The sequence below is a fragment of the Apium graveolens genome, chromosome 9 (genome assembly GCF_009905375.1).
Source record: "Apium graveolens cultivar Ventura chromosome 9, ASM990537v1, whole genome shotgun sequence".
In the NCBI taxonomy this organism is placed as follows: domain Eukaryota; kingdom Viridiplantae; phylum Streptophyta; class Magnoliopsida; order Apiales; family Apiaceae; genus Apium; species Apium graveolens.
This window is the reverse complement of record NC_133655.1, coordinates 233186229-233258317: the sequence shown is the minus strand read 5'-3', so window position 1 is coordinate 233258317 and position 72089 is coordinate 233186229. Positions and strand designations below refer to the sequence as shown.

The window sequence follows — 72089 nt, the reverse complement described above, 5'->3', positions numbered from 1 at the left end:
AGCAATCTCAGGGAACCCTAACCCGGGACAACTACTCCAGACCTCAGAGGATTAAAAGGAAGCCCAAGCCTAAGAGAGAGCCCAAGCTAGAGCCTGAATGGACACCACTCAACCGACCCCGGGTTGACATCTTAAGAGAGGTCAAAGGGAAACCTTTCTATTAACCTCCAAAGTCGTTGTTAGCACCTCCCGAAGACAGGGCGCGTGACAAATATTGCGGATGTCACGAGGATCATGGCCATACCACGGAAAACTGCTTTTCTTTCAAAATGTTTATTGAAGGCTAGATCAAGAAGGGCAATATGAACCAGTACCTGTAAAGGAGGCTTAATGACAAAGACAAGTCCTCTAGTAGCAGCAAGCACGTGGTCAACGTGATCATCGGGGGAACCTCCTCCCCGCCTCGGAGCCCATACATGGGCAGTGACGTCATGGTGATCCAGCATGTTGAAGATGAACCCATATACTTCTCTAACTCGGATTATGAGGGCCTAGATCCCGAACACAACCAAGCCCTAGTCGTGACTCTCGACATCGCCGACAATGAGGTACAAAGAATTTTGGTTGATAATGGTTCCTTGGCTAATATTGTTTTTGAGAACACACTTAACAGAATGAAGTTAGGGCACCTTCGTATGGACCCATGCCTCGAAGACCCCCTCTATGGGTTTAGAAATAATATGATCCCGATCCAAGGGGTAATATATCTCCCCATGGTTTTCGGCACCGCACCCCAGCAAGTCTCTCATGTCATGAAGTTCTACGTAATAAGTGCTACATCCTCCTAAAACATGATCCTGGGGTGACCCACCATCACCAAGCTACGGGTCATCCCTTCGATAATTCACTTGAAGGTAAAATTTCCCACCCCGGGAGGCATAGGAGAAATTAAAGGGGACCGGGGCGTGTCCAGGAGATGCTATGGGCAGGCCCTAGTAATGGCAGAAATCGAACCCGAAAACAGGAAGAAGGCAATGGCCTTACCCAAAGGCCAAAGCCGCAAGAAATATTGTGAACATCTCAGCAAAAGGCCAAGGTTGGATGTCAACATGATAGAGGATTCGGGGTACTGCGTAACCAACGCTGATGCCCGGATACCGAAATTTATGGAAGTAAAGGAAAAGACCAAGGTAGAACCTGCTGCACAAACTGTGGAGATAGAGTTGGAGCCCGGTAACCCTACCCGGAAGTTGAAAATTGGAAAAGGCTTAGAGACATCCTTCCAAGAAGAGCTCACCCTGCTGCTAAAAGAATATGCGGACGTGTTCGCATGGACACCGGAGGATATGCCCGGGATAGACCAATCTGTGGCGATGCACAGTTTGGATGTGGACCCACGGAGGAGGCCGATCAAACAGAAGAGGAGAAACTTCGCCCCGGAGCGATAACTGGCTATAGACGAAAAAAATTTACTAAGTTCAAATTTTAAAACTCCATCCCCGGGACCAATACACAAACCATGTGTACTTAAAAAAAAATTTACTCAGTTAAAATTTTAGACCCCATCCCGGGGACCAATACACAAACCATGTGTACTTAGAACAAATTTACTCAGTTAAAATTTTAAAACCCATCATGGGGACCAATACACAAACCATGTGTACTTAGAAAAATTTTACTCAGTTAAAATTTTAAAACCTCGTCCCGGGGACCAATACACAAACCATGTGTACTTAAAAAAAATTTACTCAGTTAAAATTTTAAACCCCGATGTGTACTTAGAAAAATTTTACTCAGTTAAAATTTTAAAACCCCATCCCGGGGACCAATACACAAACCATGTGTACCTAGAAATTTTTTTACTTAGTTAAAATTTTAAAACTCCATCCCGGGGACCAATACACAAACCATGTGTACTTAGAAAAAATTTTACTCAATTAAAATTTTAGACCTCATCCCGGGGACCAATACACAAACCATGTGTACTTGGAAAAATTTTACTCAGTTAAAACTTTAAAACCCATCCCGGGGACCAATACACAAACCATGTGTACTTAGAAAAATTTTACTCATTTAAAATTTTAGACCCCATCCCGAGGACCAATACACAAACCATGTGTACTTAGAAAAATTTTACTCAGTTAAAATTTTAGACCCCATCCCGAGGACCAATACACAAACATGGGTACTTAGAAAAATTTTACTCAGTTAAAATTTTAGACCCCATCCCGAGGACCAATACACAAACCATGTGTACAGAAAAATTTTTATTTTGTTAAAAGTTCTAAGCCCATCCCGGAGACGACACACAACCAAGTGTACTTAGAAAATTTTTAAAGAAAAATAGCAAAAACCAAATACAGAAAGGGAAATATATTTACATGCTTACCCAAGGCAAAATAAGCCCTTGACCAAATCCCAACCAAAGTCATACGAAATTTAAATAACAAGTTTAAAAGCCACAAGGGCTAAGTCTGGAACGATAACAAACTAAGAAAACAAATTACAAGGCATGAAGTCTGGATCTTCATTCTTCAGTTATCGGGAGGAGGAGGAGTCTTCTCGCGGACCTCTTCGGGAGGAGGAGGTGGCTGCGCCCCGAAGGTGTCCTCTCCAGCAGTTTTGGCTTCCTCACGACGGAGCTCTTCTATGAGGTACCACTCTATGAACCCTTCCATATCACCGCCCGGATTCTCAGCCAGGTAAGCAGAAGCAATGTCCCAGCAGATGTTGACTTTCTCAAAGATCTTGTTATTGAGCTCCTCGTAGTAGGCTGGGATACCCCGGAAGAATTCAAGGACCTCCTCTGCCCGGGGCCTGGAAGCAAGCTCTTTCTTCAAGTTCTCCACCTTCGCCGCTAGGGATCCAACCACCTTCTCAGCAGCCTCCCGGGCTTTCACCGCTTCAACAACAGTCTATTTATGCTCCCGGGATTCTCTCTCCTTCACCTCCCGGTACTTGGTGAATCTTTACTCACCAGGCAACTCCTTAACCGCAACCTTATTCTTAGCTTCCGTTATACGGTAATTATAAAGGATGGTAGAGTAGTCATTAATCTGAGCGTTAGCCTGAAAAGAAATAAAAAAAACTCAGTGCTGATACAAAGGGAAAAAGAGAAAAGACGATAAGGGAACACTCTTTCCTCCGAAACATCCCGAACAAGATTATCATGGAAAGTATCCAAGTCCTCCTTGGCATAGCACTCAAAATCAGCAGGGGAGGCATAGTAGTCAAACATCTCATTCCGGCAATCGTCAAGAGTCATCTGGGCCAAGAGGTTCTTCAAAGCATCCTTTTCCACCAGTTTTTGGCTCTCCTCCTCAGAAGGGCCTAAAGTAGCTACCCTCCTACGCTGGGGAGTTCCGGAGCCACCAGTAGCATCTTCCGCGGCCTTCCTCTTGCAAGGGTTTAATGCGCCAACCTCCTCTTCCTCCAACTCCAACACCTCCACCTCCTCGGGCTCCAGGATAATAGGCGTAGTAACCACCGGAACACTCTGCCTTACACTGTTCCCCGAGGAACCAGTATCCCGGGCCTGCGAACCACTACCATACCCAACCTTCTTCTTCCCCGAGTCCAGCTGCACAGCACCGCAGATCTTCTTGAACCTACCAGCCAAATCCTTGAATTGCTGCGACATGGCGTGATGGAAAGGGTCGAGCAACGGGAGACCTGCACAAGGAAACAACAGTTCAGGAAGAAGAGATTGGAGCACGGATATATGTCAAGAAAAAATACAAGGAAAACACTACAGAATATAACACTTACATCCAACATTATACAATGTTTGGTTATCTAAAAAAGTATCACGTGTCCACTGGACACCCAGAACCACCATAAAGTCGTACATCTTCGCCAGGGCAGCTCCACCAAGCCGCTCGGTTGGGAACCTATTATTTTTTAAAGCAGTTTTATACACAGGCATAAACTCCAGGTCCCCACTCCGGATGAAGATGAACTCCTGGTGCCAACCCCGGAGCGAATTCAACATAAAGACAGGTGCACTCTTGGCATCGGCAGGAAACCCGCAGCCATCTATGTTGAATGTGAACTCAAACATGGGAGGTAGGGTGGATTTCTTAATCTTAAAGAGGTAGTGGAAAAGCTTGAAGGTAGGCAGGTACTTCTTCACATGACAACAGGCAAGGAACCAAGAAACCCACTTGATAGAGTTCGGGGCCAACTGAGTAAAGGGTATTCGGTAGACATCACGGCATAAAGACTTGGTGAACTCACGACACCATAAAATTCCTACTGTAACACCAAAAAAACATTGCATTAGAGGGTAAATATGTTGCTCTTACCCCACTTTTAAGCTAAGGTAACATTTTCTTAAAGATAGATTTTTTCATGTTGCCTTAAGGGTCTAAGGTAACATATTTGGTGCCTAAGGCAACATCGTATTTTAACTTGTTTATATGTTGTCTTAACTTGCTAATGCAACAGAAAGATAGATCAGTTGTAACTTGTTTTTTATGTTACCTTAGAGTTTTAAAATATTTTTAAAAAGTGGGTCCCACCGTCTAGCTGACATGGCAAGTGTGGGACCCACAATGCTGAGTTATCTTAATGACGTGGCAAGTGGGCACATAGAATCTACTGTAACACTTTGAGAAGCTATTGTAACATATAACTAGCCTAATAAAACATTTTAAACATAATATGCTAACAGTTTAGAAGGTTATTGTAACACTTTAGCACAAAGAAATTGAAATGCTTATTCTGTAAACTGAAGAATCCCAATTATATAATTTCATAACTGCAAAATAATGCATCCAACCCAAACATTAAACATCCAAATATACAACCAAATTAAACATCAAAACACTACACCATAAAATGCCTACTGTAATACCAAAAAAATGTTGCATTAGGGGGTAAATATGTTGCTCTTGCCCCACTTTTAAGCTAAGGTAACATTTTCTTAAAGATAGGTTTTTCCATGTTGCCTTAGGGGTCTAAGGTAACATCTTTGGTGCCTAAGGCAACATCGTATTTTAACTTGTTTATATGTTGCCTTAGCTTGCTAATGCAACATAATGAGAGATCAGTTGTAACTTGTTTTTTATGTTACCTTAGAGTTTTAAAATGTTTTTAAAAAAGTGGGACCCACAGTGGGGCCCACATCTGGCCCATTTTGTGGCCCACTGCAGTTGGTAACATTTTTAATAATGACAACATTTAAAGTATCTAGTGCAATATTTCAGAGTAGCTAGTGCAACATTTACAGTAGCTAAGGCAACATTTTTATGGTAAAAACTGGAAAAAAGGTACACAGAAATTATAAATTGCCAAAATAACCATCATTCAACAACAAAGAAATTCACCAGATCATTATACAGTCATCAACAATACTGGACCAAACAATCTTTGGACTTAAATAAAGTTCCGAATAAACAGACTTAAACAAACTTCTTACCCCCAATACTTAGATTAGTCTATATCATACTTAAAAGTAGTAACAAAAGACCTTTAAGTGAAGACATATGCATAGACATCGCAATGTCATACTAGAAGCTACTGCCGCCAGTCATAGGCGTACCATTGTTATCGCTTGAAAAAGCTGAATACAGATCCTCAATATCGACAGTGATATTTGGGTTTGCTTCTGCAAGTTTTTTAAGGACCAATGCTATGTTTTGTTGCACTTTCTTGTTCACATGGTCATCCACTTCGGCTTGTACTTGCCTCACCTTCTCTTGAACTTCATCAGCAAGGCTTTGCCTTATCTTGGTTGTCAGCTCTTGCACGTAGGTGTTTGTAGGAGCAATTGAGCTGGTAATTTGTGAAGGCTTTGCACATCTCCCTAAGAGCCAAGTCGGGCCTTGTTATTTTCCATCTGTAAGCAGTTCACTTACATTATCTCCAGTGCTGAGCTTTTTACTATTTTTTTCCTAAAAATAAAGCCAAGTGAACAAATGAGATTAAATATGAAATACAAAAAGCCATCTTTTCGTCAATTACAGATAACCGATTATTAAATAAAATTCTTACAAGTTTGGATTTCATAATTGCAGGATCGATCTTGTACTCACGGTTGTCACTTCGCTCCTGGGTTTCAAAATAAACCTCAGCATCACAAGGTGTAGAGCTATCTGGTGCCTTTTTTTCCTAGCAAAAAATAAGGTACATGTCATGTTACAAAGACAATATTTATCTGAATAGAGATGCACATTATAAGGATAATTATTCATGTTAAAAAAGTGAGTACTATCTACAAAATCAGATAAATAAATCAAACATGATTTATTTTTTTGTAAGAAATAAATAGTGAGTACTTCGAAGCATAATTATTCCTGATAAATATTTTATGCACTACAAAATCAGATAAATCATTATAAGGATAATTATTCATGTAAAAACAGTTAGTACTATCTGAATAAAGAATGAACATAATGCGGTCAGTTCATAAATAATTATAAATAAATCACATACCATCTTGTTTCGAACTTGTGCAAAGCTTTTCGGACCAGCAGTGTGAGTGTCGAGATATGATTTACGACTCGCCGCATTTTTCTTAGCTCTCGCCTACAAAAGACATGAAAATAAATATACTGAAGAAGGCATAAGTTAACCAGCAAATGTACCATTATGTCGAAGAAGGCATTCACAAATATATTCTCAAATTGACAAAGGATTTCCATAAATTCTTGTTGCAGCCTTCGAAGTTCATTCAAGTCGATAACTTTGCTCCAAATACCTCTCAAAAATGCCCCTAGTCTGATAAAAACTGTCACAACTTCAGGTTTTAGTGATTTTTTCACCGCAAACTATAGCAAATAGTGCAAGAGAAAGTGAGCATCATGGCTCTTATAGCCAGATATTTTCCTCTCTTTCATGTGCACATATCGACTGATATTTGATGCACTACCATATGGCAATTTCGCATTTTTCAATACTGCGCAAAATAAATCTTTCTCTTTATTTGTCTTATCAAATATGGCAGCCCTAATTTCAAGGTGTTTCCCATCAAGTGATCGAACAGGATGGAGGGCCTTCCTAATTCCAAGTTCTTGTAAATCTAAACGCGCATTCACATGGTCCTTTATCTTGCCAGCCATATTTAGCAGAGTGCCAAGAATGTTGTCACAAACATTCTTCTCAATATGCATTACGTCGAGGTTGTGTCGATGCAAATTATGACTCCAATATGGTAAATTGAAAAAAACTGACTTTTTCTTAAAGGGGGAATCAACCTTCTTCACCTTTTTTCGTCCTGGTTCCTTCTTCTTTTTTCCAAACTGATTTTGGAAATTAGACAGCAAATCTTCTATGTCTGTTCTCGACAGAATTGCAGGGGGTTGTCCCATTTCTATTTATCCGTTGAACCTTCTTTTGTTAAACCTCCATATTGTGAATTTGTTGTGAACTTGATAATTTCATTAACAAAACACCTTAGTAGATTTTACTTAGTGAAAAATGTTGCACTCGACGGATAAGGAATATAGTCCCGACAGATGACTCAATATAGTCCCGACGGATGATAATTAATTATCCATCGAGTGAGTAGCTTGTGTAATAATGAGTCTGTAGCACATTTCTGCATACACCTTGTTTAGTTTCTGTAGTAGCACTCAATTCATGTTGACTTTAATTAGATATGCAGAATAGGTTAATTAATTGTACATAGATGATCTTGTAATTCTGCATAAATAAAATGAAGTCAAGTGTCAGATAGCTACCCGACGGATAAACAACAATGCCACTCGACGGATGATCAATAAGGTAACCCGACGGATGATCATGTACCCGACAGATAATCAATTCAAACATCAGTTGACAGTGACAACACAGTCACATGCGTCGAGTGCATGAAAAAGGAATGTGGAAGCCTATTCAACTGGGTTTTAGAGAACAAATAAGCATTTCCATTTCCATTTCCATGCTATTATGAAGATATTCAAAGATGCTAGAACAGAGTAATGAAGCAGCATAGTATTAGACTTGATAGGTTTTGTTTTATTATCTTGTCTTATTACTTTGTAATCTTGGTGATATATAAACCAAGAAGTAGCAAATAGAACAACAATAACACTAAGCAAGAAAATTCTCACAGAAACATTTGTAAGCTGTATTCTTAGCATTTCTCTATAAACTTAGTTGTTCATATTTAAAAACTTTCTGGTGGATACTATCAAATCCACCAGAAAGTTTTTAAAGACTTGTGTTTTTAATTACTTGTGTTTTGATTTTACTAACTTCTTATTCCGCACTTTGCAAATCAAACACTTATATATTATTAAGTTAGAACATTTTATAATTTGTGAAAAAGGTTCAAGAATTCCATTCAACCCCCCTTCTGTAATTCTTGTTGCATTGTTAGGGACTAACACTCCACTTATGATCGGGATCGAGAAACTTCCTATGATTCATATAGCACATCTTTTACTATATTTTAGGTACATGTAAGATGTCTCATAATTACAAACGGGACACCCTAAGTAACCCTTCGTGCTCCATCCTGATAACATCGCATATCCCGGAAAATCGCTAATTGTCCAGAGAATACTTGCATGTAAGATAAAGGTCCGATCAGTAAAGGCATCATAGGTTTGTATGCCTTCATTCCATAATTCTATCAACTCAGCCACTAGAGGTTCCATATAGACATCGATGCTATTTTTAGGAGAATCTAGACCATAAATAAGAGTTGACAGAATGAGGTTTTTTGGCTTTATACACAACCAGGGTGGAAGGTTGTAATTGACCAAAACAATTGGCCAAGTACTGTGATTTGTATTCATGGTACGAAAGGGTTAAAACCGTCAGCTGCTAAACCTAGCCTGATGTTTCTATTTTCTGACGCAAACTGGGGATATCTCGTATCCATTGTTTTCCAAGATTTGGCATCCGCGGGATGTCTAAGTTTCCCATCCCTTTGATATCCAACTACGTGCCATACCATAAGTTCTGAAAAATCTTTACACATAAAGAGTCATTGCAGCCTTGGCTTTAGTGGAAAATACTGCATCACATTCGCCGGGACTTTGTGAATCACCTCCTCCGGATTACTGTCTGAAGTGCCTTTCTTCTCGCGTACAATCCATCTTGAAAGGCCGCAAGTTTTGCAAGAGTCCTCTTTTTCATCTTCACCCCAATACAACATACAATGGTTAGGGCATGCGTGTATTTTTTTATATTCGAGCCCTAACTCTTTAATCACGTTCTTTGCATCATAGGAAGACAATGGTACGTTTGCCTCTGGAAATACATCACGGATCAGCTCTAGTATATCCCCGAATCCTGACTCTGTAATTCCGTGAACACATTTTAAGGAATAAAGTCGAACAATAAAACTTAATCGTGAGAATTTTTTACGGCCTGGATATAAAGGTTGTTTTCCCTCCTCATAAAATCTTTTAGAATCAACATTTGGTCCATTTGTACGGTCCAACATATCATCTAAATTATCTCCAAAATGTAGATTATTCTCCCAGTCCATATCTTCATCTTCACTACCGTTATTTGGACTTAAAATATGTGAAACTTCTACAATCCAGTTCACATATAATGGGTAAGGACCACTACATATGAGATGATCGTAGATAAATTCTCGACGCTGCCACTTATTATTTTTACGATTCCGGCAAGGGCTTGTCATTTCATCACCTACTGCCAATTTGGGGAAGGCATTATCCAAAAATGCATTAACCCCTTTCCTATATCCTTGACTATGCTTTGGAAGGTATATCCAAATATTTTCATCCTCGTCCATTACTACAATTAAGAAGCATGATAATGTTATACTAAAAGGGTAAGAAAGGCACCAAAGTAGCCTAGTTCACGTACAAAGACTAGTGAGCTAAAACAACTACATTTAATATGTATTCCTTAATATCTAACTTAACTAGATTACTAATAACATTGATACAAGACTAAAAAAATAGGCCTGTATCACAGTACATATCGATACTTATCAATTAACAAGCATTGTATCACAGAATAGTATGAACATATGGTGTTCATACTTCATACATAACAACATAAACAATATATGTACTTATGGTCACGCCCCCGAGTCTAACCCCCTCTCTTCTCTCGTGTTCAACAACAATAAATAATAATGTTCAATAATTATTGCATGCAATTTGTGAATGCTCCCACCATACGTTTTTCAATTTCTGCCTAATCATTCATTTACTTGTAACTTGTAAACTTTAGTAGTACACTAGTAATACTTAGGGGCCTGGGTGCTAATAGAAGGAATTACAAGAGCCAAGAAAAGTGCAAAAATAGTAATCACAAACAGATAAATGCAACTATATATATATAACAAACAAATGTTGCCTCCACTTATTTAAAATAGATAAATGCAACTATTTTGGTTTTAAAATAGATATGCCTATTATAGAGAGTAACAGCCTTTCATGGTTGACAAAAAAACACATAACATATAACAAAAAAACACCCAATAGTAAATACTTCATAACATTCATGTATAACAAAACGACTGAACAGAAAACGCAGAAGATTCATAACATTATGCAAATACGCATATAACCCAATACCCCCGAATCGATAACATATAACAAAAAAAATCCAATAGTAAACACCCAATAGTAACATATAACAAATACGCATAACATATAACATATAACATGCAAATACGCATAACATTCAATAGCCCCAAATCGATATCCCTAACATTCATGTATAACAAATATGCATAACCCGAAGTAACAAAGGTTTAATACCTGCAAATCGAAGCTCGACCCGACTGAACAAGCACCAACCCGACTAAATAAGCTCCAACCCGACTGAACAAGCTCCAAACCCTAATTTAAATCAAAATGAGAGACCAATTAATTAAAATATAAAAAGAATAAAATAAACAAAAAGCCCTAATTTTAAAAACCCCTAATTTTAAAAAGCCCTAATTTGAAGAACCCAAGGCCTCAATCGTTAATTTGTCTCCATCACATATTTAAAAAATCCTAATTTGAAGAACCCAAAGCCTCAATCGTTAATCGTTAAATCGTTGATTTGCAAGAATAAGAGAGAGTTGAGAGCTTTACGAGAGAGTTAGAGTGAGAGCGAGAGAGAGAGAGAGTGGGTTAGAGTGAGAGAGAGAGTGAGATGGTTAATTAGACTGAGCGGCCCCCAAATTATTGAGAGAAGCGGGTAATTTTTCCGCCCATCTTTTCCACGGGGTTCCATGTAAATTTTATTAATTTTTTGTTAAATAAAAGATTATATTTATGTTTATGTGATTTAAATATATATTATTTTCATAATAAAATATTAAATTTAAATTTTATAAGGATATTTTTTAGCATATTAAAATGATTGAGTCATTTATAAATTAAAATTTTATGTTTTATAAAAAAAACAGTTCATTTGAAAATAAATATAACTTAAATAATTATTTTTATAATTTTATTGAAATTAGTAATAAAATTGTTTATAAATGACCTAAGGCAACATATCTTTGCATGTTGCTATATGAAACGTATGTTTTTCAAAAGTAACACCACTTTGTACCTAAGGTAACATCAAAAATGAAGTGTTTTAGTAGATCAAAACTAGCATACCTAATGTAACATTATTTAGCAACACCCATCTACGAGATGTTCCCGTAGGTCATTTATGGTGTAGTGAAACTAACTATAAACTAGTTCACATTTTTTACTTAACAACAGCCCAAGATTATAGATTTTAAAAAGTACTACTATAAGCTAATACTTAAATTTGCTTCACTTTCTCCTCGACTCCACCATCCGGGCGTTTCTCTTTTTATACACATGAAGCTTTCTCCTGTACGTCTTCTTTGTTCCCTGAAATATTAACAAAGTTATTTGCAAGAAAGAAATTAAACCAGCAAACATAGTTAATAACCAGCAAACATGAACAATGCTACCACCATCTGAAATATTACAGGAATGTTACATGAACAATTCTACCATATCAAACATATAGATTCCTCTCTAGTCTGTACTACAGACTAAGTACAGGCCTCTTACTCCTATTTAGTCCAGTAAGATGGTATAAATGGTTATTTTCCCGATATGAATTAAAAAAAACTATATATTCATATTAACACATCCTCCATGAAAGCATAATGGTTAAAGAAATTTTAGTTTTTACCAGCACCTACTTAATCAATCTTTTAACAAAAAAGAACAGCATCTGTTGCATATGCATGATCCCGGTGTTATACACTACGAAGTACATTTACATTTTAATTTCAAAACCAAAAAAGACAGTAGTTAATTGAACTTACAAGTGGCGGAGTTCCTCGGGATATATGTTGAAGAGCAAAAAACCATTCCACATTCCACATGTATGGTCCAGCCACAACCTGAAGAGCAACAGAACCCATGCTTCCCGCACTGTTAAGTGAAGTAGAAACAGACTTTGTAGGAGCTACTGATGTCAGGAGAGCAATGTAAAACCACAAGGGAATTTTATATATATCTATGTGTGTGTGTGTGTGTTTCAATATCTGGGTGCAGACTTTTACCTTCCACTTTTGGACTCGGCAGCCAAACCTACATCGGCAAGGGCATTTTCAAGTACACTTCAAGTGTTTATGCTGGCCTTGTAAAATGCAGAGACAAAGATAAGGTTTATCATGATGCAAATGCCACAAGGACTAACTAACTGAGCAATGAAAATTATACTTCATCTTTCCCTTCTTTAGATTGTTGTAAAAAATAATCAAGATGTCTATGTTTTTACTGTATGAAACAAATAAGCTTAAATGACAGGTACAATATAAAATATACAATATGATTATTGGGAAATAAGTCAATAATCAAGCTGTCTATGTTTGTATTGTACTGAAGTTTTTGATATCACTAAAGATGGCTTTTCTAGCATGCAGCACAAGACAGGTCACACAGATTTAATACAGTTTATACTAGCTCATAAATAAATAAATAGACTAGAAAAGATAAGGTAGCTAACCTGTTTAATTGTGTTCTTTAGGTGTATCTCAGCTGCAAACAATTCTCTTTGACTATTATTTAGGAAACCAAGTTCCATATACACCTTGGAAAGTTCCAAAGAAGCATGTGCAAACTTTTCAAAACCGTCACCATCATTCCACAAATCAGATCCCTATAAATAAGCAACAGCTCACCTCGGATGATTGTAATAAACTTTTTGGCTGATAAATCAACCATTGTTGTCTGTGACTACAACAATAAAAATGCCCATGCAAATAAACTTTTTGTAATAATTTAGATATACCCATACAAAATAAATGAATAAAAAGCAATAAAAATTCCCAGGCCAACAAACATTGTTTTTAAATTTACGGTTTTTAACAAGAGGGAAACACTTAGTTTTGTAAACTAGCAGTGTTACACTCACAATTGTATCAAAGACTTTGTTACTCCAGGCAAGATGCCTGTCAGATGTCCATCCTCCATTACAGACGGAAGCTGTAACATGCAGCGCAAGACACACAATAATAAGTTTCTTAAACATAGTAGAGCTGTGTCTGATAAAGAAAACAATATGTACCATGGGTGGGTTTGCAGGTCCGAAGCTGGTGAACAATTTAAGGATAAACAATCTCAGAAATGTAAAGATCAGTTATGCAGACCTTAAAGTCAAAGTCACCACTCTATTCAAATATTAAAGATTGGCCTCTGGTAATGGATAAGTTTTACAACAATAAAAATGCCCAGGACAAAAAAACTCCCTCACATTTGTTAACAATCGATAGATCTGCTCAATTCAGTCTATTAAGTGACTACATCAAAAGCTCCAAACACTTAATAAAACCATCATCAGATATTATATAGCAATCTAAGAACTCAATTTTGTAACTAGGCTTGCCATTTACAGACGATCCAAGTGATGTTGATGTAGATCCGCTATACCTTTATCATAAATAGAAACTAAAATGTAAACACTTATTCTGAGACAATAAAGGTAGAGCAAACGTACCTAACAACTACAACAACCAGCCATAGGTTTAAAACAAAGTAAGTTGTAGAATATAATAATTCATAAATGTAATAGGAGTGAGTGGAAAAATAGCAAACCATGGTCATATACCAAGTTTACTATAAATTTACACACAAAAAACTGTAACTCCCGAATAAGCATCATAGAAAATAATATATAAGTAACTTTACCATCAGAATCCAATGGCCATATATGCTTAGTTAGCACCTTGTTCATTTGGAACATATTAATAGAATCCACATTGAAAAGGGCATGTAACGCATCATCGCAAATTATACTTCTCATGTCTAATAGGTCTTGCAAATTATTTTCTCGAATATAACTCCACATTTGTTTAACATCCTGAAAGGAAGATGAAGATGTATATCAAATATCTGACACCAGCATTTTAAAATCTAAAATTCAAAATAATAAAGAAAATACATTGTCAATAGTACCTCAGTTATTGCCAATTCAGGAACTCCAGTGATTTTTTGGAGTTCTGGAGAGAAACTACACACTTTTGTAAATCCGCTTCCACCCCCTTTTCCTTTCACATTTTTACTCTCTTTCTTAGACCTGATAATTACACAAGTTTAAATATTTACCATTGAAAGACCAGTCCAAACTCCGAACTGCATATGTTCATAAGCCTTACAGGCAGAAATGCAGAAGCTAAGTATAATATACTCATAACATGTAATCTTAATCTCATTGAACAAACTTGGGTACAAAGACATGAAAGAGGATGAAAAGAAGAAGATAGGTCATATTCATGAACGTGAACTTTGATTCCTTGAAACAACGAAAACTCAATAAACAACATCATGATTTAATCAAGTTGACAAAAATTACGTATTAGTAACTGTGGATTAAGTTAATAAAGATACTTTTCAATGTTATCCAATTTCAGTATCACCCTTCTCGAATCACTTCAGTCACCATACTTTCCACTAGCAGAAAATAAAATACTCTCTTAAGCCACTACAGATACTTAAATAACTAAGACACAAGTGCACTGAAATCTGTGATGTTGGCACAGACGGTCGCAAGTTGTTGGATTTGCTTTCCAAGAGGTACTACCTCGACTCGTCATTCATTTTAATAACCAGTATGATATTATTAAATTAAAAACAAGATCTAAATTAAAAAATAAACAAACAAATACTTGTTGGCATATCTCGCGAGTAGGAAAAACAATAAAAGAAGCCGGAAACTTCCGAAAAAAAGATCTCATAGAACATAAACATAGAAATAAAGCCCAAAAATCGAAATCACCTTAAATCTAAGCCTTCAAAGCCTCAAAATACAAGTCTGTTAGTCCCTTAACAATATAGCAAGAATTACAGAAGGGGGGTTGAATGGAATTCTTGAACTTTTTCTTGAAATAAAAATGTTCAACTCGATTATATATATATTTGTTTTGATTAGCACAATGCGGAATATAAACTTTAATGAATCAAAACAAGAGTAATTAAAAACAAGAGTCTTTAAAAACTTTCTGGTGGATTTAAACAATTCCACCAGAGATATATTTAATATATCGAGAGGACTCTGTGTGCAGAAATGCTCACAGCTGCTTATACAAAATAGAACTACTAAGAACACAGGAAATGCTAAAGATAGTGCTTACAAAGATTTCTCTGTGTTTGTTTCTTAGCTCTCTTAGTTGTTTTTCTATTTGCTACTCTCTTGGTTTATATATTACCAAGATTACAAAGTCAAAAGAACTGAATAAATATAAAATCTAACAGTCTTGATCTTTGCTGCTTTTCGTCCTCTATTACCCAGTTAATGGGCTTCCACAGTGTGTTTGTATCCAACTCGACGGCTGTGTGTCAGCTTTCACTGTTCAACTGATGTTTGAATCTTGATATGATCATCCGTCGACTTTCAGATCATCCGTCGATGACTTACTTGATCATCCGTCGATTGCTATTTTAAACATCCGTTGAAAGTCATTTGATCATCCGTCGAAGCTTTGTTAAGCATCCGTTGATAGCTATTTTGGCACTTGACTTCATTTCACTTATACAGAATTACAAGACATTGCTTATGTACAGTTAATCAACCTATTCTGCATATCTAGTTAAAGTCAACATGACTTATATACTACTACAGATTCTATACAAAGGTGCATACAACACTGTGCTACAAACTTATTATTACATAAGCTACTCACTCGATGGATTATAAGTTACTCATCCGTCGGGACTAAAACGAGTTATCCGTCGGGACTATAATTCTTATCCGTCGAGTGCTACATTATTTCACTAAGTAAAATTTACTTAGATGTTTTGTTTAGGTAATCATCAAGTACACAACATATTCACAACAATCTCCCCCAATTTATGTCTATTGGAATTGTAGCCATAAATTAAGAGATACTTGATGATAATAAAACATCCTAAACATATATCTTTAAAGATAAGTAGATAAAACTGAGAGTGCTTCAATTTAAACAGGATATACAAGGTTTGGCTCACAGTCAGTTCAAGATGCTCCTCTAGCCTGAGCAGATTTTTCTAGTTTCTTGAAGGTCTGGATCTTCTTCCAAGCTTTCTGTTGTTTTCTTCAATTTGATTCTGGAGCTGTCTGTGGAATTCTAATTCATCAGATTCTGAGAGATCTAACATTTCTTGCATTTCCAAGAGAGTCTCATTGCTAGAGATACTCAATTGGTCTTCTAATCTGAAGAATCTTCTCACACCCTTGTCATCCATGAATTCCATAAGCCAGTAGGGCCTTAGATGCAATCTTCTCCCTGTGTATGGGATGTTAAGAGTTTTGGGTAGTGCATATTTGGCTCTAACACTCCTTAGCTCTTCAATCTTCTTCAATACTAATCTTCTTGCAGTTACATTAAACCCAAAGTTTTTCTTGAAGGATGAATAGACTTTGATCAACACAGCTTGGCTTTCTTGAAGTATCCTATGAAGAGGCCACTGAATCTCTCTTCCTCCTTTGTACTTGAATACCAACCTTTCAGGTAGGTTTCTGTATGCATCAATTGCCCTTACCTCATCCAGCTCCTCCAGATAAAGGTTTAGGTCTGAGAATTCTTTGATGTCACACAAGTACAAGTAGTCTCCCTTATTGATCTTGAGTTGAGCTTTGACTACTGCCTTGGATTTGAGAGGTGACAGCTTCACTTTCTTGACTGCCCTTGATTTTGTCCTTCTTGGCTTGGTGAGAATTGGCAAGTTGAAGTCAGGAATTGGTAATTTATCCCACTCTATTGGCTCATCTTTTGGCATAATAGGCTCTCCATGTATGTTCCTGTAGGGGTCCACCACCCTTATGTCTTCAAATACCACAGAGGGCTTTGATGCTTGAGTTTCAGCTTTAGTGGATTCCATTGGAAATTGATCTTCCAATTCCTTGTTAACAATATCCAACTTTCTTTTTGTTCTTTTAGCCAGTTCTTTCTTTCTTAGAGATTTCTTCTGTTCTTCAATCTTCTTCTTTGATTCATTAGCTTGAGTTGGTTGAGAGGGAATTTGTTGAGAAGAGTTCACAGCCTGTAGCTTGGTCAAGATAGCAAACTGTTCTTTCTTTTGTTTAGACTTCTTTGCATCTAGAGCAGCTTGCCTCTTTTCCTGCTTCAATCTGACTTTTTCTTCTTTCTTTGCATGAGCAAATTATGGATGTCCAGCTACCACACAAATTTCCTTCCCATTTCTGAATATCTTTGCAATTCTCTTTCTTGAGGCTGAATCAGCTGGATCTTTGTAGAGGAGAATAGATCTTGATAGAAGCTTCTTTTCATCAGGCTTGGGTGTCTCATACACAGTATCCATAGGGTTCTTCAAAGATGACTTTGGATAGTTTGCCCTTGGTTTAAGAATTATCTCAGCCTTTTTAGTCTTGATGCAGGAAGATTGTCCTTTCTCTAGATAGTTCATGCTCATCTCATTCATATTGATTGGCTTGACATGAGAGTGATGGATGGCTGACTGATCTGGTTCCTTGACTAATTGAAACTTTTTCTGTATTTCCTCATCAATCTTTTTCCAGTTGATCAGAGTCAACTCTTCTTTATCAGCATCTTTCAAATTTGCTGCTGCTGCATTTATAAGATCTATACCATCTGCAACTGGTGGCTTGGAGATAGTAATTGAAGGTACAATTACTTTGCTGATTTGAACTAAAATGTTCTCCCCCTCAGCTGGTCCTTTCTCCCTCTTACTTGATTCTCTCTCCCCCTTTTTGTTATCATCAAGTGGAGGAGTTAGGCCTTGTGCTTTAGCCAGTTGCATGAGAAGATTTGTCTGAGTCTGTTGATTTTGAAGAAGTAGAGCCACTGAATTCTCAATAACTTGAACTCTGGTCTCCAGCTTGGCTATCTTCTTGTCAGAATCTGATTCTCTTCTCAACCTTAGTAATAGATCATGCATGGTACAATATGGCATTATTGAATCCAGCTTCTCAGAGTTATATGTCTTTAAGTCAGCTATCTCCTTTTTCAATTCATCCATACTGATATTCTGTCTTGAGTGTGGGATCTTCATTAAGTGCAAGGAGTCTAGATGAGCTTTAAGAACAGCCTTGGTACCAGCATTTGAAGCTTCCTGAAGGGCTTGCTGAATAGCTGTTACTTGTTTTACCAAAGAAACCTCAAATTGTCCTGGTGTAAATTCCCTTGCCCATGCCCATTCAGGTAAACTTAAAGCAGAACTTGGGCCTTCAGCTCCCCCTAAGTTCATGCTACCATTCAAAAACTAGAGTCATCATCATCATAATTTACTCCAAATTCTTCAGATGGCTCTCCAGCTTGAGGAGGCATCCTGTTTACAGCAGCTTTATCTCTTTGAAGAGATTCTGTGGTGTGCACTAAGTGCAAAGTCTGCTCTACCTCCACATTGCCCTGAGCAGCCAACAGTTGATAGGCTGAAACAGGGTGAGTAAAAGTGTCAGCATCCAAGGAAATGTTATCAATTACAGCTTTGTAATGTTGCTGAAATTGTCTTTCCTTTTCAGCATCATCCACAATCATTGACTCACTAGCAATGGCTGGTTCCATCCTTATTTCTCCAGTACCTGCTTTTCTCTCATGTTCTCTCTTTTGTTGCATCAGGGTCTCACCCTGGCTCCCTACCCTCACACCCTCACCTTCACCTACTAAGGTGGGACTCCTCGCACTCACTTTTGCCAATCCTGAATGAATGGATTGCTGAGATTCACTCTTTTCCTCTCCTTTTGCCTGGGAGCAACCCAGCCTCTCACTCAATGCACTCTCCTCTCTCAGTCCTAAGAGTGATTGTATTACCACCAAATCTTCTGCACTTGAAATTATTGAAGTTTGAAGTTGTGCAGAGACACTCGACGGATAAGTGATATCCGTCGGGTGAGTGGTAAAGCTATCCGACGGATAACTGCTGTTAAGCTTATCCATCGGGATACAATCACTACTCGACGGATGAGCAATATCCATCGAGAGAGTGGAAATGAATGAGGTGGGAAGAGAAACTATTGTTGACTCTGTGTTGATTGAAGTTATTTGAGGCACAGATGTCACAATAGAATCAGAAAGAATTGGCAAGTGAGCCAACAAATCATCTAAAAGATGATGCTCACTTGCACTGGATTTTGGCTTCCCCAATAGAGTTAAAGAAGAGGAATCAGGAATTGAAGTGTTTATCATGTCCACTTTCAGTGAGTTGGTTGGTGAGTATTGTGTTTCAGTGGCTTCTATAATGAGAGATTTTGGCTGTGACTCCACATTTATTGGAGCCACATCAATCTGAATTTCAGAATGTGCAGGGACTGTGTCTTTAGCACCAGTTTGCACTAATTGTGTGCCCTGTGCATCCCCAGTTGTTTTGGATTTCTTCTTTCTAGTGTAAGTTTGGTGTGAGCTTGTGTCCCTAACCCTCTTGGCCTGTGCACTTGGATGAGAGCTTTGTTCAATAGCCACATCCTTTTGGGAGGATGCAGCTAGAAGTGAGCTTCTGTCCTTTTTAAGCATTGCAGTTTGTTGGGAAACTGCAGTATGGCTAGGCTGGGATTCACTCATCTCTCCAATCTTATCCTTGGGGTTTCTTTGATGTTCACCCCTTCCCTCACCTATCTTACCCTCCTTCACACTCCCCTCTTTGGCTTTGGTAGATTTTTCAACTGGTACCTTTTGAGAGATACTAGAGGGGGTTTTCTTTGATTTGGATTTGGGAATTGCAGTAGTTTTGGCAGCTTTGGCAGGCAACAGTTTGGTCATTTTCACAGTTGCCATAGCTATGCCTGAAGTCAAAGAAATAGAAGAGATTGGAATAGTTGAGGGTATGGATAAACTTACCTTACTTACCTGAGGTGTCAGCATTACAGGAAAATAGAACATTGGCACATCCTTGTGATGGTTGGCTCTGTTCAAGTCTGCAATGATTCTTCTCTCTTGAACCCAACAAGCTAATTTGTTGTTTGGGTTCTCAAGTTCAATCTCTTGACAAAGATGGTTAGCCAAAAGCATAAAAAATCTAGCATAGTAAATATTCTTTCCTCTTTTGGCTAAGTCACCTAATTTAAAACCTAACTCATACACAACAAGGTCACTGAAATTATAATATTTGTCTGTAACTAGCATGTATAGCATGTTAAGCATGGAAATGTTCACAGAATCAAAATTACTAATTTTTCCAGAAAAGACTTTAGTTACTACATCACACAAGTAACTTCATTCCTTCCTAAGACCTAGTCTTCTAATTTCACTTAGTTTTGCAGTAGGAAGTACATAATGAATGGAATTAAGCATATTGAGAATATCAGTGTCAGTGTGTGGTGCAGTTACATTATCATCAGGAATCTTGAAACATGCTTTTATTACATCACTATTGATACAGAAATCATTACCTTTGATGGTCAGAGTGATGGTTTTGTCAGTAGAGTTGTAAATTGATGTTGTCCACATTTCCTCAACAACTTCACAATAGATTGTGGGTGATTCCAGCATAGCAAAACTTAACTTGCAGTTCTTCACGAAGTCCATTATCTTATGATAGTCTTCAGATTGCTGAATCCCCTTATTGACCAAGGCAATGAAGTTGTTCTTCTCATCGATGAACCCAGTCTGTGACATGATCTTTACTACGGGTGCCATTGTTAGAGAAGAAAAGCTTGAAGAGAAAGAGGATTTTTGCTTGAGAGAGAATGAAATAACACAGTTGAATTTTAGAATGAAAAAAGAAAATGATTAGAATGAAATAGGCTTTTATACTTTGCTCAGACTCAACGGATGAAAATAATAAAGAGAAGTAAATTACCCAATAGAAATTGCCTAAAACGACCGTTTTAAAATAAGCTTTAAAAATTCCACCCATTATCCGCCGTGTAATGCTTATAAACTGTAAGTATACTCGATGGATAATGTTCAGGGAATTAACGGTTCAGATTTAGATACTTCGACGGATGAGGATAAAATGTTATCCGTCGAGCTTTAAAATATTCCAGAAAAGTAATTGACTTTTATTTACAATTTGTATATCGACGGATGACTCAACCCGATGGATAATGGTCATCCGTCGAGATACAAATTTTGACTTAGCCAAAATTTCATCCAAGACTAAAAATTAACTAAATTTCTGGCTTCTTTTCAAATTGCAAGAATACTACAGATAAATTCAAGAGTAATTAAGCATACCTAACTCACTTACCAACCTAGAAAAGGTGGATTCATCCAGTGGCTTGGTAAAAATATCTGCAAGTTGCTTCTCACTTGGAACAAAATGTAACTCTACAGTACCATTCATTACATGTTCCCTTATGAAATGGTACTTGATGTCTATATGCTTTGTCCTTGAATGTTGCACTGGATTTTCAGTGATGGCAATTGCACTTGTGTTGTCACAGAAAATAGGAATCCTTTCAACTTGCAAACCATAGTCTAGCAATTGATTTTTCATCCATAAAATCTGTGCACAGCAACTGCCAGCAGCAATATATTCAGCTTCAGCTGTGGAAGTAGAAACTGAATTTTGCTTTTTACTGAACCAGGACACAAGCTTGTCTCCTAAAAATTGACAGGTTCCTGTTGTACTTTTTCTATCAATTCTGCAACCTGCATAATCTGCATCTGAATAACCAGTTAGATCAAAACCAGAATCTCTAGGATACCAAATGCCAAGGTTTGGTGTTCCTTTGAGATATCTGAAAATTCTTTTAATAGCTATCAAATGAGACTCTCTAGGATCAGCCTGAAATCTAGCACACAAACATGTAGCAAACATTATATCTGGCCTACTAGCTGTTAAGTACAGAAGTGAGCCAACCATGCCTCTATAACTTGAAATGTCCACAGACTTTTCAGTAGTGTTTAGTTCAAGCTTAGTTGCAGTGGCCATGGGAGTTTTTGCAGATGTGCAATCCATTATATCAAACTTCTTTAAAAGATCAAAAATATATTTAGTTTGACTAATGAATATTCCATCACTAACTTGCTTAACTTGTAAGCCAAGAAAGTAAGTTAGTTCTCCCATCATACTCATTTCATACTTGCTTTGCATCAGTTTGGCAAACTTTTTACAAAGTTTCTCATCTGTAGAGCCAAAAATAATATCATCTACATAAATTTGAACAAGTATGTTAGAGCCATTCACATTTCTGAAAAATAAAGTTTTATCTACAGTACCTCTTGTGAAGTGACTTTCCAAAAGGAACTTTGATAAAGTGTCATACCAGGCTCTAGGTGCTTGCTTCAGTCCATAAAGTGCTTTCAGTAGATAATAGACATACTCTGGGAAATTTGGATCTTCAAAGCCAGGAGGTTGACTTACATACACTTTTTCCTCCAAATCTCCATTCAGAAAGGCACTTTTGACATCCATTTGATAGACTTTGAAATTGGCATGGGCTGCATAGGCTAAGAAGATTCTGATGGCTTTAAGTCTTGCAACAGGAGCAAATGTTTCATCAAAATCTATCCCTTCTTGCTGACAATAGCCTTTAGCAACCAATCTTGCTTTGTTCCTTACTACTATGCCATTTTCATCCATCTTGTTTCTGAATACCCATTTGGTGTCTATTGGATTCTTTCCTTTAGGCTTGGGTACCAGCTTCCATACTTTATTCCTTTCAAATTGGTTTAGCTCCTCTTGCATAGCTAAAGTCCAATCAGGATCTAATAAGGCTTCTTCTACCTTCTTTGGTTCTTCCTTAGACAGGAAGCTGCTGTATAGACATTCTTCTTGAGTTGCTCTCCTGGTTTGAACTCTGGAAGAAACATCACCAATAATCAGTTCAAAGGGGTGATCTTTTGTCCATTTTCTTGGTTGAGGTAGATTAGCCCTGGATGAAGAGACCTCAATGTTGTCTTGATGTGTGATTGAGTTTTGATTGCTAGAAACTCCCCCTGAGTTTGTGGATCTTTGATTTGAGATTGGGGTGCTTTCTATGGGTGATCTGCCTTGACTTCCTGCTCCTTTTGATAACCCGACGGATGGTGAATTTTGAGTATCGACGGATGAGGCAGGTTGTCTTCCGACGGATAATACAGATTGCCTTCCGACGGATGAAGCATTATGTAACTCGATGGATGTTGAGTTTTGTGCTTCATTTGTAGTAGATTTGTATGCATTATCCTTAGACACTTTTTCTTGATCACTCTCATCATCACTTTCATCACTGACCATCTCAACATTGTCGAATTTGAGGCTCTCATGGTAATCTCCATCTTTTAGTCCTTCAATCTTTTTATCATCAAACACAACATGTATAGATTCAACAACAATGTTGGTTCTTAGATTGTAGACTCTATATGCTTTACCAACAGCATATCCAACAAAAATTCCTTCATCTGCTTTAGCATCAAACTTCCCATTTTGATCGGTTTGATTTCTCAGAATATAGCATTTACAGCCAAAGACATGAAGAAAGTTCAGAGTTGGCTTCTTGTTTTTCAACAATTGATAAGGTGTCTTGCATTTTACTTGATTAATCAGAGAGATGTTCTGAGTGTAGCATGCAGTGTTGACAGCTTCAGCCCAGAAATATGTTGGTAATTTTGATTCTTCAAGCATTGTCCTTGCAGCTTCAATAAGAGATCTATTCTTTCTTTCCACTACTCCATTATGTTGTGGAGTCCTTGCTGCTGAAAACTCATGCAAGATCCCATTTTCCTCACAGAATGCTCTCATGACATAGTTCTTGAACTCAGTTCCATTGTCACTCCTGATTCTTCTAACTTTGAAATCAGGATGATTTTTAACTTGCCTTATGTGATTGATGATGATTTCACTAGCTTCATCTTTGGACTTTAGGAAATAGGTCCAAGAGAACTTTGAGAAATCATCTACAATTACTAGGCAAAATCTTTTCTTTGAGATTGACAATACATTGATTGGTCCAAACAAATCCATGTGAAGCAGTTGCAGAGGTTCTTCAATTGCTGAATCAAGTTTCTTCCTGAAAGATGCTTTAATTTGCTTCCCTTTTTGGCAGGCATCACACAGTCCATCCTTTGTAAACTCCACCAGAGGAATGCCTCTAACCAGCTCTTTCTTTACCAGCTCATTCATGGTCTTGAAGTTCAAATGGGATAGCTTCTTGTGCCATAGCCAACTTTCATCTTGACTTGCTTTACTGAGAAGACAAGTTACAGATTCTGCTTTAGTTGAGTTGAAGTCAGCTAGATACACATTTCCTCTTCTCACACTAGTGAGAACCACTTTGTTGTTTTGATTATTAATCACAACACAGGTTTCTTTGTTGAAGGTTACCGAGTTGCCTTTATCACAAAGCTGGCTGATACTCAACAGATTGTGTTTGAGACCATCCACTAAGGCAACCTCTTCAATGATGATATTGTCCTTTGAAATCAAGCCATATCTCACAGTATAACCTTTGTTGTCATCTCCAAAAGTGATACTTGGGCCAGCTCTCTCTTCAAACTCTGTGAGCAGGGTAGAATCACCAGTCATGTGTCTTGAACAACCACTATCCAAGTACCAAAGATTCCTTCTGTTTCCCTGCACACATCAAAATCAAATCAAGTTGATTTTGGTACCCAAGTTTCCTTGGGTCCTGCCTTGTTAGCTTTCTTCTTCTGTTTCTTAGGTCTTAACTCATTTGACTTAGGAATTTCAGATTCTTTCTTAGTCATTTGGGTTGGGCCTTTGAAACCACTAGATGCAACAGAATTATTATGCATGTTATGGCTAACAGGAAATGGCATGCTTGGTGCAAACATGTTATTCCAGTAAGGCATGCTAAATGGCATTTGAGGCATATTCTATGCAGCATAATATGGATTAGGTGCAAATAGCATATTAGCAAACTGTGCATTCATGTTCTGTGTAGGCATAGCATTAACAGGCATAGGAGGCATGGCATTCATGTTAGAGAATTGAGGCTGAACAGACATGGGAGTAGGCATGGCAGATTTGCAATTATCAGACAAATGATTTACACTACCACATTTGACACAGATTTTTCTAGGAGCATATTTGTCAGGTGTGTAGTTATTATGTTTGTTAATCCCTACTTTACCATTCCTATTGTTTTTCCTTTTAGTCTCTGTTTTTACCTCTATCTTCTCAAGTCTGTCACTCAACTGTTTGACAGTCATGTGACCAACATTAGTCTTCTTCCCTTTCTTGGCTTGACTTGACTCCCCTGAAACAAAGTTCTTGGAAACAGACCCATACTTTTCATTTAGCTTGGTTAATTTGGCTTTGCTAATGGGTTTGCTCACGGCCGACGGATTAGGATTTTTATCATTCGACGGATAATACATTCTGTTATCCGACGGATAGTCCTCATCATCCGTCGAGACATCTGTCAGCAATCCATCTACCAAAATAGGTTCTAGTTTCTCCTTATTCTTTTTCCAGGCTTCAACACAAAAGGACTCAATTCCTTGAACCTTGGTGATTTGAGCATGAACATCTCTGGATGTTTTCCATGCTTTAATCACCTCCTGTTCACGATCAAGCTGCTTCTTTAAAATTTCTTCCTTTTTCAACGACTCAGTTAATTCCTCCTTAGCAATTCTACACTCAATTTTTAGTTTCTCAAACTCAACAAACTGAGACTCAAGCACATTATTCCTCTCACTCAAAAACAAGTTGTTTTCTTTGATTTTAGCATTTTCTTTAGTGAGGGACTTAAGTGTAACACGCAAATGATACAATTCTGTAGACATGTCATTTATTGCATCATTAGACTCAGCTTTAGATAAATGTGCAAGGTTTGTAGTAATTACCTGATTGCTTGAGGAACTTGTCTCTGTTTTATCAGATTTGGCCATAAGGGCTAGATTGACATAGCTGACATCCTCATCTTCATCCAAACCATCAGCTGCCCAGTCATTCTCTTGTATAATAAAAGCCCTTTCATTCTATTTGAGTAGATCAAAGTATTTTTGCTTATAATCCACAGACTCAAATCTCTTCTTACTGGAATCTGACTTTCTACACTCATTTACAAAATGCCCTGCCAAGCCACATTTGAAACACTTGAATTTTGACTTATCCACCATGTTTCTATTTGGCTTGGCAGCTCCAAAGTTCTTCTTGAACTTGAGCTTGGCAAATCTTCTTGAAAGGAATGCTAGGTGCTCATCAATGTCCTCCATGTCATCTTGACTCAAAGAATCTTCACTTTCTGCAACTAGCCCTTTACCCTTGCTTTCACAGGCCTTTGAAGTTGATTCCACAGCTTCCATCTTCACTTCCTTCTCCTTTTCCAGTTCAGCCACTAGTGCAATGGATCCTCCTTTCTTCTTTCCTCTCTCCATTCTTTCATCCTGCTCTATTTCAAGCTCATAGGTCTTCAGAATGCCATACAGTCTCTTCAAAGTAAACTCCTTATAATCTTGAGAGTTTCTCAATGAGACTGTCATTGGTTTCCATTCCTTTGGAAGAGATCTGAGAAATTTCAGATTGGAGTCTTTAGTCTGATAGACTCTTCCATGCAATTTAAGAGCATTTAGTAGCTTTTGGAATCTACTAAAAATGTCAGTGAGTGACTCACTTTCTTCATTGTGAAAATACTCATATTGCTGAATCAGGAGCTGCATTTTATTTTCTCTTACTTGCTCAGTACTATCACAGATTATCTGTATTGTGTCCCAAACTTCCTTGGCAGTCTTGCAGTTGATGATGTTATCAAACATATCTGCATCAACACCATTGAACAGAATGTTCATGGCCTTTTTATCTTTCCTGACTTGTTCAAGATCAGGTTCAAACCATTCATGCCTTGGCTTTGGAACAGATGGTTCATTTCCTGTTGCAGCTCTCATTGGAACATGAGGGCCTCTTTCTATGCAGTCCACATAGGCCTCATCTTGAGAAAGCATATGAAGATGCATCTTTACCTTCCAATGATGGTAATTATCTTTATCAAGAAAAGGAATCTTGACTCCAACATCTTTCTTGTTCATCTTGCTGTATTGTTTTGATCTTTAAACTCTTTGTAGATTAAGAGCCTGCTCTGATACCAATTGTTAGTCCCTTAACAATATAGCAAGAATTACAGAAGGGGGGTTGAATGGAATTCTTGAACTTTTTCTTGAAATAAAAATGTTCAACTCGATTATATATATATTTGTTTTGATTAGCACAATACGGAATATAAACTTTAATGAATCAAAACAAGAGTAATTAAAAACAAGAGTCTTTAAAAACTTTCTGGTGGATTTAAACAATTCCACCAGAGATATATTTAATATATCAAGAGGACTCTGTGTGCAGAAATGCTCACAGCTGCTTATACAAAATAGAACTACTAAGAACACAGGAAATGCTAAAGATAGTGCTTACAAAGATTTCTCTGTGTTTGTTTCTTAGCTCTCTTAGTTGTTTTTCTATTTGCTACTCTCTTGGTTTATATATTACCAAGATTACAAAGTCAAAAGAACTGAATAAATATAAAATCTAACAGTCTTGATCTTTGCTGCTTTTCGTCCTCTATTACCCAGTTAATGGGCTTCCACAGTGTGTTTGTATCCAACTCGACGGCTGTGTGTCAGCTTTCACTGTTCAACTGATGTTTGAATCTTGATATGATCATCCGTCGACTTTCAGATCATCCGTCGATGACTTACTTGATCATCCGTCGACTGCTATTTTAAACATCCGTTGAAAGTCATTTGATCATCCGTCGAAGCTTTGTTAAGCATCCGTTGATAGCTATTTTGGCACTTGACTTCATTTCACTTATACAGAATTACAAGACATTGCTTATGTACAGTTAATCAACCTATTCTGCATATCTAGTTAAAGTCAACATGACTTATATACTACTACAGATTCTATATAAAGGTGCATACAACACTGTGCTACAAACTTATTATTACATAAGCTACTCACTCGATGGATAATAAGTTACTCATCCGTCGGGACTAAAACGAGTTATCCGTCGGGACTAAAACGAGTTATCCGTCGGGACTATAATTCTTATCCGTCGAGTGCTACATTATTTCACTAAGTAAAATTTACTTAGATGTTTTGTTTAGGTAATCATCAAGTACACAACATATTCACAACAAAGTCCTAATTTGAAGAACACCTGAAAGTAAAAAAGAGAAAGAGATTAGATGAGGTTTAACAGAACATAAATATTAACAAAATGAAGAACTGAAACCATAAAGTCTTCACCCCTCAAATCGCTTGAGCCCTAGTTTAACATGTAAATCAATTGAGCCCTAAATAGAAATTCTAATTCTAATTACGTACTGAGACTGAAAATGGAGTGTGAGAGAGTCAGAGTGATAGTGAGAGAGATTAGGTGGAGACAGTAGAGAGCACGAAAGACAGATGAGAGAAAGTAAAAGTGCCTCCGAGAGTGAAAGTCGATTGAAAGTAAAGAGGGAGAGAAAGTGGTCGAGAGAGGTTACACGAAATTTTTTAAAGCGATTGAAAATTTGGGCGGCATTAGCCCCAAAAAGTTGCCCGCTCTGGCCCAAATTTTTTTCTGGGTTTGTCCAAAATAACTATAAATATTTATTATTTTTTTAAATATTAAAATTATTATTATATAATAAAATTTATTTTTTAATATATGTACTATATTGTTTTATAAATTACTATATTTACATTTTTACACATCTTTATTTTTATAAGTTTTTATCATTTTGCTCATATTAATATGAGGATTTGTACTATTTATATTTGTTATTATTTTTAAAATTTTATTTTAAATTTTTAAATTTATTATATTTTATAATTATTTTATTTTGTTATGTATAAAGTTCTTATTTCATCATGTATCTTATGTATTCCATTAGTAAGTTACCTTAGATTCATGAAAAAAGAATTTAAATTAAAATTTAATCACAAAAAATATTATATTTAAATTTTAATACTCTAATGTAACACTTTGACAAGAATCTTGCAAGCTGTAACATTTTCTACCTAATGCAATATCACATTTTTGGCTAACGTAACACAAAAAACACAATGTTAAATTAGCTCATGACTACTATATCTAAGGTAACATATTAGGTAATATTCCTTAGGAGGGGCGTTGCGATAGGCCATATATGGTGTAGTGACTGGTGAAGGTTTGGCCTCATGCTACAGAGATGCTCTAAGGAAATAGCTACCCAACCACCCACTGGATGATGGTAAACCCTCTCGTGAGGCTCGGGCCACCTCCACTCCATACCCTTCCCGAAGTGAAAAACGGCTTTCATCAGGTCATCTATTTGCTTGAAGGTATATTCGGAAAGGTCGGGGTGACGGAGAGCTGGAACATAACCAGTCCCGGGAGTGTTATAGAAAAGCTCATCCATACGTGCCCCATCGAAGGCTCCTTCCCCCCGGGCCTATAAGTAGCAGAAAGGTCCCTAAAATAGTAATCATGCGGGGGACTGTTCTCTCGGGTCTGAACAAAGTAGTGGTCTATGTCTACCCAAGACCCATCTCTTCTACCCAAAATCTGTCCCGGATTCAGAAGGAAGGTGGGCAACTCCTCAACTACGGGTTGGCGACGGGGAGGCATACTATCGGGTTCCGGAGAAGAATCACTAGAAGAATGGTCAGGAAGTCCGAAGCGAGGACGGTCGGGCCTACGTTTAAGGTTAGCTAGTTGTTTCACTCTTCCTCTCCTGACCATATAACCCTGGAGTCTATGCCATTTCGGAAAGGAAAGAAAAAGGAGAAAAAGAAAAACAGAAAGCTACTCAGGAACAGTTAACCTTAGAATCGAAACACCAAGATATATCCTACAGTCTATACATACATGTATATGCTTACAAGTAAAAACCATGAACAATCACGAACAACAAAAACAAACCTAGTTTCTTGCATAAATCAAACCCCTTATTCGTATATATGCATAAACCAAAACAAACCCAGTTCTCTATAAATATCGATCATTTTTTATAAAAACAAAGCCTAGAACTCTCAATGACGAACAACATCAAATCCACATTCAATTCACCAAAACTTGACACAACAAAAGTAAACTAATTCGGATTTTGGATATGCATGCATTCAAAAAACTCAGACTACAAATATTCATTAACAATCACGAGAAAGCAAAAATGCAAAGAAAAGTTCGAAAGCTTACAAGAATGCAGGAGAAATAAGGCGGCTTCAAAGAGAAAAGCTCACAAATTTACCTTGAAGAAAAGTTACAGAGAGTATTTGGTGTTTGTAATTGCGTAAAGAAAAAAGAAATGGCAAAGGAGGGGTATTTATAGGCACAAATGAGGTAATAACCCACTCAGCTGCCACACGATCGTGCTCGTCGGATGTAGACACGTGGCACAATCCTGAGCGTCCAGAAAATAACCGTTGCAGTTAATGATTACATCGTTGTAATTATCTAACAGGCATGGATTTTGAGGAGCAAAAGGGGGGCAAACTGCAACGTTTCGTATATATACACATACGTATACATATATTCCTACAGGAAACTCAACCGCCGCCTGACACTCCGGGGAAAACGCCAAAATACTGTGCACCTGTCACATGTGTACCCAGCAGCCCAATCATAGGGCATACCCAAACACAACCCCGGAGACCTGTATCCAACAACACCCCAGGGTTAGGGGCCACAAATCAAAGGAAAAATACAAAAAAATTTCAAGTGACAAAAACTAAAAGGTCTACCCAAACACAACCCCAGGGGCTTGTATCCAATAACACCCCGGGGTTAGGGGCCACAAATCAAAGGAAAAATGCAAAAATTTTCCAAGTGACAAAAACCAAAAGGCCTACCCAAACACAACCCCGGGGACTTGTATCCAACAACACCCCGGGGTTAGGGGCCACAAATCAAAGGAAAATGCAAAAAAATTCCAAGTGACAAAAACCAAAAAGTCTACCCAAACACAACCCTGGGGACTTGTATCCAACAACACCCCGGGATTAGGGGCCACAAATCAAAGGAAAAATGCAAAAAAAATTCTGAATCACGCAGCTCATAACAGACGCTCCGAGAAAGAAGACTATTCCCCCATCTGGGAAAACCCGCATAAGGGAGTGGGAGGCAAATGATAGGCCATAAATAATCAAACCCAAATAAAGAAGCAAAAGCTCAGATAGAGAACACCCCAGGCCCAAACTGGGGTGGTCCCCGGGGCCACGTGGCACAGGACAAAAATGTCAACTGTCTCATGTTACCCAAAATGGAACAATTGCATCCCAACCGTCCATATGTAAGGATCCCAAGGCAACACTGGTGGAAGAATGACACCCGGCCCCACAGTCGATCCAAACCGTCCAATCACTCACCAACCAAGAATGAGTAAGAGTTAGGATGAAGAGGTACAAACCCCCAAAACCCTAAATCTTGGGGCCTATAAAAGGCCCCAAAAATAGGGTTTTAGGGGTGGAAAAAATATTTGACTGTTACACACCTATACACACACCACTTTATATATTTTGAATAACTCCTTCTTCCCTCTTCTTCTTCAAGAAACCACATTCTTATTCTCACACCGGAGTTGCCGCGGGGACGCAACCCCCCCTCCGGTTTTGTTTTGCAAAGTCCTCTACCTAGCAGGTTAACCTCACTCTGTCTGCCACGTGTACAGGACTCTAACTTATGTGAGAAAGCTTATGTGAGAGAGGAGAAGACCCGGGAAGAAATAGAGTTATCATAATAGAGTTATCACATCACTTTTTCAAATAAAAAAAATTCAAGAAATTTTGAATACCATCAGATTTTGATGGATTTTTAAAAATCCAAATTGAATACCATCAAATTTCAGTAGACTTTTTAAAATTTAAATTGAATATATTCAGATTTAAAAAAAAATTAATCTATTTATTGAGTACCATCAGATTTTAAAAGATTTTTTAAAATTCAAATTAAATACCTCTTAATTTCAAAAATCTTTTAAAATCTTGACTGCATAAATTGCAATGCCATCAGAAAGAGGGCTTAAACCCCATAACAAGGTCTGGCCTTGGGCATGCTGTTCCCCGAACATTTCTTCATTTACATCTTTGTTTAGCCCAAGGTAAGGCTCATTGCTATAAAAGTCATTAGACTTTGGCTAAGTTTCCTGATATCCCTTGAATACATTTTTAACTTCCACTCCAGCAATAATGTAGTGTGGCTCCTAACCAAGACCAAATATGTTCTACACCAGTCCAGTTTTAGATCTTCTGAGAAAACAAATGCTTGTCCGTAACCCTAGATCACCATGTAGCAAAGTCAAATATGCTGTCCTAAAATCACTATATAGTAAACTCTGATTTAGCAAACTCAGATCATGGCTATGTCGCAAACTCCGAAAATCATGTCGCAAAGTCTAGACTTTAATAACTATATCAAGAAGTCTAGACTTTGACAAGTCATGTCGTAAATAATACATGTAAAAAGTCTAAAAATATTTGTATCATGAAGTCTATGTATTGATGTTGAGTAGTTAAAACTACTTGTCGACTAAGTCATATGCCTATACAGCAAGGTGGAGTTCACGATATCATTTATCCTGTATCGTGAAGTCTCAAGATTGAAAAATAAACTGTCGTAAAGCCTAGCTATTCATAGAATTCGCGGCATGGAAACTTAAATAAATTTCAAGATCAATAACCGACAAATTTTAGAAATTTTCAGGACAAAAATAAAGACAAAATCATCTAATGTATGAAGAACTTTCATAACTTTACCATGATGTTTGATCTCTCAGAATTTTTTGAAAAAACATTCATAACTTTTCCACATCATGGTTTGCAGGAAAGATATTAGACTATAAACATCTTTTGTTGTTTTCTAGGCCATTTCCGAGCAATCTCAAATTTACATCAAATTATCCCCCCCCCCCCCCCTAAGATCGGCTCAGTTGCTATCCTGCTAGTTGATGCTTTGATTAACACGTCTCCTGTTTTATTACACAAGCCTGAAAAAAGGGTACATGCCAGCACTAATATTGCCTCTGTTGCAGAAGAGGTTAGCACTTCTTGACCTCCCACGAGGTGGACAAGTGCTCAACCAATGCAACAACTTTGTTGGCAGAAAGTTTACTTCTTGGCAACATTCAAATAAAAATTAGAAACTCAAACTGATAAAACCACAACCAAATATGGCTGGAGAACTATAAAAAATCTACAGATGGAAGAACTCCCAACATATAGCAAATCAAATTAAAGAAAATGAAGATTAAGTTTTTAAAAAAAATGCAGAAGGCAGAGGCATCAGACATGAAAATTAGATAGGAGCAGTAGGTTCAACTTCGTTTTCTCATGTAACATACAAACATGCATCTTATAAATGTTCTCCATCTTAAAACATCATGCAAACTAGATCGACCCAGACAATAAATTCTACATCAGGTGCAGGACTTCAATTTGTTTTAATTACTTAATTAGGACATCTCCTTTGCAAAAAAAAGAAAAGAAATAGAGGTACATGTTTGTCAAGGTATGGTGCAGATTTATTAATCTAAAAAGCTCAATCACTTCTGGAATATAAATCACTCAGTAGTCTCCTAATTCCAAAATTCAATAAAAACATTCCATTTCACAAAATATCATTTGTTATGTTCTAGTTAAGTAGTGAATTACCAGAAAGGCATGTTCATTCATCCAGGAAAGCTGCAATTTAATCTTAAAAAACGAAATTACCGATTACAAACTCATTGCTGCAAAAAAAACCTTGGAAAATTTAAGTGCACTTTATATACTACCTTCATAATATAAGGATAATAATCTTAAAGGAAGAACACCAGCACAACTATTCCATGGAATCTACGCTGCTCATTTACAAATGTGTATTATATTTAGCAAGGAATCTAAGGCTAAGTTGGTATGAGTGCCATAATTTGATTCTTAATCATTATCATACACTTCTTTATATTAGTGTAAACTGGAAGGTTCTGCGAGCAGCATGGCTGCAACCTAGTAACAGCAAAATCCAGCACCTGAGCTACAACTGCTGGCGGTAACTGTCGTTCTGTACAATTCTGCGAAAAAATTAAAAAAAGATGCATGTAAGAAAAAAAGGTCTACATAAACCTAATTCGGTTTGGCGCAAACAACCCCCACCAAAAACATCATTTACTTTTAAGTTTAAACATATACTTTTGGTTTAATTCACTATGGTCTGCAAAGAAACAAATTATTTGTGAAAGAAAGCGTCTGGAAATTCTCAGATTGTACCACTTTTTCTATGTAGCCCAGGTGACAAAATATGTTTTGCACGGAATTGCTCAAGAACTAAAACAAAAAAGTAAAAAAAGAAAGAACAATTGGACTGGTTGGCTCATGGCTGCACATGTATGGGGTGATCATGATGGACCAAATAGCCTCACCCATAACTACTCAACCCTTTCCTTAATAATCTTCAATGTGAGGGATAAAGCAAACATGGTTTTTATAAGTATTTTACCCAAACCCCACCCCCCACCCCCAAAAAAGGTTCCCACTTTCTGTCATTCCATTTTTTTTTTTAAGCATAACCAAACAATAATTACGCACTATATAGACATGCAACCTTGAACCATCTGCAATAGAAAAATGCTATCAATCTATCATGTCAAAAATCAACATAAATAGGCAAGTCTACGGAAAGTCAGAACTCAGAAGATTATGACTTCAGAAGTCACACGCATTATGGGAAATTAGGTGAGATTGTAAGATCACAAGACAACTTCCAGTTTCAATTAGAGAAGAAGGGCTGAGAGTGTGGGACAAATAACCTGACTTGTGTAAACCTAAAATATTTTTTATTTTATTTTTGCTAAGTTATTATATACCTGAATCATGAGCAAAGTAGCTACACAATTTGTGATAAGTTCTGAAGGGACTGGTGGATCCTTCATTTTTTTACTAGATGGCTCCTGCAAAGAACTTGGCTTGGGATTGAACAGTTCATAAGAAGTCAAGTTGCCAGCATCTGCTGCTACAAAAGTTCCTTCAGCTAGGATATAAGGATAATCTTTTGAAAGCTGATTGTTGACATGATCTATGGCATCCTCAATCTTTTCAAAAGTGTTTCCGCCACCTTCTCTTGATGCATATGCCTGCATATGTAGTATATGGTGATATAAAAAGGGTTACTGCAGTATAAAGAATCTCAGAAGTCCATTACTGCTTGCAAGTTAAAAAAAATCTACCTTCTGCAGCTAAGAATCACATTATAATAAAATGCTGCAAGAAGAAATGATGATACAGTATAGATTCTAAAGTACAGTCAATTCTATCTCTCTGATCAATAAATATTGAAGAAAAACCCTTCATTGCACATTATATGTGTGTACTGCCAGTGCACATAATATGCGCGTGTGAGTGTTCTAAAGTAACAGGCCGGTGTAGATAATGCGTGTATTGAACATGAACACCAACCCTATAGTCTTTTTAAACATGGATGATCGAACCCACCTAAACTAGACTCCTGGCCGGTTTGCAGGAGAACTAGTGTGTGGATTAAATCTAGGCCATGTGTGTGCAGATGCACTCTATTTGTTATATATAAGGTAAAAGTTATTTCAATATTTGCCTACATTAGATGTTATTCTGTCAAGTTAAAAGTAAGTTATGAAACTGAATACATACCTAACACCCACGCAAAATTTTGTTCAGTTTCATTAAATGATAGTAATAGATCTATGCACACTTGTCTTTTAATTTTATGACTCATTTAAGACATGTAGTACAATAAAGTAAACACTTGATGAAACATTGTTGACAAAATCCTGATTTTTATCTTAGCTAATCACATGTTAGAGAATCACATCTTAGGTAATCATAAAGTAAACAAACACTGGCACATGCAAGTCCTATTCGTACCTGGATTGCTGAATTTACCATCGTGTAAGCCTTCAATCTTGAGCTTTCAGTAATGTCATTGACACGCGTCCTCGATTCCTCCGAGCCGTCAAAACCATTGAACCAGCTCAAATCAGCACCAGAGTCACCAATATTGATTGTGGGTCTAGTCCATGGGAGTGAGAGGTTTCCATTATACGAGTTGCGTTGTCTCAACTGACATAAAGCGCTCGAAACCTGCAAATGCAAAAATAAACTGGTCAAGTAATTTCCAGATTAGTTTTACCATGAAAAAGGCAAAATACTGAATATTGATGCATAGCAGCATAGAATTAAGAACCTGGTCGTTAGCTTCTTGTAACTGTTTAAGAACAGCAGCATATTGCTTTTTGAATACATCTGAATTCTTCAGATCACTTTCACCGTATTTTCCATTTTCTGACACATCATTGTTCAATTTACCCCATTCCAAAACTAACGCACTCTACACATTACACATGTTATCAATCAAATTACAGACGTATCAAAATATGATAACGTACTTTCTCAATTGTCTAGTAAGCATATTACACAGTGCTCATTAAATTACTAGTATGACAAGTTCCTCCAAGTCCGGAAACTATTTACCACTCTGTCAATTCGAAGTCAACTAGCAACATACCTGGTGGAAATAGTATGTCCTCATTTGGGGAAAAAAGGACATTACCCCTACTGAAATAATATGCAGAGTTTTGACTTTCATGTGCATGTGATTTTATCTGACGTTGTGTAGTACAATAATCATATAATAGGTAAGGTGATGATACTAAGAGTGGTTAAAACCTTGCGTTCCTGTATTTCTAGAACAAACACATTTAATCTACAAATCAGGCATTTAATGCAATACAATTTTAAATTTTGACATTTGACCCCAGAACATTACAAGGTTGGTTAATTTGAGGCTATTTCATTTCGATTATATATTTGTATAACCTGCAAGAACCAGAATAATCCCAAGGTCCTTTATGGGTTAACACCAAGGAATCTTGTAATACTTAAATTGGAACCACTTTCTTCCCCTTTTTACCTATGCTTTCAGTTTGAACCACAGCTCCACCATAACTACTAACACCTCTCTCAGTACTGCCAAAATCAAGTCCATCTTAGACCTAGCCATCTTGCTCAAGTGCTGCTATGGTGAGTTTTCAGAGCTCATCAAAAAGCCTCAAATTTTCTAATTGGTTTATGAAATTCGAATACATAGCATCCAGAAAGATAAATCTCAAGTTCTCAACTATAGAAAACCAGCAGAAAACACACTCGCACACAAATGTGATGTGATGTGATGCTGACAGCGATTCTTGATTTGAACAAAACTACGTTCATGATAAAACAAAATTAAACAGTTGACCATATTAGAGCAAGACCTTAGGGTGCGATTTCTCATGAGAGACCAAATTCATTGGTGGGTCTATATGTCGGCACATATTGCCCACGAAAAGCAAAGAAAAGGGTGGCTGTGTGAGTGGAAAAACTTTATGTTTTTCTAAAATAATTGGGCAAACTTTCCAAAGGAACATTCAATGATATTGCAAGAAGAATACTTAAGTAGATAGTTACAACAAAATAATACAAAAGAAACTGAGAGTGTTATGGATACCACCACCTTTTTCCCAAGGGCATGGGTCAGCTTAGAAATAGCTTGAACATCAGCTTCTTTAGCCTCAATCTGTGCATGCACAGGGAGCTGAGAAAATGCCGTCTGATGATTAATGGGATTTTCTTTAGGTAAAATTTGAGCCTGTGCATTGACAATACTGGAAGCCACCTGGCAAAGCAAAAAAGATATTTACTATGTACAAACGGATAAAATGATCTTCCATTTGAGTTCCAACTACTTCAATAAAATGTCAAACAGGCATCAAGAAGCTTAAAGAAGATGCTCAATTGGTAAACACAGGAGAGAAAAGCAAAAAGGTTCATATCCTTGATACAGATACACCAAAATATTCCAGATTTTTCATATTCATATTAGAGAAAGCTATCACCAAGCTAATTACTAAACCAAGCAAACATGAATAACAGGAACGGAAATAAATTTACACAATATCTCTAATCATTGAAAAGGCTATGTGACCTGGAGTAATTGTTATTACTATGAGTGTCTTCTTGAACACTCAGACATGGGTTTGGACACTTGACACTTTATTTTGAGCCAAGATCAAGAACATGCGGAAATTCAAAATATTTTAGAGTCCAGCACACGTGTAGTCATGGACACTTCCAGACAAGTCATGGGAAATAAGAAATTTAAATTGTGACATTGAATAAGGTTAAGAGATGTTTGAATTGGGATGGAAGGGAAATGGAAGCAGTTAAAATTGTCCAAATCTTAGTTGTCACACACTTAGCAACCTTCAGAAAATCTACAGCAATAGATCATTAATATAAAGAAGAGGAAAAAAAATTCAGTATAATTTGTTTTGGCATTAAAATAAAAGAAGCATAGGCACCATCACTGGAATTAGTTTCTTGGAAGTCTGAACTCGCAATTATAATCATGGAAGTTTACAAGAGCAGTATGCTTTTATAACATTATATATAATTTAACCCAAAAAAACAACAACTGACCTTTGGCTGCTTAAATAAATTACACAAAGGATAAGTGGATGGCAACATATTGGGGTCGCCATTACAATTTGCAAGGTACTCTCCAATTGAAAATTTTGTATACCCTTGTGCTCTTTGATCTTTTCTATGCCCATTCAGGTTCAACTCATTGAAGATTTTATGGTAATTATCAACAGCAACTACATGACTTGACAACGATGTAGGCATACTCTCTTTTGGATTTGCAGGCATGCAATCAATATCCTGAATAGAATACAAAACTACAAGATGTGAAAGCATGCACATATTCAAAATTGTCCAAATCAGGCAAAAAGGAGAAGAATTCACATGCAAAAAATGAAAAAATAATGTGCTAGGTAAAATTGAAGCTATATTTATCTGACTCAACACAGCTGTTTTGCTACAAAGTTGGTGTGATTAGAAATTTATTATTATTACTTCGCTTATTAAAAAACTTGCTATTTTCATTGAAGTCAATAGAATATTCCATGTCTACCGTAAGTCATTCAGCAAGTATGGTTTCCTCTTATCATGAATAACAGTCTGTCACATCCTTCCTAGAAGAATATAAGAATCACATATAGCAACCACCCCATAGTTGGAAATACATGCTACCAGTTAAGCATGAAATATAACAGCAGTTACTGACAGTTACTGAATGAGCATGAAACTATTTATGTCGACACAGCAGGCAGCACCACGTCTACAACATTTTTCTAAACCTATCTAATACAGATTCCGAAATTAAGATCAATCACCTCGCACAAACAGTTATCTCAGTGAAACAAAGTTTTAATTTGTATCTATCTTTCAGTTTTCCTCCACACTTAATTCTGCCACTTCTAGGTAAGAAGTTAAATTCGCCCGCTTAATGACAACTAAAACTGGATATCCAACAATTGTTATATGCAGTTATTAGTGTAATTACAATGGACACATTAATTATAGGGAGATAAATTATTTTGAAGACGTGAATACTAGACCATTACACGAAGACCGTAATAATATGGACTTTCACAATAAACAATTTTAAGAGCATCTCCGATAGGTGTTTCCTAGAAGTTACCAAAGTTGATGTGGCATGGGCCCCCCTTGGTTGCCCACCTATTGGAGTTGGTAGGTCCCCAACTTTTGGCAACTTACTGAAATGTAGAGCCGGCAATTTCGTACATGACATTATAACACGACATGAAAATGAAACGATAATTTCGTGTTTGTGTTTCCCGTTTCGGTACACGAACATGAAATTACACGGATAAAATTAGTGTCGGTTTTGTGTTTATTCTTGGGTACACAACAAGAAACGAAAATACACGACATAAAAAAATATTTTAAAATTATATAAATACGTATTATAAATAAATATTATATATATATAATTTTTACAAAAACAAAATAGAAAATAGTTTCAAATTTAAGTTTAAGAAGATTTGACTACATTTGACTAGTTGGCTTATTGACTTAAGACAACTAGAAAAAAATTTAACCCAATAATATAAACTGATATATTTCTTTATTATTATTATTAAAAATTTCATGAAAACACGAAATGAAAAGTATACTACACGAAGGTACACGAATCCTTAATGGGTCGTGTTTGGGTTTAGCATTCATGTAGACAAAATACGAAAGTACACGATGCAAAATGATTTTCCAGGTCCACCAAAATGGTTAAAATACATATATAAGTGGATATTTCATTAATACGTATTGTAGTTTGGGAGTTATATAATATGTTATATATGCGACTGCATGGGCACTTTTTTAAATGTGCCAACTATTGGAGTGTTTTGAGTAAATGTTGCCAAAATTGACAAGGAAGAGAAAGAAAAAAAAATTAATATATGTGATGATTTGGCAAGTGTTGGCAACTCTCATGTTAACCCCTGTTGGTGATGCTCTTAAAGCAAAAAATTCAAAAAAAGAGAGATGAACATTCTCTTTTCTCTCATCTCCGTGAACATCCTTATAATCAACTTCTTTCTTGTATTAAATTCTTTACTCTTCCTAATTTATGGTTTTTACCGCCAAACTGGTGATCTGGTGAATAGCCAGGGGCCCAGGGCTGTTCATGCAACACAGCTAAAGTAAGTTTGAAAAATCTACCAAACAGGAATCTAATTTCAACAAGTCCGATCAATAAATTTCAAATTCTTCTAAACTGTCAGCTGATTTCAAATATTTTTAAGCACGGTCAGATTTGGTGATTCCAGAAACATCTATGGTGCACCTAGTTGAATGTATGTGGTCCAATAGTACTGAAGTTTACTAATTAGATTAGACACAAGGAGTCTAAAATCAGAGTTGGAGTTTATGCTGCACTTAATAGTTAATATTTAACTATCTAGAAAATTCCTAAGATCGTATAAACAGTTGTATCTGAAATCTGAAAGGCTCGGGAGGAAGCCTTGAGCAAAATCTGTGTTTTCCTATATGCTTGGGAGGTGGAAGTCTTTCTTTTTTTGCTAAATGCTTTGTTTGACCCCTTCCCTCTCTTACATATCACTTCTCGTATATCTGTTTAGATGTACCCCCTAAAATACATTCTACCAAAGTTACAAGTGCTAAACTGAAGATCCTGCATCAGATATAATATAAGACATTTACAAGGCAAACTTCTCAGGGTATTCATGATCTGAACCTTCTTTAACTTAAAGTGATGAAGTGGGGAAAACCAATAAAAGGTCACAATATGCACTATTTTCTATTACATATTGGATTATTGTCTTTCTGATAATAAGCTATCAAGTCAGGAAATGTCAGTCATGTATCTCACTGCTCCAAATAAGATTTTAAACATCAGTTGATGGAAGCACTCCAGTCACTATAAGATGTAGACATTGTTTCATGACCCATTACATATCTTTGCAAGCATTTGCTGTGTCAATATAGACTCTTCAAATTGTATCAAGATTCACACTTTCTCTAAATTTCATGTTTTGCTAAATAATGTTTGCTCTATATCTGCCCCAGTACCTCTGAAGAACTAAGTTTTCAGTAACAACTGACAACCTGGCAATAAAATTATGATTTGTGGCTGTTCCTCCTGTTTTTTCTTACCTTCAACTAAAGTGGACTGCCAATGCTAAGTTCTAAACACCACCAACCTTGCCCTTGTCCTGTCTTGTGCTTCTCAAAACTATTGGTCTTTGCCTGGAGCTACCAAATGCTTTGTAAATCATATCTCACAAGATTAAAAAATCACAATTTAATGTCATCCAACTTTACTAATACTCCTAGGATTTAGGGCAAAAAAAAAATATCCTATTAGGGAGGACTTTCTTATAACAAAACAACCCACTTCGCTATCTACCATATCTAATCATTACTGGGAAAGAATTCCTAAGAAAAGGAGTACAATACTTATTGCTGATAGTTATGTAAGTCCTTACTGCCATGTTTATTAGCTATGCTTCTGTGACGAAACTGACCAATAATTGAGACAATGACGAGCATTAATTAATTGGGTCATATATGATCTCAGAATGAACAATGACAAAAGAGTCAGCCTCTTAAATTAACAGAAGAGGGCATTACCGTGACAAATTCCACACCTAGCTTAGGCCGATCAAACTGAACTCGACATTTGCTATGCTCTACAGTTAGTACACTGCCATCATGAATCTCTCTCGTCTTTGGATGGATAGCAATAACACGCTGCCCAACAGATAAAGGCCTTGCAAGATCTGCTGGTAGTCCTTCCCTGCTACCCTGACGAAGTTCGCTATACTGTGTTCTAACTGAATTTCTGTAATGATTAAGCTTTTCCTTCTCTTCCTTCAGAAATTGAACAGAAAACCTCCTTGGTTTGCCCAAAGAACTGCATCAACAAGATATGCATATACAAGTGTTTTCATACGTGAAACCTTATCAACCTCAGCATAAATGTTTCACAGATAAAACAAATATTGTCCACATAGGATAAGCAGATACCTTCTTAGGACACCCCACTCAACACGTGTTAATCTTGGAACATGGCCCAGACCAACATGAAACAAGTACTCCACAAATTCCCTTTTTGCAAACCAAGGGTAATCAATTGCACTATAGAACCACTCAAAGGTACACCACCTCCGTGCTAGATGATGTGAAATGCAATTTGCAAGCCTTTTCTGCAATATATTATATATAACAAAAAACTTGAATGTACCATCAAGTTTGTTGCACTTTCTGATGTATGATGGATTACTGGGAAGAATCTTTACCTCTAGATTGTGTTCTCCGTCATGGAGGGAAGGAAAGCGCACAGTTGTACCCATTGATGTTGTTTCTTTGTGTTTCTGTATGATCAGTTTACACTTTCTCCTGCCTTTACTAATTTTATCCACTTGATTTGCAGAAAGAACGTCTACAGTTGGTGTAGCAGAAACTCCACCTTCCGTTCTTGGACCTATTCTTGGAGAAGAATTCTCTGAATGTCTGGCAGCCGTAGGAGTACCTTCCGATGATCTTCTACCTTTGTCCATAGACATCCTTTCCACAAGTTTACCCTAGGAGAAGTCAAACAGTAAACATAAGCATTTAAAGCAAAAAAGAAAAGCACTACTGTCCAACACATAAATTATAGCTTAGCAAAAAAGAAGGTAGAAACTGATAACAGCAGTGAGACACAAGGACATAAAAACAAAAATGAACACATCAATAATGCATGTTCAGGGGTTCATTTTCAGGTGAATGTACAACTCAAATCAGCCTTCTAGCTAAGCTAAGTTCAAGTAATTTAATTATGTTCAGGTGTCATGTACTGTATAGAGCAAAATAAACACTCAACAATTATCTACGGATATAAGCAGCATCGATGGTGCATCCTTTCCTGGAACAAATTCTTTTCATCACCATATTGCATATGTATTATTTCTGATCATTATCCTCGTACTATTGACATTATATAATTATATCATTACAAGTCATATCTACTCAATCTGACATTGCATAGTTTTGTTTTATGACAGTGCCAGACTTCGAGCTGCTCTTATTGTTCCAAAATTTAACTTTACCTTTGTCACTAGAAATATTAAATTGCACAGAAAGCTATGACAATACGACTTATTATTCTTAGAAAATAAAATGGCAATGACATACACTTACCTCAACTTCCAGAGGTCCATTGAATTGAGTATTTCCAGGAGCTTCGACTTCTGGAATCTACAGTAATAAGAGGCCTTCGAAAATAACTCATTGATAATTACAAATGTAAGCCGTACTAGAAATAAGTGATACACAATAAAGTTCAGATAAAATTATAGATTATCAAGACTAGCACTAACATTGAAGACTGGAACTTTTTCAGGTTTAGATGTTTTATTGATCGTATGTTCTAGACTTAACATTATACGATTTTCTTTCACTCCAACCCCTGACAGCCGGCATTTATCTCCGCCATCAGTTTCTGGCATAGCTTTCAGAAACTCGGACATTCCAGCATAGTTTCTTTCTTCTTTAAGCCGAATTGATGGTTCTGTCAAAGATAACAAACAAAAGGTAAGGTCGATGTCATTGAAATGAAATCAACACTGATCAAGGTACGTCTCGAAATTGTTACTGTGCAAGTCAAAAAAACTGAAAATGCTAAGATTATACCAGAAGAGAGGGAAATATATAATAGAAAATATGAAACTAATGGAAGAAAGAAGACAAAACAATTAATATATTATAAAACGAAAACATGCATTAACATCTTGGATTCTGTCCATTGTCAGATTCATTGCAAAGAGGAATGATTTATGTATCAAATATTTGTTTTAGATGTGAGACCATATTGTCCATAGGAAATTTGCCGTTTTAGATTAACAAATTGATTGTAGATATTTTATCAAATAAGCACACGAACATTTATTATATAAACAAATAGAGTAATAGAACAAATAAAACAATTTAACACCCAAGGATTTAACAGGCAATCTTGTTCATTAAAATTTTCCAACACTATGGAACAGATTACTTTCCTTGTAGAAAGAACTGCACGGTGTTTTTTTGCTTCTTTTAAAGGCACAAAATGCAAAATTCTCAAGGACACTATTTCTAGTCAGATTTATAGTAGTAATATATCAGGATATATTCATTTGTTTCAACATAGGATGTACATTGTAAATATATATAACTATTTATTCAGCCGTTCAGATCGGATTAGTTAGAAATGTTTAATGTCTTAACTGAACTAAATCAAAAATAGATTACAAACCAGGCTATCAAAAGTATACTACTTCCACAGCATTAAACGAAAAGGAATAAGCGTAAGGTTAAAACTTTCAATAATAATATCACAAGATTTAGAATAAATATATGCCTCGTGGGACTAATCTGCTAGCTGTTTATGTTCAATTTTCTGTATCCATAAACTTACCGTTATCATTTGCCGTCTCAGGCAACAGAGAGCAATCGGCCAAAAATTCCAGGGGATGAAGATCAGAGCCTTTATCTGCACAGTAGTGTAAGGCTGTTATTTAAACTACATATATGGAGCTTTACTAATTAACATATAGAACCAAGAAGCATATCCAGAAGGCAGCGTGAGTACACGCAATAATGTGATTTTATCAATTTTCACCTACTTGTATCCAGCAAGAGGTATTTGTGTCAGTTTCCTCTCTTAATACCATAATAATTCAAAGAATTGACAATGGCACTAAACCATGACAAACAAAAGAAAAACGAGCACTCAGAAATCTCATTTCCAGAAACATAAAGTTCCAGCATGCAAGTTATAAAAGGATTTCTTAGAGCCAAATACCTCTTCCAAAAAGAACCTTCTTACTTCTCTTTCTTGGATCATGAGAGGACCGAGAAAATTTTGCATTTGTAACCTCTGTGCGAGATATATCACTTGCATCCAATATTTGTCCCGTCCCACTACAAGCTTCCCTAATCTCATCTAGATGATTTTTCCCAATGCAAGCTTCAGCTTTGTTTCCATAACGTCTCTTACCATTTTGAGACGTCATACCAATATTAACATCTCGCATCCGAAAACTATTGGTCCTTGAAAACTTTCCATTACCGGCCTCAGGACATTGATTTGAACCATCTTCATCAATGTCACAGCTACCAAGCTTCACAAAGATGATACAAAATTTAGTTTATTACTCCAATAAACAAAGTTTATACATATACAGAAAAAATTGTGAAGGTTTCTAGCCCGAGAAAAGGACACTCACTGTTCTTCTTGGTGTGAGAGAAACTTGCGGCGAGACTCCTCTATGTGAAACCTCTGTTAAAGTTTTTGCTATCTCCGCAAGTTCTTCATCGTCAGAATCCGCGTTAGATAGGCCTTGTTTGGTAGGAGAAAAAAGTTTTTCACTACTATTCTCGTAAGAAAATGAAACAGGGACACGGGGGGTCCTTTTTCCAACAGCACGAGGTCGGCTTCCTACAAAAATTTCAAAAACGAAGTTCAAAATCACACATCAATATCATGATTTAGAATACATAAAAGATGAAAAATGAACGACATCATTCATCACCCGACTAGAAGGAAAGTAAAGACTAATAAAAAGGATCAAAAGTCAAAATTTTGGCATATATCTTGCTTATTCCTACATGTTTGAGCAACTATTTGACAACAGCCACTTCAACAAATCTTAAGTAAAGAACCAGTAAACAAATCACCAGCCCACCATTTTTAAGTTAGGGTGTGAATAAACATTTCCCAAGTGTGATTCTTCGTTTGTATGTGAGTGCAATATGCACACACAAGTAATGCATGCAAAAGATTCTTTAATTTGCTTAATAAGTTAGTATATTACCAACAGTACGTTTTTTCTTTGATATTTGCAAATGGCCATAACTTGATGCAACTTCCTGGGAAGAGGAGAGCAAATTTCCCCGAGATCCTTTATAAATCTTAGCCTGAGCTTTACCCAAGCCATGTTTTTCAGGTTTTTGAGATGTTCCTGGACTATCATTGCTCTGTTTTTCATTATCACTTCCATCCTGTAAACCAAAATTAAATTGTGAAAGATCTTTTACACCTTGCGGACAAGCAAATTACAGAAGCACTTAAGAGATTCAAACAATAAGAAAGTACATGACTTCATACTGAAACATAGATATATTAAACATCAACTAATGGCCCATTTAAGCAAATAATTGTGCTTCCAGAAGATGACCCCAGTCCCATCTTCCCAAAAAGTCGGCTGTACCTAGAGCACAAGGCTCCCACATCAGCAGGGTCAAGGTAATAAGATGTATTATGTCTACAAGAGTGATTGCATCTATTTAATATCTCGAATTAGAACAAATTTGACATATAAAACTGGGGAATGACGATACTTTAGAATTATTATAATTTCAATCGTCAGCATAAATATAATAACAGAGTGCTACATATTTGAGATTCCAGCTGTAATTCTGTAGTTGGGTGCCACAACTCCAATAACAGAATTAACAGCTTTTGCCGCCTAAAAGCTATTCGAAAATAAATACGGCCTTTTGCCACGTATTTTCTAATCATTGGTGTTAATCCCTAGTTACAAACTTCCTAGAGGGTCCTGACTCCTGACCTACGCAACTACCTTTGTTTTTTAGATAGCGGTCATTATCCCGGTTTGAAGTTTGAACATGTTGCCATCACCCAGCCCCAGCACATCCTTTTGAAATTGCTTAATGGAATAATAAGTGTTCACGTCAAATGGCACTCAGTTCATATCTATAAGTTTGATCGCCACTTAAAGCAATTGACTAGTTCCTTCCACAAAACCTCCTAAAACTTGCTAAACCACATATAAAGTAACATTTCAAAATTTTTACCCTCCCCGGAGGCTGATTACGAATAAAATGGCCAAGTTCAGTTTGGTTTGTTTCAGTAGTATGACATCAAACAAAAAGTCCAAAAGTCACATGAAATGAAGATTGAGTAAATTTAATATTGATCTTACCAAGTTCGTGTAGTGGTCTGTCATCATAGCAATCAATCCAGCCACAGATGCAGTCCCTTCTGGAAGGGACAAGTAAGCCTGAAATATAACAAAATAAGAGTAGATTGTAAAACAGCAAGTCGTATATAGATTTAATATCCTTTCATCTTAACACTAACCCTGATCATAGTATCATATATTCCAGTTCATACATTATAATTAATTTGTTTTTAAAGTATTTATTCATTTAACAAACTGCTGTAGCACTCTTTCTAGCCAGCCTATATGTTCATCTACATTCTACCAGGTTATATTTGGAAGTTTAAAATTCTCAGCATAATCTTAAGCCACGTTTTTTTAATAATCTTAAGGAGTCAAGGTCATTTTTACGGGGTGTGTCAAACCCAAGCAGTAATGCAACACTTGCTTGACACGTTAAGACCCTGAGAGCAACTATTGTGGTGGGCCTCCCCAAAAAAGATTACTTTAATATCGCATGACACATTGGCCCACATATCAGAAACTAAACTAAGAAGAATAAAAATGCACAGAGTATATTACTTTACATGATCTTTATTTTATTACAACTGCACTGGAACTTATTGCACAAAATTACATATTTACATTTATCTGTTGCAGATATTATACACAAATGCCCAATGATGGAAACTCAAAACATTTGAGCAGTGTTATCTTGTGGTTGATAATCATCTGTTTACCTCTTTGCCTGATATTATATATACATCAATGTAATTCCTCTGTCCAATAAAAAATGGCTGTGTTTCAAATTTTTGAATGAAAGTAATTATTATTTTATTTATACTTGTATGGAAAATGACTGATTTTTTATTGTTGAAATGGTTAATTTGACCCCTAGAATAAACAAATTTAGTTACAATTTATTTTCATATTATCGTTCAAAACTATTTATAACCCTAATCATCTACTAAAATATATAGATTAATAACTTAAATATAGTTATAAATAACTATAAATAACAGACAGATAAATTCCTAAAGTAACCCATGTTCCTAATTAAAAACTATATCCTTGGTTAATTAAAACCTTGGTTGAGTTATTTATATCTCCTGAAGGATAGCTTTGTCTTCTTAGAAAGTAATTTTTTATCTTTGTGAGAAGTTGAAGTACCAATCATATTTAATGCATAAGACATTTCAAGATTTCAATTTAAAAAATTATCCTATATTCTTAAAAATGTTTAATTTACACAAACTGATATAAGCGATAAAGCTTAACTCTTACCCTTATGTAGATAACAATTATCAATACATAAGAAGTTATTTATATATAAGATGCAAAAAAAAAGTCCACTAATTTTCCATAATCAACCCTTTTCTCTGATATTGTATGCCATAACCTTACTAAACATATTTCTTTTGTCATTAATAACATACAAATTTATAGTATATGCCTCAACAAATGATAAATAAGATTTAAATATATAGAAAAAATATGACAATGTGTTTGCTAAATTTATAATGTCTAACAATACTTTTTGGTTTTAGATATCAAAGTTTTGGATCATTGTATTTGCAGGCACACAACAAATTCTAGAACTCGAGTATTTAAAATTTTAAAACTAAAAATATTAATTGTAATATCTTTTTATATGAATGTTTTTTTTAACTAATTATGCGTAATACGGGAATAACACTTGTTATAAAATATAGTAATTCCATATTTAGTTTTAAGTATTGTTAACCATGAATATTAGTGATAAGATCCAAAATATTTAGAACACATATATATAATTTTATCATAAATTCCTATTATTATCTAGAAAATTATAAAATGAATGCTCAACCTAAAAGTGTTTAGGTTTAGAGGATAGAAACTAAATACATAACAACTTAGAAGTGTAGGATAACTCATCAAAAAAAATATGCGGATTGCAGATAGTGGAAAATCATACTCTATTTGTTGAGTAAAGTGCCTCCACCATTTCAATAGATCGGTTTATCATTCCTGCAGCAACCTGGTAGACCACATCAACATGCATCATAAGCTGCTTACTTTAAGACCTTTTTGCACTAAGTAGAGGAATCGGAGATAAGATCACAAACTAAGCAAGCAAAATGTAGTAGACTACTATAAGCGATCTTACTAATAAGTTGCATGATTTATAAGAGGTTTCCATGTTGTTGCTAACTAGATGAAAGTTTTTAAAGACACCACAATGGTTAGCTTATAAGTTATAAACAATGAAATAAAGTTGCGTATATTTGTAAGTGACCTTTTTCCAATCTTTCCCATGTTCACGATATAATTCATAGAAGTGCTCAATCTCCTCCTTGCTCCATCTAGGCCCCAATGGGTCAAACAACTTCCTTTTCTGCATTGTCGAGAATAATGGTCATCATTATAGTAGCATCCACTCGCACTAAGCAATCAATACTTTGTTAATAAGAATGTAGTACTAGAAAAATGATAGACATTAACCAGATATACAACACTTAAGAAAATATTTAACACGTTAATGGATTTTCTTCTAGCATTATTCTCAACTTTCAAATTCACATAATATTCAAAAATATCGAAGGGGAATACTCCAATGCTCATGTTTACATGTTTAGAAAAGAGTTAATAAAACCTCATGACACATTATTCTATATTGAAGACATAGCTCGGATATACGATTTTAAACACTTGCCACCCATGCATATCTAAATACTTGTTTCTAAATGCATATCTGGTACTATTAATACGGCCATTATAGGACCCTCCCACGCTGACGTGAAGAATTGTAATTGATTGTCTGAGTGATCTGTAAATAGTAAATACAAGATACTAATGACACCATAGATGTTATATGGCTCTAAGTTGTGACATCCTATATAGCGCACTGGCATCTAAATGATAATTATAAAGTTTTCAAACACTGTGTCAAATAGGATTCACACTATAATTTAAAAAATGAAGTCATGGAAACTATATCCACATTATAACAACAAGCTTCTGCATCTAAAAAAATGCATAAACGAGTGAATTCAGTTTTTCCTGTTGCAGGAAATGTCTAATACTGTGGCCAGTGAGTTTACAGCTGAAAGAAAGTGAACCTAAAAAATAGATTGATTGTATACCTGCCGGCTTCTTCTATCAGAACTCTCTCCATGTCTAATAGGAGACACCTCATTATAATAGGAGTAGCTCTTATTCACACCTCTAGACCTCCTTATTGGTCCCATTAGAAGAAGGCTTAATCAACTATAGAATACAACAGCATGAATCAGCAAAACAATTTAGATGCTACAGAAGTGCTATTTTCAAGTGATCATGATCATGTACAGTACAGAAGAAAAAAAAGAAAGTCTTTAATATTATAAAATCTGCAATATTTGCCCCTCATCCAAGATATTTTACACCTAAAAAGGATTCACAAACAAAAACGAGAAAGCAGAAGGTCCTCTCTGTTTTTACCAACAAGAAAAGAACAGAGTCCTCTTTCTCTCCTGTGTCTTTCAGGGGGTCATAGATGTTGGTTTGAATTCATTAACAACCATATGTATTTGAAACTATAAACAAAAAGTAAAAACTTTATTTCAGTTCTAGACATTTTTACTAAACCTACATTAAATTAGCACAGAAGAATTTGTAATATAAGGGCATAAACTATTAATCCATATAAACACATTTTTTATCTATACCTTATTCTGTTTTCTACATAGACAATAAAGTGTGCCACGTGTGAAAGCAAACCCAACTTTTTAAATCACAAAATTTAAAAAGAACTTTGTTTCATTGATCCAAGTCAGATAACTTCAATGGTCAGGCTCCTGCCGACTACATATATGGAGAAATTAAGATTATTGTGATCCGCCCTGTTCTTGGTCACAGATACAGGAAACATGCCTCGCTGTTCTTTCCACATAATGCATATAGTTACAAAAATTGAATGGTTCCTTTTCTTTGGTAAATCTCCCCTTCGAAGAAATATAAAATGAAAAAATTGTTGAATTGAATACAGCCGTGAGTAATTACTACGCTTGTATCAAAAGGCACTGTCATTTGAAAGCCCGTCTAAGATACTGCCTTATTAACATTGTCAACCTACTAGATCTTAATTAAACCTACAGGATTTACAAATTTTAGCATGCCTGTAAACAAATTTCAGTGACCGCACTGTTGTTATCTTAAAGATACGCTTCAAGTCATAAGCATAACAAAATATATTAGGACATTACTTATTATTTCCCTGTTCCCTTAATTTTTTCTATTGTTGATTATTGTTATTTCCTCTATGGGACTAATGCACACGTACATATTCATGTGTTGAGTCTATCCGCATATAAAAAAATAAATTTAAATTCATAATAGATAGAATACTCTAGAATTTAATCTGTATGCACGATTTTGACTCAACAATAATTTCAATACTGCATTCAACCTCAACTCTCATCCATAACTATCAAAAGATCCCTTAATGGTACAATCACCACATCTCAGTTCAAGAAAGTTACCCGGGAAACCGATTTTGTATTCACATGTAATTACAAGTCAAAAGGACCAGGGAAACTCCGCAAGGACCGCAACTTTATCGCTGACAACTTATATGAAAAGAGTAGCAGTTACAAACTTCACATTGTGTATTGTGTATTGTGCATCAACACCTCATTAAAAAAAATCTGGCACATCCCGATATACGAGACCTTGGTGAAAAGTTTTACTAGATCATTTCATAATCTGGGTTCCTTTGTAGTTTGTACACTATACCACCTTCACATATCCCACTTATTTATCTACAATTACCATTTACAAGAAACAAACATAAAAACGTTTACTAACTTAATAACTTTAGCCCGTCGAGCACTTCTACAACCTAGCCTAAAACATTTGCGCCTCGAAATTTTCGAAATTCAAAACCTTCAAAAAGAATATGTTACACTCAGCACTTATAAAGCAGCAAAATGAAGACCCAGATAAAAATACAATTTAAAATCCCCTGATCATATACATATATATATATATTACCCCGAAAATGACTTAATTTCGAACCAAAACCCTAATTGCGCCTAATAAAAGTTGCGTCCGGAGCTAACAAAAACAAAGGAAAAACCGAAGATCATCTGAAACAGATATACATACACAAATACATACAGTGCTGCGTAAATATCAAACTCATTTCTACACTAAAATGCACAAAAAAAATATCAGCAAAATGAGTTAATAAACAAAAAAAACAAAAACCCACAACAAAAAATGATGAGAACAGTACTGGGTTGTTGAAATAAACCCTAATTTACAAACAAATATAATTAAAAAGGCATGGTGATACCAAGTGAAAGAAGCAGCTTACTATTATGTGATTATGAAGTTGATAATTGGAGAAATGACGCGAGAATTGAAGATGATATGAGTGTATAATTTAGAGTTGAGAGGATAGATACAGGGAGATTGTATGTATATGTCTCAAATGAAGAGGGAGTGAGTGAGGAAAATGGTGGAATATTGGCGACAATAGCCGCGAAAACAATTGAAATTACTTTTTGAAGGAAAAAGCAGCTGCTTTTTATTGCTCCGATCAGACATGAACAAAAAGCCGGGCCCGAAAATCTGGTCCGGCCTGATCCGGTCAAAATCTAGTCAAGTCCGGTGCGGTTAAAATCCGGACTTGGCCTCGACGGGCTCTATATTTTTAGGCAAAATCCGACCCGACCTGGCCCGGTTAAAAGCCCTCGGGTTTCGGCCCGGCCCAGCCCGAAAAAGCTCGGTTAAAATCTGATTATTCAAATATATTTTTCTTATATATTTATAAATTCACATTTATTATAAATATAAATAATACTTCAAACATATATATATAGGGTCGCGCTCTATTGAGAACCTTTTTTTGGTGAGATATGAGATCTCATCACAGCCGTCCATCTGAGCAAAAAAATGCAGTACAAATTTGGTGGTTTTTTTGTAAATAAATCAAAAATCAGTGGCAATTTCTAACATTTACATTTAAAACAGCGCGCCTATATACACACTTGAACACACACATTTATTGCCTAACAAACTGATACACAAATACACACACCATTAACGGCATCTCTCACTAAATCTGTCTCTCTCTCTCCCTCTCACTGTCTCCCCTCTTCTCTTTGTTAAATCATCGACGATGCACTCCGAATAAAGGTAAGAATCGACACATTTTAAGTGATTTTCTGATTTTTCTTCAAGTTTAATAGTCTAATTCAGTACTTATACTCTTTATTTTCAGAAATCAAACCGTTTTTAAGTAATTTTTAGAAAATTATGGATGAATTTCCTGGAGGTATGTAAAAATTAACTTTAACTTATTTTTTTATTATTAAACCTGTTTTTCAATATGCATGTTGATATTTTTGATTTTTAAAGTAGAGTACTTATTTTTTTTGATTTTTTGTGATATTGTCACTATTATGATGATTATCCCTGCTTATTGATGCTTTTTTCCAGATTTATTGGTGATTTTATTATTTAGAATTACAAATATTATTTAAGAGTAATGCCTTGATTTTTTGTTTGACAGACACTTGTATGATGATTAGATCTGATTATAGATTATTTTTTGCTTATAATATAGGCTTACACAGTGTTGTGGAGATTTAGTAATGATTTTGTTAATATATAATTACGCAGGAGATTATTAGATTAATGTTGTAATTTTTTGTTGTATTGACAGTCATATAATCAGGTTTGTGGTGATTTAGGATGTTTAAAAAAATTAGGATATTTCTTATTAAACTTTTGTTTTATTTTGTGGAGCAGATGTATAGGGCTTATTTAACAAAGAATTAGGAATAGATTTTTGTAGATAGTGTAATGAGTCCTGAGAGTTGTGAGTCTTCAAATTGGATTCCAGAGAAGCTGCATTATGTTTAGTTTGGTATTTAAAAACACTTTCTGTTCTATTTTTCGCATGTATTACGATGAATTGTTGTGTAATTTCTAGTATGGATCATGTATGTACAGCAGGATTAAAGTGAATATAAAGGACATCTTCGTTTTCTGATTCTTGCTCTTATGTACTTAAACCGATAATTGTAGCCGCTTTAACCTTTTATAGCATTTCTAAAAATACAGATTTATATGGTTAATTTACATTTTGCATTTAACATGAACTTTGAGTGTGCTCTGTATTTTACGGGTCGAGATCAGCTTCTTTGTTTGCAATGTCACCTATGTAGCACATCATATGTTCTTGGCTGAACTGTCTGATTTGGTTTTAATATTTGTTATGGACCAAATTCATTGACTAATTTTAAATTAATGTGGTGATTTTTTGTTGTATATGATTACGCAGAAGATTTTTAGATTAATGTGGTGATTTTTTGTTGTATTGACAGTCATATAATCAGGTTTGTGGTGATTTAGTATTGTTGTAATTTATTCTTTTGGTGATTTATTGATGATTTTGTTAGTATGAGTAGTTATGGTTTTAAGAATGATGTGGTGATTATGCAGATGATTTTTAGAATAATATTTTTCATGAACTGTTTTAAACAAAGGTGGAAGCATCTTATAAACTTCCCCAATTCCTTTTATACTATCCCCATCTCCTCTATTTTCTCCATTATACCAAATGCTAATCTTAGGCTGCAATCTTCTCACTGCTTCGTTGTTAACCTTTGCGATTTCTTGGTACACTCCCCCATTAATCACAAGTAATCTCTTAATTCACTGTAATTGCCTCCCACGGCTTTCAAAAGTGTGCTTACATATGTGCCTTGTGCTTGTGATAGTGCGACTAGTCCTTGGGCTTCCTTTTTTTTTGCATATAATTTGAAACTTGTTGTCGGGTATAAAATGTTGCATCGGTTATGGCTTTTTGAGCTTCTGCTTCCTTTTCCTTTTGGTATAGAATTGCTTCTGTCTCCTTTTGTTTCTTGTACAACTCCCAGTTTGCTTCTTGTACCTGTGTTTTAATTAAATGGCAAGTGGAAATTACAGTGATAAATATCTAATTATAGATTGAGAGTGATACTACTGAAAATCGATCACTAATTTGTTCTTTTGCAGAAAGAAAATGTAAAAAGAATGTATGATAAGGAATTGTGAATGTAATCATCAAGTAATCCTCTCACTGCTTCGCTGTTAACCTTTGCGATTTCTTGGTACATTCCCCCATTAATCATCAAGTAATCTCTTAATTCTCTGTATTAAAGTTCGGAGGTGTAAAAGGTAGGAAACGACGTTAATTGTTAGATTGACAAAGTGATTATGTGTGAAGTAGTTAAATTTTCTACGATTTTAGGCTCTTAAAATTAGGGTGTTATGACAAGGGGTTAATATGTATGTCATGCAAGTTTTTAAAAGTTCAATATTGATCACCTTGGTTTCATATTCAACACTAACCTTGCTCAAGAACTCAGCCTTGAGCTTCTCCGTCTGAGTCAATGCATTCATTATCTCCACCTCTTTCTGCAAATCTGCCTCTCGTAGTGTCATTGCCTTCTTTACCTCCACCTCAGCCACATGTGCGTCTTTCGCCCACCCTGGCTTCCTCTTCGCCAGCTACTTCAGCCTCCCTCTAATTCTCAAAAACCTTCACCTCCACCTTTACTCTTGTCTCCTCCTTCATCCCCTGCCCCTGCCTTTGTGTCGAAATAATATTGGTCTCTGCATCAATTTTGACATGGTTTGGGAGCTTGTCAATAATACCCTGAACAAGCTCTTTGACATGGTTTGAGAGCTTGTCATGGGGAGAAATGAGCTTGGCATACTTCAAAAGGTTGTCATTGTCGAGGCGCGGGCCAATGGTGAAGACAGCAGGGAGAATCCATGCTTTTTTAAGCACATTGATAATGTTATCAGAGGTGGTAATTTATTGATGTTATGATTAGGATTTTGGTGATTTAGTAATGATTTTGTTAGTATGAGTAGTTATGACTTTTAGAATGAGGTGGTGATTATGCAGATATTTTTTGTTATTCTTACAATTATGTAATGATTAGTTCTGATTATTGATAATCTTTTGTTTTACATATAGGCTTAGAATTACGCAAAAATGTTTTTATGTATCTTTTTTGGATATATTGAGACTTATATGATGCTTGGATTATGATATTTGCAGGTAGTATAAGACGGAGCGCACGCCTTATACTACATAAACTACGCAGACCAGTTGCTGGCCCAATTCACATTAATTTGGAAGAAGCCGAAGTTGAAATTATTGACGCGGGAGGCAATAATGTAGAAGATAATATAGCTGTAGAACAAGAGATAGAAAATGATGTTGATAAGGTGATTAGTAATATACAAACTGATGAACCAGCAAGAGGTATTTCCTTATTTCTTCTTGTATAAAATTATTGTCTTATAAATTCATCCATTATATTAGTACTTGTCTTCTATTACAGTGGTTTGATGTTTGGCAGTATAAGTGTCATAAATTTGAAGAGTTTAGTGATATTTTTTGATATTAAAAATGGAGTGTGGTTTATTCCGTTGTGTTACTTAATTTTGTTGCAGAACCTGAAATAGAAAATGATGCTGAGCAGATGATTATCAATGTACAAACAGATGTTCCAGCAGGAGGTATTTGCTTTTTTAATTTATAAAATCATCCTCTAATGTTTTGTTATAATATTAGTGCTAAACTGCTGAATTGCCTTAAAATATTGCTTTTTGCAGGGGAAGTTGTTGTTTATAATTCGGATGATGATTTTGTAAATCCAGCACCGTGGTCGAAAAAAAAAATGAAGCATGTGAATCAAAAAAAGTCAATAAAAGACTTGTAGTTAAGGTAAAATCATATAATCTATTGGGTATTAACCAGTTAACTAATTGTCTAATTTTGTAGGGGGGAAATGATGAAAAGCAAAGAAAAAAACAAAGAGGAAATTACGGGAATGATAAAGAAAAAAGAAGCTAAGAATCATAGATGAGGTATATAAATCACCTTAGATTTGCAGAGATTATTTAATAGTAAAAAACATTTCACCATTGAATTTATACTTCATATTTTGTTTAGGAAACTGATGAAGACGTTCACGGACAACAAAAAATTGTAAACAACGAAGCAGAAATGAATGGAAAGATGAGAATTCTGAAAAAGGTAATTTGTAGCATTTAAAATTTTAGGAGTGAGTTACAGGTGCTATGTAGCTTGCTAGCTTACCCACCTCACTATACTTTGTTGTTCTTGGGGTCTTCATATTTTTGAGAGAGAGAGAAGTGATTATTTAAGAGACTTATGGTGAGATTTTACATGAATGAAACTGTGAAAGTGTTGTGTTTATAGGTACGCTAGTACATGAGTGTAAGACTACTCCTTTGGTACCATGTGTACATCTATTTTAGATACGAAACATTAAAAAAATGAAATGATACAAGAAAAATGAAGAAATGTGAATAAAGTGACGGAAATATTTAATATTTTTTATATAAAATTAGTGTAGAGAAAAATAGTTGTGAATATAAATGAGTGTAATTAATTTTATATTATAATTTTTTTACAAATTTGATAAATTTTAAAATATATAAAATTGGATGAAAAAAGTATTAATATGTTTAATACTTGTAAATGTGTTTCAAGGGGAAGGTAAAAGGGAAACCTGAAAGAAGAATAGTGAAAGGAAAAATTGAGCAAAGAACTGAGATTGCAAAGAAGGTACAATCAGTATCCATTTTGAGAACCTTTTTAATTGAATACACATTAAAATCAGCACTATATATTACAACATGTAGAAACGTAACTTTTTACGTTGTGCAGGATGATGACATTGCAAAAATTCGCAACTCCCCTAGGTTGCTGACTGACATGATATATGCACTGTCAGATGAACAACAACAATGGGTTAGAGATGCCGGTTTTGAGAGTCTCTTAAATTTTGAGTTGGTGGAAATCCCCCAGAGGCTAGCTTATAAGGTTCTTGAAGCATTTGATGACAGAAGTTGCACATTAATACTGAAAAGGGGGGATATAGAAATCACTGAGCAAGCTGTGCACGATGTAATTGGACTGCCATGTAGAGGAGCAGAAATTGAGTTTGGAAACGATGAAATAATTAGTGAAAGAATTGATAATTGGAGATCGCAGTTCCCGGTCACTGAAGGCCAGAGTTTGGTACAAGCTTGTGAAGTGGTTGATCGCATTAAACAAACAGGGGAGGTCAACGAAATTTTTAAGATGAACTTTCTGGTGGTGATGACAAACGTGTTGATACGATCAAACACTAATAATTTTGTGAGCCAAACGATTCTGTCTTTCAAAGATAACCTTGACAAATGCGCCAATTATAACTGGGCAGCATATTTGATAAAAAGTTTAGTGATCACAAAAAAAGGTGGTTGCGGACTTCTTCATTATTCTATATCGGACCAATGATTATTTTGCTCGTAAGTTCTGTTTATATGTAAGTAGATAGAATTTGAACTTTTACAAAAATTATTTGACCACTTGTTCATTTTTTACAGATAATGTACGTTGATCGAGTATGTTTTCAAGGCAAAAAACTTATCCTAAGACTTTATCCAGCTTTTAGAGGATGGACAAAAGAGAAATTGAAGGAAATGGAAGTGATGGAAGCTGAAGACAATGCATTTGGTTCTGGAGTAATTTTGAATTTGGCAACAATAGAATAATTGGAAGAAAATGAGAGATTATTTTGGAAGGTAAGTACAATACACACATTTGTGTATTATCCAATGTAATTTGTTTCTAACAATTTTTTTTTGAATGTTTAGAGAAAAGCTTATACAGAAAATGAGGAAGAAGTTCCTCAAAATGAAAACGAAGATACAGGATTCAATAATAGACAGAACATAAATGACAAGCCAAATGAGGTATATTCATGCATTTAATTCTTTTTTTTAATTGATCATCACAATGTCACAGAAAACCACCACAAACACACTTAACTACCATAAGACAGATAATTAACCATATAGGTTTATATATGGCTAACTTTTAACATCTTCGTTTAGGAAAATGGTATTTCAGAAATTGAGACGCGAGTGGCCCAAATGGGAAAAGACGATGTAGAAGATGTTAATGGACAGAACGGAGCACATGAGGTATATCAGTTCATTTTTTTATTTAAATATTATCATAGCATTGTCAAACTAACCACCACACACAATAGATTTCACCATATATATAACAATGTAATTTGTTCTTCAGGAGTGGTGGAACACACTTAGTATGAAGGCAACTTTATTGATAGAGGCAAATATGGAACTAATTGAAGCCAAGAGTCAATATGAATCTGAATTGGAAAAAGCAAAACAATTGCATCCAAATGACGAGAAAATTGATGAAATCGAGATGAATATTAAAGGCTTGTTCAAAGCAAATAAATGGATCGATAGTGAGAGTTATGAAGACGATTTTCATAAAAATGACAGCATTCCAATATTTCCAAGTCAAGAAGAGCAAGCTCCCATTGATACATTTACTGGAGTTGAAAAAGGTGAATTACCACCAGATCATGATGACTATCTGGACATTATAGATTGGTTAAAATCTCCCGAAGGGATGTTGGAGATTGAAAAAGATTATGAAGATCAATTTTGTCCGTCATTCTCTCTTGGAATAAGTCAAGTCTGCAAAGAAGTGATGGAAGAACATGGAAGCGACATTGAAAACAAAAACCCAATGCCACCAAAAGAACTGGACAAAAAGACAAAAAGAGAGATCAAGGTGGGACCAGCTTTCCGGTCACCATACATACAGAGAAACATTGACATCAATTCAAGTTACTCTAGGCAAGAAATTGCCGTCTACAGGTGGATGATAGATGAAAATATGGATGACACGTAAGTGTCTACAAATCACTACCTGTATTATAATAATCACCTACTGTATTACACTAATCACTTACACAAAATTAGCTAAAGCACCACATGTTAGACATTAATCACCTAAAATAACAACACTAATCACTTACACGAAATTTATTTTAATTAGGTAACGATGCAATTAATGACAATGACAAATCCGGCTATTATAATGTTAACAGGCATCTCTTAAACGGTAGTGTTTAACAGTTAGTACATCGAGTCTCCTGATATTCTTCAATGAAATAATATCTTAATGGCACCTAACTACTATAATCAGTAGTATATTCAAATCCTAGCTCTTAAAAGTGGTCGTTATTAAATTCCACTAAATAAATGGTTCATACTAGTTGCATGTCAATTTTAGGTGACATTAAGTGACTCTTACACTCAGGAGCCCATCTTAATACTGCTAATTGCTGTATTAAACAGTCTTTTTAAATGATTAAAATTCTTCTTTTCTGCCACAATTTTCCTCCTTGTCTGCTAAGTTAAAAGTATTTTATCTTAATCTCCAAGATTTCACAACTAATTGACTTAGAAGTGCACCACAGAGGTGTCTCACCTAATTATCAATTCATCAGTGCCACACCATGACATGGAATTACTTTTAGTTTATAAATGAGTACTTGTAGTAGGCAGAGATTATATTTTCTTGCTCATTATTTTCACTGAAAATAATATGTGTCCTAGTTAATAATGAGATATATTATTAAGTAAAGCACTACATATTAGACATTAATCACCTACTGGAATACACTAGTCACTTACACAAAATTAACTAAAGCACCACATGTTAGACATTAATCATCTAAAAGAACAACATTAATCATTTTATTATTTACAGAGCGAAAGTTTTTGTCTCTGGGGATTACACATGTTTTGCAGAAGTGCTCAAGACACTAAAGCCAAAAGAAAAGTTATCATGTGATGTTATCGATATATGGTCAATTTTGATGAATGCTAGAGAAAATTATAAATCCACAGAATCACCAATGCGTCTCTATATGGATATTGGTCTTTCGGTAAGCATTTGTGTATTATTATTATTTTCTTGAGAGCTTATGTGATAATTATATTAATGTATTAACTTGATAATCTCAAAAATATCCAGATTGCACCTTTGGATGAAACAAAGACTAGAGAAGCACAATATGAACTTTTTAAAAATGATATGAAGCATTATTTTGAAAGATACCCAAGCAGAAGGATAGAAAATGCTGATTTGGTATGTCTCTGATGCATAAAAATATATTCTTTATTTTGGAACTTTTATTTTGGAACTACAGACTTAACTGTTTAACACAAAAAAATATGCAGATATTTTTCCCGGTGCTTGCATATGAACACATGCACTTGATCAGCTTCAATTTAAAGAAACCAGCATTTGAAGTAATTGACAATATTAGGCGAGGGAGAACTGCTTCAAAGCAGTATGGTCAAAAGCCTAAAATGTTGGTAAGTTGAAGTCAAACTAGATTGTTATTTAAATCAACTCTTTAATTTTACTAATCTTAAAATCGAAAGTGTAACATTAATTATAAAATGCAGCTCCGACACTTTGTGAATTACTTGATGGAAAATAAGCTTGAGTACATTGCACATTCATTGAAAAAGGTCACGCCTATGTACATGGTAATGCCCTGGCAAACACTAGGCAATTACATGGATTATGGAATATTTTTGATCAGACATATGGAAACGTACAAAGGGGATCCAAAAACCTGGATAACTGATTTAAAAGTTGAAAGTGTAAGCACATTTTCTTACAGAAACACATAATCACTGTGAGAAATGTCATATTTTCTTTCTTTAAACTGAAATGCTTTTTTCTGGTTTTACTCTTTAAACAGGTTGCCCAATCAGCGCAAATGTTAAAGCTTCGTGCAAAGTACTGTCACGCCATTCTAACATATTCTCTCAACGAAAAAAGAAACCACGTACTGGATGAAGCAAAATTTTTATACAACAAAAAGGCATCAGAGAAAGTGATGAGCATAGTGCTTGCAGCAAGTGAAGGAAAAATTGCAACTATCCACGGAAGGAAAGATATTAAAGGCAAGGTTTTGTTCCAAGATGATGACACCCCAGAAGAAGACACACCTGAAATGTGAATCAATTTCATACCATTAAAACTACTTCAATATTGATCTGGCTTAAATATTGAGAAATTAAATTCATCATCTGAGATGTTGACATTTTCTATAACTATGAAATGAAAATCAAAATTTATATTGACTTAATTTTTGTGATCATTTTGTTTGGATGCATTAAAAGGATGCCTGATGAATCTCGCTCGTACAGGAAAATCAGGCATCCAATAAGCATATCTTGAGTTGGTACTGAGATAGGATCCCCAATCACCAGGAGAAAGGTTCATTTCACTTTAGCCTCATAAGATAAAAAGCTCTCATCTGTTCATGTTGGAGGAGTTCTAATAATAGGACTTCTGGTCATATATATCTTATCATGTATAAAATATTGGAACATGATATGCTTAAATTATAGGAAAGGTACAAAGAGAAAACTTAAAACATTCTCTCATGGAATGCCACTGTAACACTTGGATACTAAAACTAAAATGCAACAAAATATAATCTCTTTTACTATACTGTGATACCATTTTATTTTGGTTCTGTTGATACCATACTATACAAGTTCACCACAAAGATTTTTAAACTTTTAATAATGCATGTCATTTTGGTATTGTTGATTATGACAAATTAGACATAACTCCATAAAATCACCACAAAGAACTGAAATAATCACCAATATTACAATGTACTAAAAACCTATATTAAATGTCAAAATAAAAAGATGTCATTTACATAAGTGACAAATTACAAAAATGTTCTGCAAATTCAGAAAACTAAATATAGCAAAAAAAGAAATATACTTCACAAAAACATTCTGTTAGAAAATTTTTTAATATACCTATTTTAATATCGATGAAGTCATTTACATAAACGAAACACTTACAATCCACAAAAACATCTTACGAAAAAATGAAAATAATTGCTATCTAAAAATGTATATTAATAGTTCAATGTTGCTCCAATCAAACAGCCAGGCGTTTCTTCTTTTTGGGACAAGCCGCAAATTGCTCCCTTTTTGGACAACCTCTTTTATCGTGCACATACGAAAGACATAATGAGCACTGCCTCTTCCTCTTCTTGGCTTTCACTATGGCTTTTTCCCTTTCGCTAAGAAGCCTCTTTAGACCAGAACCTTTGTTTTTACACTAGAGAGGTGGATGAATAGTAATTTTTCCATATGGCTGCTTACCTATTAAAGTTGCCAAAAAATCTTTTTTGGTAGAAACATAATCATCATCACCCAGAGAAGAATGTAAATCTGTGATTGTTTTTCTAACTAGCTCGAGTTTAGTAAGATCACTCCCTGCTTTACTCACACACTTATGGAAATTAAACCATATATTTGTCACTTCCGCAGATACAATCTCCATATTCAGAACTTCATTTGAAACAGCAACTTGTGACGAAGGCTTACTTTCAGCATTTTTCATCCAGCGATTAAGAAGAAGTCGCCTAGGTATCTTGAACACTTCAAAATGATTAAGAGCACAAAACGCGTGTCTGCATAAAATGCCGCACAAAAGGAACTTCTTACAAGAACAATTAGCATGTGTCTTACTGACTTCAACCTAAAACACAAAACAAAGAGTTACAATGCAAAACTAAACAAATCATAAAAAAAATCACCAAAAGAAATGGATTAATCATTGATAAGAGAAAAAAATTTGACTGGATACAGATTAATCACAAAAATAACATGAACTAAAAAATTACCTTAAAAATCATGTCTTTCATATTGACATCTCTCATTTCATAACACTTAATGCCATTTATCTCCGGGCCAATAGTTTGAATTCGCATATCATCACGAGCTGCCACAATTTTATCTTGCACTTTGTAAAAAATTTCACGCGTGTATAACTCCGCGACATCATCCTCAAGGAAGAATTTAGTAACAATAGTTGGTTTACTAGATATAGATTCATGATTCAATCTTTTTGTTTCGTTACGTTGCTTATCCATGGCACATTCAAAGCGAATATAGAACTCTGATAATGTACTGCCATTTTGATGAAAATGACTAAAAAAATAATTCTCACTTTCAGATCTAGACGTCGTCCGAATTAAACCATGCATTGGCTTATCATGAAAATATGCAGGGATCCATGACTCTCTCATATCATACATATCAGACAACCAAACATGATCTTCTAACTTGAATTCTTTCATAATTGCTTTCTAACCTTCTTCAAACTCATCAATATCTATACTTGTGGACCATATAACCTTTTTAATCTTTTCCATGAAATCAGTTTCTTTGCACTAGAAGTTGCCTAGCTACAAAATATTTAAAAATACAAAGATCAAACAAATAAACAACTAAGAAGGACAACCACATCACATTAAACAACTAAATCGCCACTCTCATAAAAAATACAAACAAAGCAAAATAAATATACCTTAGCAGGGAACTTTTCAGTTATATGCCACATACACAAGCGGTGCCTGGTAGCAGGAAGATCATCGGTTGCTTTAAAAACAGCTGGTATGGCCTGCTTCATAGCCGGACAATGATCAGTGACTAAACAAATTGGATTACGATCCATAGCCTTTAAAAATGTTTTAAACGCCCAAGTGAAATGTGTTACATCTTCTTTTGAAAGAAGAGTAGATGCAAACGTAACACACTTATTGTGTTTATCAACACCTGTAAATGGAGCAAAAACCATGTTGTACCTAGCAATAACAGTAATAAAATGACAGTTATTAGAAAAACAATAATAAATCACTACTAAAGTCTCAGCCCTAATCATAATTTAAACATGGTTCTTACTTGTTTGTATTGAATGTTGGATCAAATGAGACCGCATCACCATAAAGCTCATAATTCCTTATTGACGTCGAATCAGCCCAAAACAGTTTGGTAATATGGCCAACAGAATCGACTTCATACTCATAAAAAAAAGAAGGATATGTTTCTTTTTTCACCTTGAATTTCTCAATTAACATTTGACCATCATAAGGACCAACATAAGATTTTAAATCTCGATCAAAATTACTGAAATCCTTTAACGTAGCTCCAACATTTTCATAACCCCCAACCAACTCCTTCATGAATCTAAAGGATTTACTTTTACCAATGTTCACTTTACTAGCATCAAACACAAAGTTCATTGAGAATGTAGACATTTGACGATTACTTTTCAAGAAATGGCTACAATCTTTGGGAACAAATGGATGATTATGTACTTCAACAAAATTGGAGACATAATACCTCTTTCCAGGCATAAATTTTAGCACCATTTTAGCATCACAACCGCATCTGAAAGACTTAGTCCTCCTCTTCTTAACTGATTTGCTATTATTTTCATTAAAACCAGATTTGTTGCAAAGCAAATACTTACTTATTACAGTACCATCATCATCAGTTTTCTCAGCACTACGACGAACTTCAAATCCATATAAGTTTGCATACACCTTATAAATTCAATACCAGATTCCAAACTTTCAAACACTTTGTTCACAAACGGTTTCGCATCATCTTCAACAGAAAAAGGAACATAATACTTATGTCCACCGGGACTAACAGAAAAACCAGAATCAACTTCTCCATTTTCATTACCTTCAATACTATGACTAATGTCAAAAGTATTATCAACAAAACTGACTGCTGCAATAAATAATGTACAAACATATTAAAATCACTAAAAATCACCGATATAAGGATAAAATAAACGAACAATTATAAAATTTAAATCTTGTTAAAAAATTATTGAATTTTAAAAATAAAATAACATAATCACTTATCATATACAATAGAACAGAATCATAAGTCTAAAACACAAAAAAGCACCGATGTAAATGAAAAATCACTAAATTATAACAATTTAAAAACAAATATCATAAAATCAATGTATCAACATGAAAAATAACATAATCACAACTAATAATCACCAAAAACTATAAAAACCAGAAAATCACTAAGATTTCTAGAAATTAGATAATGAGAAGATAGATACAACTACGAAAGGTAGTTGCATCAAAACATCAATATGAAGTGAAAGCAGAAGCTTCGATTTACCTTGATTTGAGCTAATCTTCAATAAATCCTCAGAAATCATGACTAAAGCATAAAACCGGCGAATCGAAACTGAAACTGAAAACGATGACCTCAATGATATCGGCGTTAAGAATTTTCGATTAATATCAGTTTAATCGAAAGTTTGATGGAGCTCAGTGATCAATGATGAAGTTAGAGAGAGAGAAGGAGGAGATGAGAGAGAAAAAACGGTTAGGCAAAGTTAATGAGCTTAATCTTTGTCTAATAATAGTTAATGTATAATAATATATATTTAATAATTGGATGGCTAAGATTTAAGGATTGCACTAAATTTGAATGGCTGAGATATGATCTCATATCTTATATTAAAAAGGGTTCTCATTTGAGCAAAAGCCTATATATATATATATATTGATAGGGGATAAATAAATCATAATTACGTAATTAAATATTGCATTGATTACACATGATTTGGACTACAAGGCCCAATAAGAAGATGTATGACATTCAGACCAAAAAGGTTAACACATTGATCAGGCGTGACCAGATCAGACCTCATGGAACAAAGAAGACCCAAAACCCTGAATATTAACTAATTTCGTAATTAATTAATAAGGGAAAAATCAGATGATGAGAAGAGTCTCAATAAGGACATAAATCCTTGCAGATTAGCCTCTAAGGGACCCAAAAGGATAAGGAATCAGTTTCCTACCATTTAGGACTCCAAAATCCATTCTAATTCTGAGACTTGACTACCAAGTCCAATTCAGGGATCCCAACATCTATATAAGGGGTCTCACCCTATAAATCAGAACTACATTTTTTGACTTGATCATTGGCAATCAGCAAGGTACGTAGGCATCTTGTTAAGGCATATTGAGTCACGAAACACAAGAGCAGTCAAATCGAGCCCCGAAGCTCACGTTCCTTGGTAATAAACACATCAATTATATACCTTAGTTTTTTATCCATAACAAATACATTTACATATTTGTGATTAATAATATTATTTATATACTTTATTGCGTAAATAATGAAAGATGATATAATAAGTACACTATATATATTTGGATAACAATGATAAAACATATTATTCTGTAAACATGTTTATTTTTTTCCGAACTTAAATGTTTTCAACGAAGTAATGTTTTCATAAAATATTCCATGTAAACTAATATATTTTTACGATTTAAATTACAAAAAAAATCCGGCCCGAAAAAAACCCGGTTAGGCCCGCCTCGAGGGCCCAAACGGGCTCTGACATTTTCGGGAAGCCCGTCCCCGCCCGGCCCGGTCAAAGTCAAAGCCCGAAAAGCCCGGCCCGGTCAAAACCCGGGTTTTTTAAGGCCTGGTCAAATCCCGGCCCGGTGGACCTTTTGTGCATCTCTACCTGTGATAAATTACCAATGATTGATCAGAAATTATTTGACGAAGTATAATTGAAAACTGTAATAATCCCTCCGTCCAAATTAGGCCATATTGAGTTGAAAATCATTACTACTTATTTCTTTCCTCCATTTATTTGTACTATTTTTAAAAAAATGAAAAAATAACATAGAAAAACTAAAAAATAAGTAAAATACTTGGATCAATCAACATTTTAGATATAAATGAGCTATAGTGAATGTAAGTAACGGATTTGATTATTTTATATTATAAAAACTTTATCACATTAGAAATGTTTTGAAATAGAAAAAATTGGAAGGAACGTCCCGAAAATAAAAGTATAAATAAATGGTTAAGACAGAGAAATATACCATTGTAATTTCCATCTAATTTATTTTAAATATATGAAATGTTATCATAATGTACTATTATTTATTCAAATAGATTGTTTGATAATTGAAACACGGTTTATACTAAGTTATAATAACCCGGACGAAGTATAATTTGATTTAACCTCCATTTTGGTTAGCACATCTCAGGGCCATCGGATCTTTCTAATCAAATAATCAGAACACTATAATAGTTCAATTCACATGTTCAAATCGAATCCCAACAAAAACAAATATTATTCAATATTAAAATAATGCATTCCTCAAACATCCAAGTTCGAATCTGTCCAACAACAAATATTCATATTTCTTATATTTGAATCACACCAATAACAAGTATTTATATTAGTTATAATGTTAAAAAAGTTAATAATTCAAATTTCAATCATATATTATTTGATATAATCTTGAAATTATACACATTTAAATTAAAATAATACTCTCTTCGTCCTTTTAATTTGTTATCAAAAGAATTGGGCACGAAATTTAATAAATATGTATAAAGTAGTGAAAATGAGAAAGAAAAGTGGGTGAAGTGGTGGAATCCATTGATTTTTAATGTATAAAAGGAAAATAGTGGGGTAAAAGTAGTGTGAAAAGGAAGGAAAAGTGGGAAAATGGTGGAACCCATTGACTTTTTTTAGTAAGTTTTGAAATGTAAATAAATGAATGAGACATCCCAAAAAGGAAACCGTAAAGAAATCAAAAGGACGGAGGGAGTAATTATTTACATCAAAATTTTAAATAAAAGATTAAGTAAAAATATATGAAAATTAAAGGAAGATGTGTATCGCACGGGATTTAAACTAGTATTTAATAATAATTAAATTTGAAATGTCGAATCAAACTTGAAATCTCAACTTAATTTTGAAAAGTAAAATATTTTACGATATCATGTTTATTCAGGGATATATATCGGATCCCCCGACTTTATTACCACCTCTGTCACATATTGTTTTAGAGATCATTGTTGTTGCTAGTATTCGTGATTCGTTGTAACTCAAAGTTAAGGTTAATGACGAAATTATATTCATGAGACTGGGGATGGGCCCCAATGAAATTTGACTCAGTAGTCATATATTTTGTAGTTAAATATAAGGTGCCCCCAGCCTCTCCACTAGTAAATCAAACCAAAAATACTCAGTATATTCCCCTTATAACGGGATCTAAGGAGGGTAAGATGTACGCAGACCATGCCTTCCGTGAAGACCCTCGACTCAATACAAGATAATTTACATGTGTTTATGTGTGATACCTGAGCCCATTACATACTTCACATGTGATTTAATTTCGAACCCTAATAAAATTTATGCCCAGAGTTAACAAAAATAAACTTTAAATCGAAGATCATCCAAAACAGATATTTATAGAGAAATACATACAATGTTACATATCAAACTCATGTTCTACACTAAAAACATAAAAAAATATTAGCAAAATGAGTTAATAAACAAAAAAAAGCAAAAAAATACAAGAGGAAATGATGAGAATAGTACTGGGTTGTTGAAATAAACCTTAAATTATAGACAAAAATAATTAAAAAAAATAGAAAAGACATGGTTATACAAAGTGAAAGAAGCAGCTTACTATTATGTGATTATGAAGCTGATAATTTGAAAAATTAATGCGATAATTGAAGATGATATGGGCGTATAATTTAGAGTTAAGGGGATAGATACATGGAGATTGTATGTATATGTCTGAAATATAGAGGGAGTGAGAAAAACGGTCCCTATTTATTTATATTATTTTTGGGTTGGGGAGTAACGTTAAGAAAATGAAAAGATAGCAAAAAAAAATTAAAAAGATAAGTAAAATATTGGGACCGATCAATATTTTAAATATAAAGGAGTCATAGTGGATGTAAGTAGTGGATGTAATTAAAATATTTTACGATATCATGTTTATTCTCGGATATATATCGGATCCCCCGACTTTACCACCACCTCCATCACATACTTTTCTAGAGATCAATGTGCCTTCTAGTATTCGTGATGCGCTGTAACTTAAAGTTGAGGTTAATGACGAACTTACATTCATGAGACTTGAGGATGGCCCCCCAGTGAAATTTGACTCAGTAATCATATATTTTGTAGTTAAATATAGGGTGCCTCCAGGCTCTCCACTAGTAAATCAAACCAAATATACTCGGTATATCCCGTTTACAGCTGGGTTTGAGGAGGGTAAGATATACGCAGACCATGCCCCTATTCGAAAAATAGGGAGGTTGTTTCCGTGAAGACCCCCGGCTTAGTGCAAGATAATATACATGTGTTTATGTGCGATACATGAGCCATGACATACTTCACATGGGACTTACCCATTAACGATCGTTGAATATCTTCCTCACAAAAATAAGCCGATCGAGGAGAATAATATTGATTTATCTAAAATGTAACCAGGTATAACAACATAAATACATAGAATAAAAGTGAAAGGATATGATACATAGGACGATCGTCAAAGATCGTCTTTACCAAAGCAGTTTCGATGAATATGTTAAATCCCGAAAAACCAATTCCTCTCATAAGTCATAAGTCTGAGCCTTGTATTTAGAGAAATGATCTTATTTCTTTGGGGGGTAGAATGTGATAATTTTAAATTGATATTCTCTCCAATAGTTAATCTATATTTGTTTCTTATAAATTTTGTCTTAATATCTAGTAAGCCCAATTCAATAAAATTTGTCCAACATCTAAATTCATAATGACGGTAGAAAAAATAAAAGGGAAAATGGATTTTTTTGTCACCCAACTTAACGTGTTTTTAGGAACTTACCATTCAACTATTATTTTTTTTCTTTTACTCACTAATGTTAGGTTCATATTTGTTTTTAGTCACTAACGTTACGTTCGGATTTGATTATTAGCATTATGTCAATTTTTGGTAGCATTATTAAAATATAGTGGTAGTCTTTAATTTTTTAATGATTTGATATATGTCTATATCTTTATATATAGTACTCCATATGTCCCCCAAGACGTTTACCTTGGTGATGAAAGTTTGACAAGTATTTTAAGGCTCCCAAAGATGTAGTTTCATGAATTATTTTTAATTTTTTTCTTATAAATAATAATTTAACATTTAATTTTTTATATACAAAAAAAAACTTAAAAATAAGTTATAAACTATGTTTGTAAGATAAATATCTTGTAAGAGTTGTTTGATTTAATACCAAATTCAAATTATTACAACATTATTATTTTTTGTGTTTATATATATACTTGTTTCACAATTCTATTAGAATGGATGAGTTTATAGTTTTGATTTTGGGTCGGTAAGAGTTGCATGAAGGAGTTGTGATTGGTGATTTCATTGGGTTTTTGAAAGTGTCGTTTGGTAAAATATTGATATGTAATTTTTTAATTTTTTTATAAGTACTTTATGATCAGTTTGCTAATTTATTTATATTGAATTTTTTATTTTTTTTTATTTCTCAATAATTTTAGTACAGATTGTGATGCCTCATCCTAATAATTTTGGTTTTGAGCTTAGTACCCCACCTAAAAAATAACAGACGTATATGAACTAATTTTATGCGTCTGTTTACAATGTATATACATCTGTTCTGATCAGATATTTAAAACAATATGCGTTATTCCTATAATATAAGTATATAATTCAAACATTATACGACTCCTCCATATGCACATAACAAACACAAATAAACTTTCTTATAAGACACATATAACACTTTTGTACTAGTTATCACTATATTTTAATAATGATATCGAAATTTGACAAAATACTAATAATCGAATCTGAACCTAACGTTAGTGATTAAAAAAAATCTGAACCTAATATTAGTGAGTAAAACAAAAAAATTTATAGTTGAGTAGTAAGTTTCTAAACACACAATAAGTTGGGTGACAAAAAAATTCATTTTCCCAAAAGAAAACTATAAATATTAAAAGGGTGAGTAAAAATATCTGACCATTTCATTTAGTTTATTTTTTTGTTTATACATTGTGCCCCCACTAAAACTTTTTTCTAGGTCCGCCACT

The 72089-nt window shown here is 35.0% G+C and overlaps 2 protein-coding genes, 2 long non-coding RNA genes and 1 pseudogene across 4 annotated transcripts; 2 read left to right on the top strand and 3 right to left on the bottom strand.

Moving 5' to 3' along the window:
- Positions 1-33876: 33876 nt before the first annotated feature.
- Positions 33877-52959, bottom strand: LOC141686979 (protein ALWAYS EARLY 3-like). Its single transcript, XM_074492098.1, has 20 exons — positions 52764-52959; positions 50551-50674; positions 49704-49802; positions 49383-49445; positions 47471-47548; positions 46340-46526; positions 45752-45963; positions 45328-45646; positions 44941-45015; positions 43865-44055; positions 43686-43742; positions 42803-43087; positions 42531-42709; positions 42135-42417; positions 38598-38840; positions 37633-37794; positions 36328-36471; positions 36009-36224; positions 34976-35242; positions 33877-34183 (listed from the first exon to the last, which is right to left on the bottom strand). The coding sequence occupies exons 2-20, from the start codon at positions 50653-50655 to the stop codon at positions 34019-34021; spliced, it is 3330 nt and encodes a 1109-aa protein (XP_074348199.1). The 5' UTR covers positions 50656-50674; positions 52764-52959; the 3' UTR covers positions 33877-34018.
- Positions 52960-54820: 1861 nt separating this feature from the next.
- On the bottom strand, positions 54821-56233 carry LOC141686050 (flotillin-like protein 6; annotated as a pseudogene).
- A 958-nt stretch (positions 56234-57191) lies between these two features.
- On the top strand, positions 57192-58047 carry LOC141684142 (uncharacterized). Its single transcript, XR_012560555.1, has 3 exons — positions 57192-57322; positions 57408-57491; positions 57972-58047. It is a non-coding gene; the product is annotated as an uncharacterized LOC141684142 (long non-coding RNA).
- A 910-nt stretch (positions 58048-58957) lies between these two features.
- Positions 58958-59452, top strand: LOC141683911 (uncharacterized). Its single transcript, XR_012560490.1, has 3 exons — positions 58958-59050; positions 59123-59221; positions 59363-59452. It is a non-coding gene; the product is annotated as an uncharacterized LOC141683911 (long non-coding RNA).
- A 3792-nt stretch (positions 59453-63244) lies between these two features.
- On the bottom strand, positions 63245-66371 carry LOC141686049 (protein FAR1-RELATED SEQUENCE 5-like). The gene is made up of 7 exons (XM_074491112.1): positions 66332-66371; positions 65744-65920; positions 65084-65699; positions 64710-64986; positions 64024-64488; positions 63457-63878; positions 63245-63417 (listed from the first exon to the last, which is right to left on the bottom strand). Exons 1-7 carry the CDS (start codon positions 66369-66371, stop codon positions 63273-63275), a joined length of 2142 nt encoding a protein of 713 aa, XP_074347213.1. The 3' UTR covers positions 63245-63272.
- Positions 66372-72089: the final 5718 nt, after the last annotated feature.

What these genes read in the sequence shown, in the direction of transcription:
- LOC141686979 (XM_074492098.1), bottom strand. Translation starts at nt 50,655, where the DNA reads ATGGGACCAATAAGGAGGTCTAGAGGTGTGAATAAGAGCTACTCCTAT. An exon ending in GAAGGTTCTTTTTGGAAGAG is followed by an intron (nt 45,016 to 45,327) that starts GTATTTGGCTCT and finishes ACTACTGTGCAG; the next exon opens with ATAAAGGCTCTGATCTTCAT. An exon ending in CCCATGCCCTTGGGAAAAAG is followed by an intron (nt 36,472 to 37,632) that starts GTGGTGGTATCC and finishes TGTAATGTGTAG; the next exon opens with AGTGCGTTAGTTTTGGAATG.
- LOC141686049 (XM_074491112.1), bottom strand. Translation starts at nt 66,371, where the DNA reads ATGATTTCTGAGGATTTATTGAAGATTAGCTCAAATCAAG. An exon ending in CCAACATTCAATACAAACAA is followed by an intron (nt 64,987 to 65,083) that starts GTAAGAACCATG and finishes TGTTATTGCTAG; the next exon opens with GTACAACATGGTTTTTGCTC. An exon ending in TGAAAGACATGATTTTTAAG is followed by an intron (nt 63,879 to 64,023) that starts GTAATTTTTTAG and finishes TTTGTGTTTTAG; the next exon opens with GTTGAAGTCAGTAAGACACA.